General features: G+C 44.1%; 1 protein-coding gene across 1 annotated transcript; it reads left to right on the forward strand.

The window, feature by feature from the left end:
* Positions 1-2,772: 2,772 nt before the first annotated feature.
* On the forward strand, positions 2,773-56,696 carry STX7 (syntaxin 7). The gene is made up of 10 exons (XM_001506371.4): positions 2,773-2,857; positions 16,984-17,142; positions 42,408-42,477; positions 44,147-44,240; positions 45,712-45,849; positions 46,736-46,788; positions 47,382-47,478; positions 50,358-50,430; positions 53,624-53,706; positions 55,411-56,696. Exons 2-10 carry the CDS (start codon positions 17,058-17,060, stop codon positions 55,504-55,506), a joined length of 789 nt encoding a protein of 262 aa, XP_001506421.1. The 5' UTR covers positions 2,773-2,857; positions 16,984-17,057; the 3' UTR covers positions 55,507-56,696.
* Positions 56,697-72,089: the final 15,393 nt, after the last annotated feature.

Raw genomic sequence — 72,089 nt, forward strand, 5'->3', positions numbered from 1 at the left:
AATAAGATCAGACTGCAGGCTCTTCTTGGGCTGGGATTGTGTCGACCAACTGGGCCAAGTAATAATAATAATAATAATAATAATAATAATAATGTTGGTATTTGTTAAGCGCTTACTATGTGCAGAGCACTGTTCTAAGTGCTGGGGTAGACACAGGGGAATCAGGTTGTCCCACGTGGGGCTCACAGTCTTAATCCCCATTTTACAGATGAGGGAACTGAGGCACAGAGAAGTTAAGTGACTTGCCCACAGTCACACAGCTGAAAAGTGGCAGAGCTGGGATTCGAACTCATGAGCCCTGACTCCAAAGTCCGTGCTCTTTCCACTGAGCTACGCTGCTTCCCATTCCATTCCCATTCCCAAGTGTTTAGGCCAGTGTTCTCTATATATTAAGAGCTCAATAAATATCATCAAATGGTACCTAGTCCTACGTGAGGCTCTTCAGGACTAAATAGGAGAGAAAAAAGGTAATTCACCCCCCTGCTGCAGATGAGGAAACTGAGATTCAGAGAAGTGAAGTGATTTGCCCAAGTCTTGCATCAGGCAAGCGGCAGAGCTGGGAGCAGAACCCAGGTCTCCTGACTTCCACTAGCCTCCTCCGCTAGGCCCCGCGGCTTCTGGCGCCTTACGGGGTGGCGGGATTCGGCTCCGTGCTGGTGTCCTTTGCCCAGATGAGGGTCAACCCCGGAGATGAGAGGGGGTTAGTCTGGGCAAAGCAGTTGATCCTGGGTCCTCAGCAGCCTGCTGGCACCTGGGCAGTCCCTTCCTTGCCCTAATCTCCACTGACAATCTCCAGTGACAAGCTGCCACTTGTCAGCTGTGTGACTGTAGGCAAGTCACTTCACTTCTCTGTGCGTCAGTTCCCTCCTCTGTAAAATGGGGATTAAGACTGTGAGCCCCACATGGGACAACCCGATTCCCTTGTGTCTCCCCCAGCACTTAGAACAGTGCTCTGCACATAGTAAGCGCTTAACAAATACCAACATTATTATTATTATTAATCTCTACCAGGCTCTTTCCACTGAGCCACGCTGATTCTCCAATTCATACATTCATAATAATAATGATAATGTTGGTATTTGTTAAGCGCTTACTATGTGCAGAGCACGGTTCTAAGCGCTGGGGTAGACACAGGGTCATCAGGTTGTCCCACGGGAGGCTCACAGTTAATCCCCATTTTACAGATGAGGGAACTGAGGCCCAGAGAAGTGAAGTGACTTGCCCACAGTCACAGAGCTGACAAGTGGCAGAGCCAGGATTCAAACCCATGATCTCTGACTCCCAAGCCCGGGTTCTTTCCACTGAGCCACGCTGCTTCTCATTCCATCGCATTTATTGAGCACCTACTGTCTACAGAGCACTGGACTAAGCGTTTGGAGTGGACAATTGGGCAACAGAGGGAGACCATCCCTGCCCAATGACAGGCTCACAGTCTAGAAGGGGGAGACAGACAGCACAGCAAAACAGAACAAAACAAAACAAGTAATTGATGAATTGAATGATTGGTTGATTAATGTGAATAATAATAATGCTAATAATAATGCTAATAATAATGTCAATAATAATGCTAACAATGCTAAGAATGCTAAGAATAATAATAATGCGAATAATAATAATGTGAATAATAATGCTAAGAATGTTAAGAATGCTAATACTAATAATAATGTTAATGATAATAACAGTAATCCTATTACTACTAATAATGCTAATAATAACGCTAAGAATGCGAATATGCTAATAATGCCAATAATAATGCTAATAATAATGCTAAGAATGCTAATATGCTAAGAATGCCAATAATAATGCTAATAATAATGCTAAGAATGCTAATATGCAAAGAATGCTAATAATAATGCTAATGCTAATAATAATGTTAATAAAGACAATGCTCATAACAATGCTCATTATAATAACGCTAATAATGATGCTAATATGCTAATAATGATGCGAATAATAAGGTTAATAACGATAATAACTATCATCGTAACTATTGTCGTTCATTAAAAATCAATAATCAACTAATCGATAATCAAATAATAATTAATTTTATAACTATTACTAATAATTAATAATATAAACATGATCACAATCACGATAATGCTCGTAATCATAATGCTAATAATGATGCTAAGAAGGCTAATAACAATGCTAATCCTAGTAATAATGTTAATAATGATAATAACACTGCCAATCATAATAATGCTATGAAGGATGTTAAGAATGTGAATATGCTAATAATGCTGACGCTAATAATAATGTTAATAACGATAATGACAACAATGCTCATGACAATAACGCTCAGAATGCTAATAATAATGCCAATGTCATTCAATAAATACTATTGAATGAATGAATGAATGTTAATAATAATAATGATACTAATAACAGTAATAACAACAATAACAACAATACTAATAATAATGACAACAACAATACTACTAATAATAGCAATACTGACAATAATGATAATGATAATAATAATAATAATAACAAATATGCGGAAGGGGCCCTGTTGCAGCCACGCCCCTTAGGTCGAGTCCCCGCCCCCGCAAGGGCCCTTAAAGGGGCGGGACGGGAGCGGCTGTCACTCAGCGCCTCCGACCAATAGGCGCGGGGCTGCGGCGCGCAGGCCCCGCCCCCGCGGCGGTGACGCACGCGCAGTGAGACGGGCCCCGCCCCGGCCCCGCGGTGGTGGCGCATGCGCGGCGAGGCGGGCCCCCGCCCCGACCCCGCGGCGGTGGCGCATGCGCGGTGAGTCGGGCCCCACCCCCGGCCCCGCGGGGGTGACGCATGCGCAGTGAGCCGCGCCCCGCCCCCGCCGCCAGCCGCTGCAGCAGAGCCGCCGGGGAGCAGCTGGGTGAGTGCAAGGGGAGCAGGACCGGCCTCCGGGCGGGATGCATCCACCTTCCCCCAAACGCTCAGCCGCGCCCCGGAGGCAGGGAGGCAGGGAAGCCAGCCTGGAGGCGGCGGGCCTAAAGGAGGAGGGAGTGTGGATGGCAAGGTGGCCACCCTGGGGTGGGGGTGGGGGGCAGAGCCCTTCAAAGAGCAGGGACTGTCTCTACCTGTTACCGATTTGCACATTCCCAGCGCTCAGTCCAGACCTCTGCACCTCGTCAGCGCTCAATCAATGCTATTGCATGAATCAAGAGGTGGCATCATCAGAGAGGGAGGGGATGCATTCATTCAATAGTATTGATTGAGCGCTGACGAGGTGCAGAGCACTGCGCTAAGCGCTTGGAATGGACGGTTCAGCAACAGAGACCAGTCCTTGCCCCATCGACAGGCAAGGACAGTCTAATCGGGGGAAGCAGACGGACAAAAACAATAGCTTTAAGCTGTCGGTGCCCGCCTCCTTCTTTTCCTGCCTGCTAAACTGGGAGCCCGGGGTTGGGCCCCATTGGCCAGGCCAAGCGCTTAGCCCAGTGCTCTGCACCCACTGAGGGCCCAAGCAGTGCCATCGAATGAATGAATGAGTAGTGCCCGGTTAAGGGTCAGAGAGGCAGAGGATTCATTCGATAGTATTTATGGAGCGCTGACTAGGTGCAGAGCACTGGACTAAGCGCTTGGAATGGGCAATTGGGCAACAGAGACAATCCCTGCCCATTCATTCATTTAATAGTATTTAGTGAGCGCTGACTATGTGCAGAGCACTGGACTAAGCGCTTGGAATGGGCAATTGGGCAACAGAGATAATCCCTGCCCATTCATTCAATAGTATTTAGTGAGCACTGACTATGTGCAGAGCACTGCACTAAGCGCTTGGAATGGGCAATTGGGCAACAGAGACAATCCCTGCCCATTCATTCAATAGTATTTATTGAGCGCTTACTATGTGCAGAGCACTGCACTAAGCGCTTGGAATGGGCAATTGGGCAACAGAGACAATCCCTGCCCATTCATTCAATAGTATTTAGTGAGCACTGACTATGTGCAGAGCACTGCACTAAGCGCTTGGAATGGGCAATTGGGCAACAGAGACAATCCCTACCCATTCATTCAATAGTATTTATTGAGTGCTTACTATGTGCAGAGCACTGGACTAAGCGCTTGGAATGGGCAATTGGGTGACAGAGACAATCCCTGCCCATTCATTCATTTAATAGTATTTATTGAGCGCTGACTATGTGCAGAGCACTGGACTAAGCGCTTGGAATGGGCAATTGGGCAACAGAGATAATCCCTACCCATTCATTCAATAGTATTTATTGAGCGCTTACTATGTGCAGAGCACTGCACTAAGCGCTTGGAATGGGCAATTGGGCAACAGAGACAATCCCTGCCCATTCATTCAATAGTATTTAGTGAGCACTGACTATGTGCAGAGCACTGCACTAAGCGCTTGGAATGGGCAATTGGGCAACAGATTGGGCAACAGATAGAGACCATCCCTGCCCATTGACGGGCTCACAGTCTAATTGGGGGAGACAGACAAAAACAAGATAAATTAATCCGGGGGCCTGCCCAGCCCACCCTGGCTGCCTAGGGGGAACAATGGAGAATGGTCTTTTATTCATTCAATTCATTCAGTAGTATTTATTGAGTGCTTACTATGTGCAGAGCACTGTACTGAGCGCTTGGAATGTACAATTCGGCAACAGATAGAGACAATCCCCGCCCATTGACAGGCTTACAGTCTAATAGGGGGAGAAGGACAAAAACAATAGCAATAAATAGAATCAAGGGGATGTACATCTCATTAACAAATAGGGTAATAAAAATATATACAAATGAGCAAATGACCACAGTGCTGGGGGGGAGGGGAAAGGAGAGGGGGAGGAGCAGGGGGAAAGAGGGCTTAGCTGAGGGGAGGTGAAGGGGGAGCAGAGGAAAAAGGGGAGCTCAGTCTGGGAAGGCCTCTTGGAGGAGGTGAGCTCTCAGTAGAACTTTGAAGAGGGGAAGAAAGTTTGGCGGAGGTGAGGAGGGAGGGCATTCCAGGGCAGCGGGAGTCTTTGGGAGAGGTCAGCGTCTTCCAGACGTTTTCTGGTTTCCCTTTCCCAGCTCGTTTGGCCTTATGCTGATTTCCTGCAAGTATAGGAACTGAAAATTAAAAAAAAAACCATAAGTAGCATGCGTGTCTGCTCTGCGCGCTGACCACCTGGGCAGGAAAGCCCCAGGCACCCAGATGGTTCATTGCCTTTGATTCGAAAAGGCTTTGGGAGGGCGATGATAAATGCTATGTGGTTGGAATAAAAAACTAAACCTTTTTTTAAAAAAAACAAACAAAACAGCAGATGACCCTTCTAAACTCCCTTCCCTCTTCACTTCCCTTAATTTCACTCCATCAGATGATTTGGGTGTCTTTCCCCATGAGGCTATCTTATCGACAGCTGTATAGCAGAGAGATATTTTATTGCACTGGGCTATAATACTAATGCAGAATGCCATTCCTCATGTGGTTGTCAATCCATCGGTGGTATTTGGTCACATACTGTGTGCAGAACTAAGTGTTTGGGAAATCACAGTACAGCAGAGTTGGTAGACCCCATCCCTGCCCACCAGCAGTTTAGCCCTTCATATCTGACCATCTCTCCCCCCCCACCCTTCAATGCCTCAGTAAAATCACATCTCCAAGAGGCCTTCCCCGACTAAGCCTTCATTTCCTCTTCTCCTTCTGCGTCACCCTTTCATTTGGATTTGCACCCTTTTCACCCCATCCTCATCCCCACAGGACTTAGGTAAATATTCATAATTTACTTGTTTATCTGCCCCTCTAGACTATAAACTTGTGGGCAGGAAATGTGCCTACCAATTCTGTAGTACACTCCCAAGCGCTTCGTACGGTACCCTGCACACAGTAAGCACTCAGTAAATACTATTCATTATATTACAAAAAATGTTCAGGCCGTGTTTCCTCTCTTTTTAAGACCCTTCAGTGGTTGCCATTCCACCTCATTGAACAGAAACTCCTCACCATTGGCTTTAAAGCACGCAATCAACTTGCCCCATCCTACCTCACCTTGCTACTCTCCTACTACACCCCAGCCCGTACACTTCGCTCCTCTAACGCTAACCTCACTGTACCTTGATCTTGTCTCTCTGCCAACCTCTCACCCATGTCCTGCTCCTGGCCAGGAATGACCTCCCTCCTCAAATCTCATTACTCTCCCCTATCAAAGCCTTATTGAAGACCTCCAAGAGGCCTTCCCTGACTAAGCCTTCCCTTTCTTTTTCTCCCACTCCCATCTGTTTCGTCCTGACTTGCTTCCTTTATTTATTCCCCTTCCCGGCCTCTGTAATTTATTTATATTAATGTCTTCCCCTCTAGTCTGTAAGTTCGCTGTGGGCAGGGAATGTGTCTTTTTATTGTTATATTCTCCCAAGTGTTTAGTACAGTGCTCTGTTTACAGTAAGTGCTCAATATGATTGAATGATCGATGATTGGGGTGATAGTCATTAAAAGAATTGGGGATGGGGAAATAAAAGAATATTTACGTAAGTGCAGTGGAGCTGGGATGCTTAAGGGGTACACAGCCAAATGCATAGTTGACACAAAAGGGAATGTGGATAAGGGAAATAAAGGGTTTAGTCTGGGAAGGCCTCTTGGAGGAGTTGTGATTTGAGAGTGGTTTGAAGGTGAGGAGAGTGGTAAATTGTCACATGTGAAAGGGGAGGAAGTTCCAGGCCTGAGGGAGAATATGACCAAGAGGTTGGTGTTGGGATTGTCGAGATCAAGGTACAGAGTGTAGATTGGTGTTAGAAGAGTGGAGTCTACCAGTTGGGTTGTAGTAAGAAATCAGTGAGGCTAGGTAGGCGGGAGATAGCTAATGGAGTGTTGAAGGCCGACAGTAAGGAGTTTCTGTTTAATGCGGAGATGGCTGGGCAACCATTGGAGGTGTTTGAGAAGTGGGGAGATAGGGACTGAATGTTTTTTTCTCAGAAAAAATGATCCAGCCATCAAAGTTAAGCATGGACTGGAGAGGGGAGAGACAGGAGGCCAGAGGTCGGTGAGAAGGCTGATGCAGTAGTCAGTAGTAGGGAAGAGATGAATGCTTAGATTAGCGTGGGAACAGTTTGGATGAAGAGGAATGGGCAGATTCTAGATGTTTTGAAGGTAGAATTGACAAGATTTGGTGATGGATTGAATTTGAGGGTGGAAAGAGGGATGAGTTGAGGAAACATCCAAGTACAGATATCCTGGAGGCAGGAGGAAATGTGAGCCTGCAGAGAAGGAGAAACTTGGGAATCATCCACATAAAGACAATTAGTTGAAGCTGTGGAAGTGAAATGAGTTCTCCAAGGGAATGGGTATAGATGGAAAATAAGAGGGGACCCAAAACTGAGCCTTGAGGGCCTACCACAGTTGGGGGGTGGAAGGCAGAGGAGGAGCTTGTGAAAGAGACTGAGAAGGAGCAGCCAGAGGAATAGGAAGAGAACCAGGAGAGGACAGTTCCATGACGCCAAGGTTTCCAGGAGAAGGGAGTGTTTTAAATATGAACATTGCAAAGGCTGTTTGAGAGAATTTGTGAAAGACTTCTGGATTACAGATAAAGAGTCCTTTCCAGTGTTCTTTAGTTTTACTGTGTATCAATTCTATCTGAGGCCTGGGTCAGGTCCGAGCAAAGACTGTTGATAGTGGTAAGTCATGTGTGCCTTGTGATATGGCTACAGGCTGCTTTGAGAAGCCATTTTCAGACTTGTGACTAGTTGAAATTTATTCAGGGATTTCCCAGAAGTTAATACAATAGTGTATTAACTCACCCCGACACCTGCTAGCTCTTCCTTCAAATGTTTCCTTACCTTCTTGGACTTCCACCCCATAAAGTCCCCCAAAGTTTAGGCTTAGAGTCACACACGTTCACAGTGTTTAAGCCCCAAACACTGGACGGGTAGGAGAAATGATTTGGGGAAGTTTTTAAAGTCCATGAGATTCAAATTAATTTTAAAATGATCAGAAAAAGAATTTTCCTTTAAGAGTAATTAAAATGGAACAGGATTCTGCCCAAGGGTAAAATCTGAGTGTCACGTGTTAGCTTTCAGAGTCATTTCATATAATCCGTAATTGTTTCCATGTAATAGCCACCCTCATTGTAGATAAAGGAAATTCATGGTTGCATCTGAATTCTGTCTCAAATATAGAGACCCATTCTTGTCTTCCCTATCTGCCGAGGCTGTGTGGCCCTTTCACCCCACAAAGAAAAGTTGGGGCTTTTATTCCAGTGTCCAAGCAGAAGGCAAAACTATCCAGTTATCTCCTCAATGCTCAAGGTAGACTAAAAAGCGAATCTGAACTGGAACTGAAACTCTGGAACAGTGTAAAATAGGGCAACTGAAAATGGAGTTCACTACTGTAGTGTAGCTGTCTCAGTGATTTGAAAGCAGAATTGCTCAGAATATCCTTTGCCACCTTTTTTACATGCCCTTCCGTATTAATCTCTTTGTATCTTCCTGTTGATGTTTATTCAGTGACTTGAGACAGACTCACTCTCTGAGCTCCTGAAAGAGATTTTCAAGGAAGGCAAAGCCCACACTTGTAAATCAACATATTTTAGAAAAATCACTTCAAGGCTGTTACTTTGTCAGGATACTTGGAAGTGAAAAATCTAAAGGGTCTAAGTGTATTTCTCCTATCTGAAGTGTTGGTACACTTTATCCTAAGTGTCCTCTTACTTGCAATGTTTTTCTAAAAGTCCCTTTAAATTGTAAATTATTTTGACTTTCAGGTGCCCAGAACTCATAGTGGTGCTACAGATTTCACTGACATTTAAAAAAGTATTGGGCACTGGGCCTGGGGAGTGCAATAAATCACCTTAAAACCAAGTCCCGAAAATTCAGCTGTTGACAAATTTCAGTCTTGCTTATTGCTACAACTGGAAACAGGCAGCCCCCAACACAGACAGACTTTCTTAGGCATAGAGTTAGGGCTAGAGTTATTATAATGGACCCAACCAACTCAATAGTCTGTCTCTGACAATGACGTGGAAAAACCTTTGGAGGATGGGTCCAGTGATTGCCCTCCAACCCCCATCTTTGTGGATACCCTTCCCTTCTTTCTCCTCCTCTGGGACAGATGGCCGGAAGATTCATTTATTCATTCAATCGTATTTACTGAGCGCTTACTGTGTGCAGAGCACTGTACTAAGCTCTTGAGAAGTACAGTTTGGCAGCGGATAGACACAATCCCTACCCAACAAAGGGCTCATAGTCTAGAAGATGATCAGGTTCAGTGGAAAGAGCCCGGGCTTGGGAGTCAGAGGTTATGGGATTGAATTCCGCCTCTGCCACTTGTCAGCTGTGTAACTGTGGGCAAGTCACTTAACTTCTCTGTGCCTCAGTTACCTCATCTGTAAAATGGGGATTAACTGTGAGCCTCACGTGGGACAACCTGATTACCATGTATCCACCCCAGCGCTTAGAACAGTGCTCTGCACATAGTAAGTGCTTAACAAATACCAACATTTATCATTATTATTATCAGGGGGATGATCAGCAGCATGTACACAAGCATAAACTGAAGAGCTTTAGTACTCGAATCTAGAGAGATGGAGGCCGAGAAGGGGTTGTGATTGAAGTTTACCGAACCACCTTAGGTGTAGATAGAGTAGATGCAGAATCGTTGGCCAAATCTCACAAAACCAGGATGAGGCTCACCCACTGAAGCTTGAAGGTGGTAGAATCAAACTGAGTAAGGGAAAAACTTCTTGACATAATAGATGGAGAACATATGGACTAATACAGTGCCTGGCACATAGTAAGTGCTTAAAAAAATACTGTCATTATTATTGCCACAGGAAGCTCTGCAGGCCTGAAAATAGCAGAGGATCAAGAAAAATAAATTCTGATGGTACCAGAGGGAAATCTGGGGGATGTTAGATGGACCATATCTCACTTAGTGTGAAGCAGTATGGCCTAGTGGAAAGAGCACAGGCCTGGAAGTCAGGACCTGGGTTCTAATTCCAGTTCTGCCATGCATCTGCTGAATGACCTTGAGAGAGTCAGTTAACTTCTCTGTGCCTCAGTTCCATCATCTACAAAATGAGGATTCAATACCCATTCTCCCTTACATTCACTGAGTTGTATTGAGTGCTTACTGTGTGCAGAGCACTGGAAGCAGCATGGCTCAGTGGAAGGAGCCTGGGTTTCGGAGTCAGAGGTCATGGGTTCGATTCCTGGCTCTGCCACTTGTCAGCTGTGTGACTTTGGGCAAGTCACTTAACTTCTCTGTGCCTCAGTTACCTCATCTGTAAAATGGGGATAAACTGTGAGCCTCACGTGGGACAACCTGATTACCCTCTATCTACCCCAGTGCTTAGACCAGTGCTCTGCACATAGTAAGCGCTTAACAAATACCAACATTATTATTATTACTAAGTGCTTGGGAGAGTACAATAACAATAAACTGGCACATTCCCTGCCCACTCCTACTTAAGTTGTGAGCTCCATGTGGGACCTGATTATTTTGTATCTACCCTAGTGCTTGATACAGTACTTTGCAAGTAATAAGTGCATAACAAATACCACAGTTATTATTATGAAAATATAAGTCAAGAAGGGCAACCCTCACACTGTTCTCCAAGCAGGCTGCCTCGTGGGCAGGGAACACTTCAAGAGATCAGTTGGATTGTACTTACCCAAGCGCTTAATAAATATCATTAATTGATTTAGTCTTTGTTCCTTTCCCAGTCTTTTTCTCTCTTTCCCTCCCTGCTATTCTCCTTCCCACTCCCAACTGCCTCTCTTTTTTTTCCTCCTTTCTTCCCTCCCCTCTCCCATTCCTTAGGACTTCTCTTCCCCTTCCTCCTCTCCTTTCTTGCTGATCAGCTGATGGTTTAGTCAGCTGAGCTATGAGCTGCCCCACCCTAGTGTGGAATTGAGCAGCCCAGCTGCTGCAAACTTCTGCGGCCAAGGGAGCAGGGGAAGCGGTGGGTGCTGCCATCCTCCAGCGGCGATTCATTCAATAGTATTTATTGAGCGCTTACTATGTGCAGAGAACTGTACTAAGCGCTTGGAATGTACAAATCGGTAACAGATAGAGACAGTCCCTGCCCTTTGACGGGCTTACAGTCTAATCGGGGGCGACAGACAAAAACAATAACAATAAATAGAATCGAGGGGATGAGCATCTCATTAAAACAATAGCAAATAAATAGAATCAAGGTGATGTACATCTCATTAACAAAATAAATAGGGTAATGAAAATATATACAGTTGGGATGAGTATAGTGCTGAGGGGAGGGGAAGGGAGACGGGGAGGAGCAGAGGGAAAGGGGGGAAAAGAGGGCTTAGCTGAGGAGAGGTGAAGGGGGGTAGAGGGGGAGCAGAGGGAAAAGGGGAGCTCAGTCTGGGAAGGCCTCTTGGAGGAGTTGAGCTGTAAGTAGGGTTTTGAAGAGGGGAAGAGAATTAGTTTGGCGGAGGCGAGGAGGGAGGGCGTTCCAGGACCGCGGGAGGACGTGGCCCAGGGGTCGACGGTGGGAAAGGCGAGAACGGGGGACGGTGAGGAGGTGGGCGGCAGAGGAGCAGAGCGTGTGGGGTGGGCAGTGGAAAAAGAGAAGGGAGGAGAGGTAGGAGGTGGCAAGGTGATGGAGACCCTTGAAGCCTAGGGTGATCTGAAAGTGGGAGCTGGAAGAGCACTAGATTGATTCATTCAGTAGTATTTATTGAGTGCTTACTATGTGCAGAGCACTGTACTAAGCACTTGGAGTGTACAATTCAGCAGCAGATAAAGACAATCCCTGCCCAATAGCGGGCTCACAGTCTAAACGATACAAGTGTGTGCAAGCTCTCATGGATTAACATAGGCACAAACCTCCCTTCCCTGAGCATTGGATTTAGTTTGAGTGACACTGTAAGGTCCCACTGTTCAGAGGCTCTGAGCAGTGTGGCTCAGTGGAAAGAGCCTGGGCTTCGGAGTCAGAGGTCATGAGTTCGACTCCCGGCTCTGTCACTTGTCAGCTGTGTGACTGTGGGCAAGTGACTTAACTTCTCTGTGCCTCAATTACCTCATCTGTAAAATGGGGATTAACTGTGAGCCTCACGTGGATCAACCTGATTACCCTGTATCTACCCCAGCGCCTAGAACAGCGTTCTGCACATAGTAAGCGCTTAACAAATACAAATACCAACAGCCAGTTATATAATTATTATTATTATTATTATGGTAGTTAAGTGCTCACTGGGGGCCAGGTACTGTACTAAGTGCTGGGGGTGGATGCAAGCAAATTGGGTTGGACACAGTCCCTGTCCCACATGGGGCTCACAGTCTCAATCCCCATTTTACAGAGGAGGTAGCTGAGGCCCAGAGAAGTAAAGTGACTTGCCTAAGGTCACACAGCAGATAGGTGGTGGAGCCGGGATTAGAACCCATGACCTCCTAACTCTCAGGCCCGTGCTCTATCCATTATGCCATGCTGCTTCATGCCAGCCCAGGAGTTCCAGTAACACACATATTCTTAAATTGAGGGAGTAATGGACTTAGGGGTTGACGCAATCCTTTTAGAGCCTTGATTGATTACCTTTACTCAATTTTCATGTCAAGTAATTTGGTAACATTTTCCCAAACAAAAATCAGACTGTATCTGATGTTAGTACAAGGCATGGAGTTTTGGGCGTTCAGAAGAGAAATGTACAGTGCCTGGCACACTAGTAAGCACCTAACAAATACCATAAAAAAGTAGAAGAAGAATGAACGAGGCTGAGAAGTAGCATGGCCTAGTGGATTGAGCACAGGCCTGAGAGTCAGATGGATCTGCATTCTAATTCCGACTCAGTCACTTGCCTGCTGTGTGACCTCGAGCAAGTCACTTAACTTCTCTGTGCCTCAGTTCCTTCATCTGTAAGACTGTGAGCCCCTTGTGGGACATGGGCTGTGTCCAAACTGATCAGCTTGTGCTTAGTTGCGTGCCTGTGACACATAGTAAGTATTTATCAAATACTATTTAGAAAAAAAAGTCACATCAGCCTTATAAGTTGATCTTTTTAGAGAGGAGTTAGGAAATGGAAAATGTAGATGGTAGCAATGCTGAAGACTTTGTGGCCCAGGGTTGGTGTGCAAGTTCTTCTCCTTTCTTACCCTTTTTCTCCCACCTTTGATCCTGAGGCACTCCAGAGACTAGACTCTGTTTTGGGGGTGAATCTCTGGCCTGGGGCACTCATCAGTACTGTTCAATGCACCATTTCTTTAATGTTCGGAGTAGAGAGAGGCTCCCAGCGGGCACACTGCTGCTTTTAAATTGATTGGTGAATTCTGGGTCGCTGGCTTCAATCGAGTGAATTTAGTGGAGATGCTGACTGGTTGTCAAACTACTGTTCTCAATCAATGGTATTTATTGAGTGCTTTACCATTTGCAGAGCACTCTATTAAGCACTTGGGAGAGAACAGTACAACAGAGCTGAAAGATACGTTCCCTGCCCACACCAAGCCTACCGTCTAGAAAGGGTGTAAATAAATAAATTATGGGTGTAAATATAAATAAATAAATTATGGACATGGACGAAAGTGCCATGGGCCTGAGGGTGGGGTTAAATATCAAACTGTCCAAAGGGTACAGATCCAAGTACATAGACACCCAGAAGGGAGAGGGAGTTGGGAAAAAGAGGCCTTAATTGGGGAAGGCCTGTTGGTGGAGATGTGACCTTAATAGGGCTTTGAAGGTAGAGAGAATGGTGTCTTGCATAAACAGAAGGGGAAGGAGTTCCAGGACAGAGGGAGGATGTGGGAAAGAGTTCTGTGATGAGATAGAAGAAATTGTGTGAGGAACTTTTGGCTGCCCAGTGGCAGATGGACCAGGAAGCCAGTGGCCGGGGAAGCACGGGGAAGGAGCAGCAGGTGTGACTGAGAAACCCAGGGTGGCTTCCTTCCCTCATGCTGCCATCCTCTTCCTCAGGCCCCCACCCTCCCTCCTTCCTGTCACCTTCCACGATTTGAAAGAGCTTTTGACTAGTATGTAAAATGAAATGAGGAAGTAAAATTGGGCTTCCTACTCTGCCTCTCTGACCTTGTGGACCAAGTCTATTGTTTTGAAGTGAATTTTTATGAAAAAAGAAAATCTATTTTGGGCCCAGCTCTCTCCAGGGACAGTATAATTTTGACTCCCATCCTAACATTAGCAGAGATGACGTTGTGGCGATGAAACGTACATGTTTAGAGCCAAGTTCCCCCAGGCTTACCTTAGCATCTTTTCTGGGTTCCCTGACCTAGGCTGTCTGCCTGATTGCCCAGGAGTAGGGCTGACTTCTTTTCCTTCCATTCATTCACTCAATCATATTTTTTAAGCGCTTACTGTGTACAAAGCACTGTACTAAGTCCTTGGGAGAGTACAGTACAACAGTAAGTCACATTCCCTGCCCACAATGAGCTTACAGTCTCTGTATGGTGTAGAGGAGCAGCATGGTGTAGTGGTAGAACGCAGGCCTGGGAGTCAGAAGGTCATGGGTTCCAGGCTCTGCCATCTGCTATGTGACCTTGAGCAAGTCACTTCTCTTTGTGCCTCAGTTACCTCATCTTAAAATGGGGATTGATCCTGTGAACCCCAGGTGGGACAAGGACTGCATCCAACCTAATTGGACGCAGCGTGGCTCAGTGGAAAGAGCCTGGGCTTCGGAGTCGGAGGTCATGGGTTCAACTCCCGGCTCCGCCACTTGTCAGCTGTGTGACTGTGGGCAAGTCACTTAACTTCTCTGTGCCTCAGTTACCTCATCTGTAAAATGGGGATAAACTGTGAGCCTCACGTGGAACAACCTGATTACCCTGTATCTCCCCCAGCACTTAGAACAGTGCTTTGCACATATTCATTCAATAGTATTTATTGAGCGCTTACTATGTGCAGAGCACTGTACTAAGCGCTTGGGATGAACAAGTCGGCAACAGATAGAGACAGTCCCTGCCGTTTGACGGGCTTACAGTCTAATCGGGGGAGACGGACAGACAAGAACAATGGCAATAAACAGCGTCAAGGGGTAGAACATCTCCTAAAAACAATGGCAACTAAATAGAATCAAGGCGATGTACAATTCATTAACAAAATAAATAGGGTAACGAAAATATAGTAAGTCCTTAACAAACAACATTATTAATTTGCTTGTATCCACCCCAACGCTTAGTACAGAGCCTGGCACATAATAAGCACTTAACAAATACCATAATTATTATTATTTTTATTATTAGAGTGGGGGAGACAGACATCAATACAAATAAAATTATAGATATGTACATAAGTGCTGTGGAGCTGGGAGGGGGGAAGAGCAAAGGGAGCAAGTCAGAGTGATGCAGAAGGGAGTGGGAGATGAGGAAAAGTGGGGCTAAATTTAGGACGGCCTCTTTAAGGAGATGTGCCTTCAATAAGGCCTTGAATTGGAAGGGAGTAATTGGCAGATTTGAGGAGGGACGGCCTTCCAGGTCAGAGACAGAATCAGGGCTAAGGTTTGGTGGGGAGACAGGAGAGATAGAGGCACAGTGAGAAGGTTAGCACTAGAGGAGCAAGGTGTGTGGGCTGGGTCATAGAAGGAGGGAAGCAAGGTAAAGTAGGAGGGAACAAGGTGGTAAAATGCTTTAAAGCCACTGGTTAGGAGTTTTATTGCCATTGTTCTTGTCTGCCTGTCTCCCCCGATTAGACTGTAAGCCCGTCAAAGGGCAGGGACTGTCTCTATCTGTTGCCGACTTGTACATTCCAAGTGCTTAGTGCAATGGTCTGCACATAGTAAGCGCTCAGTAAATGAATGAATGAGTTTTTGTTTGGTGTGGAGGTGGATGGGCAACCACTGGAGTTTTTTGATTAGCTGGGTGATGTGTCCTGAATATTTCTGTAGAAAAATGATCTGGGTTGCGGAGTGAAGTGTGGACTGGAGTGGAGAGAGACAGGAGGCTGAGAGACTGATGCAGCAAGGAGGCTGATGCAGTAATCCAAGTGGGGGTAGGATGAGTGACTGTATTAATATGGTAGCACTTTGGATGTTATGACCAAAATACTACCACTGGGTGAATTCCAGCTGGTATGTATATACATCCTCCTCCCCTGTACGAAATTATGCCTGAAAGCACAAGTAGTGTTTCCCTGCCTATATCTTTGGTTTGCTAATGAATGAGATAACGGTAGTACTATGGAGAAGTGGCAGATAGTGTAACCTAAAAATATGACCATCTAGGCCACTTGTCTGTTGTGTGACCTTGGGCAAGTCACTTCACTTCTCGGTGCCTCAGTTATTTCATCTGTAAAATGGGGATTAAGATTGTGGGCCATGGATTGTGTTCAGTCTGATTAGTTTATATCTACCCCAGTGCTTAGTGCAGTGCTTGGCTGGTGATAAGCACTTAACAAATACGATTTAAAAACAAAATGCTTTCACATTGGTTTTACCAGTTCTAGCCTCTGCTGGTTCTTGGGTTGATAAGTTTGTTAGGTTGGTTAGTAATGGTATTTAGTACTTTCCATGTGGCAAAGACTGGGCTACATATTAGGGTAAAAACAAAGTAATCAGATCAGACACAGTCCCTGACCTTTAATAATAATAATGTTGGTATTTGTTAAGCACTTACTTTGTGCAGAACACTGTTCTAAGCGCTGGGGGAGATACAGGGTAACCAGGTTGTCCCTCACGAGGCTCACAGTAATCCCTATTTTACAGATGAGGTAACTGAGGCACAGAGAAGTGAAGTGACTTGCCCACAGTCACACAGCTGACAAGTGGTAGAGCTAGGATTCGAACCCATGACCTCTGACTCCAAAGCCCGGGCTCTTTTCACTTAGCCACGCATGATCTAAGAGGTAGAGAGAGACCAGATCTATTATTCCCACGTTACAGATGAAGAAACGGAGGCCCAGAGAGGTTAAGTGGCTTGCCCGTGGTAACACAGCAGGGCAGTGGCAGAGCCAGAATGAGTGCCTGAATCTTCCATATGCCAGCTCCGTGCCCTTTCCACCCGAGCCTCGCTGTCCCCTCGCCGCCTCCCTAAAGCTGCTCCTGAATGGCCCTGTTCTGCCCACTGGGCACTGCAGCAGACCCAGCCTTCGTGATTCTTAACTTTCCTTTCGGACTCTCCTTTCCTTTCAGGAGAGCACCAGGGAGGACGTCCTGCAGGTCCACTCCGTGACAGCTGATGAGATTGGTGACTGAGAGGAGCCACCATGTCCTACACCGCGGGATTCGGGGGCGACCCTGCCCAGCTGGCTCAGCGCATCTCTTCCAACATTCAGAAGATCACACAGTGCTGTGAGTTGCAGAGTGGCCCATTTGTCTTTTTTGAAGAAACTTTTTTAAATGCTCTCATAACTTTTCTGCCAACTTTGAGCCTCACTTTACAAGAATAATAATGATGGTATTTGTTAAGTGCTTACTATGTGCCAAGCACTGATCTAAGCACTGGGGTAGATACAAGCTAATGAGGTTGTCCCACATGGGACTCACAGTCTTAATCCCCAGTTCATTCATTCATGCATTCATTCAGTAGTATTTATTGAGTGCTTACTATATGCAGAGCACTGTACTAATCGCTTGGACTGTACAATTCGGCAATGGGTAGAGACGATCCCTGCCCAATAATGGGCTCACAGTCTAAAAGGGGGAGGCAGGCAGCAAAGCAAAACAGAACAAAACAAAACAAGCAGTCTAGCACAGATATCATCAAGATAAATAGAATCAAAGAGATATACACATTTTACAGATGAGGGAACTGAGGCACAGAGAAGTTAAGTGACTTGCCCAAAGTGATACAGCTGACAAGTGGCGGATTGGGATTAGAACCCACAACCAATGACTCCCAAGCCCATGCGCTTGCCACTAAGCCACGCTGCTTCTCATGATGACGATGGTTTTGTTGTGCATTAAGTGCTTACTTTGAGCTAAGCTCTGGGGTGGATAGAATATAAGTGGATCTGACACAGCCCTTATTTCACATGGGATTTACGGTTTAAGGGGCAGGTGGGGAGGAGCAGGAGAACAAAGTAGAAGAATGAGATGGGGCAGGCTTGAATTTTGCAAGAATTTCAGACTTAGCCTTTTTCATTTTAGGACTAAAGTTGTTAATATCTTGTTTGTTACAATGGAGCGATTTGATGTTTCAACGTCGCCTTTCTGGCAGGGATGAGACTGGAAGGAGCCATTTCTCAGTGGCAGAATCTTTCTAGATGGCAGTCTGGGAGCCTGGCAAGGGTCGGCTCATAGTACTATCTAGTGGCTGACATCAATCAATAGTATTTCATTAGTGGTATGTATTGAGTGCTTACTGTGGGTAGAGCACTGCAGTAAGCTCTTGATAAAGTACAGTACATCCAAGTTGGTAGACATATTCCCTGCCCACAGCAGTCTTACCGTCTAGAAGAGGAGACAGACATCAGTCATAGGATCTTGCCCAGTACGAGCCTGGTCCCCAGACCTAGGTACATTGTAACCCGATGCTGTCTCGATTATGAGATGATGATCCCATCACCTAAAATGTGCAGCAGGCCCCAGGCTTTGGAGTCAGAGGTCAAGGGTTCGAATCCCGGCTCGGCCACTTGTCAGCTGTGTGACTTTGGGCAAGTCACTTAACTTCTCGTGCCTCAGTTACCTCATCTGTAAAATGAGGATTGAGACTGTGAGCCCCACGTGGGACAACCTGATTCCCCTGTGTCTACCCCAGCACTTAGAACAGTGCTCGGCACATGGTAAGCGCTTAATAAATACCAACATTATTATTATTATTATTAGCTATGGCTGCTCCTGAGTAATTAAGACTAAGAGTCTTGATAAGGTGGAGGGAGTCACCTTGTGATGGGGTCAAACATAGGAGATCTTAAAGAGTGCTGGGGAAGGGATTGTGAACCAAAATGTCTAACTGCCTGTGGGGAAAAGTGGCTGATAGGTCTTGAAGGAACCTTTGGGATTATCCATTCTAAATCCATGGCTTTGAAGTCTTTTTTTCCCTACTGCGCTGTTCAGCTTCTCCTATATTGGTAACATGGCTGACTTCCCAGAGACATGGCGGATCCTGGAAGGTGTTTTATAATCGGAGGTGACAGTCCATTTTTGTGATGCCCACTAGCTGAAACCCATTCAAACCCAGGAAGGATGAGGAGCAGGTGCAGGAGAGACCAGAGAGCATTGTTCAGTGGGAGTAAATTTCCTGGTTTCAGGAGGTTAGGAAGCAGGAAATCCAGCCTGGGAGGAGGAAGGGGGAAATATATTGAAGTTAGGGTGTCTTCAGAAGGGGGTTACAGGAAGGGGTGCCCAGAGAGGGGGGGGATAGGGAGCATCTCTGCTGGTATATGGCCAGATGCTAGATTGACCCCAGCTGAGAGCAGGTGATCTTTGGATGGCCAAGCTAAATATCAGAGTGAAGAGGGACATTCTCAGGTGAGGGAAGGAGAGGGCATATAAATAGAAGAGGAAACAATGGGGTCAAAATCTAAAGTCCCCAACGGAAACACACACATCCTTTTTCTCTTCACAGTACATACAGCCCTGTCATTTTCATCTTCACTCTCTTTCAGTTTCCCATCGTTCTTTTACCCCTTTGTCCCACTTCTCCACTCTGGCCTTTCTTAGCTTTTTATGTTCACCGTTTTTCTTCTGCCTCCGGTCTCTGGGAGTCTGTCTCCATCTGATTCCCATGCCCCCACCGTCCCCTCAGAGGGTAGAATAGGTGGAGGGCAGAAATGATTGTAGACATTAGCCATGGTCCCAGAGCTTCTTGTGCTGCCAAAATGGGGTCAGGGAGCCCTTGTTTCCCCTTTACCCAAAGCCCCTTTCTGTGTGGGAAGAGAATAAGAGGGAGAGTCTTAGAACAGTGCTTGGCACGTAGTAAGCGCTTAACAAATACCATAAAAAAAAAGTCAGTGCCTGGTACAGAGGGGATTTTCATGGAGATAGGAGTGTACGTGACCAGTAGTGACCAACAAGTCTAAATTGGGGGAGCAGGGACATAGACTGTGGGCATCCTTCCATCTGTATTAATTGTGATCTGCTGCGTGGTGTGGATGTTGAACTTTGGGGCCCATGCTTGTCATAAGGGCTGCAGACCGGTCCTCTCAGCTGTCAGTAGTCCAGGTGGGTCAGTGGCTAGAGTCTCTCTTCCCAAACATCATGAAACTTAAGCTGGATCACCGTCATCCTCGCAAAAATCATGGCATGGCCATAATTGTCCTCCCACCGACTACCTAATCTTCATCGGAAGCCTCAGAAGTGACACTTCTTGGTGTAGTGTCATTTCTCGGACAGTCCGTTTCTTCGCACGGAGGCCCAGAAAATCTTGCTGCAGTACATTAGGCGGTCCCTGCCGCACACCCACATCTTCTGTGCACAGCCTCATTGCCATGAATGTAACCAAATTAGAGGTAAAAATATGAAATGAAAGTTCTCATTTCTGCATTTCATTTTCACGTGATTTCTCCCTTACTGGAATCTGTGTCTGTTTACGGTGTATCCGTCCTGGGTGTCAGCAGAGGTACCGACAGCGGGAGCAGGTCACTTCCTGGAAGTTCAGGAGCCGGGCTTTTGGATTCAGGGGAGCAGAGCGACCCCTTTGGAAGTGTAAGAGGCTGTTGTCCTTAGTGGCGATCCAGGCCCTGGACCGCCTGTCAACAACATTTGAGTCTTCAGTGGGGTCAGGGCACTGCACTGTGAAGAGGTACAGGGGAAGGAGAAGGCACAATCCCTGTTTGCTCTTCAGCAAGCTTACAGTCTAGTGGGAAAATGGAGCAACTCATGGATATGTGAGGTATATTTTACACAAGTGTCCTTTGGTGTCTAAAACCACTACTGCTTCCTGTGTACTCACTGGCTTCAAGGGCTGATGAGAGACTGTAGGTCCCTCTGTGCTGTTTCCTCCCGAAGCCTGGCCATTAGTCTTCAGCCGCCATTTTCAGTTCTACAACCCTTTGAAGTCTTAGCCTCTGAGGCTCACGTTTGTCCCGAAGCCTTGGCCCATGGGAGACTGCATTACCCCTCTAAGAGGTAAAGCTCCCCTGGCAGTAAAGCTCCTTTTGGACAGAGATTGTGTCTACCAACTCTGCTATATTGTACGAATGAATGAATGGTGTTTGGTAAATACTTGCCATAATAATGATGGCATTTGTTAAGCGCTTACTATGTGCAAAGCACTGTTCTAAGTGCTGGGGGTGGATACAAGGTGATCAGTTTGTCCCACGTTTGCTCACAGTCCTAATCCCCATTTTACAGATGAGGTAACTGAGGCACAGAGAAGTTAAGTGACTTGCCCAAAGTCACACAGCTGACAAGCGGCAGAGCCTGGATTAGAAACCATGACCTTTGACTCCCAAACCCGTGCTCTTTCCACTGAGCTACGCTACTTAATATGTGCCAAGCACTGTTCAAGCACTGGGGTAGGTACAAGTTAATCAGGTTGGACATGTTCCCTGTCCCACATGGAGCTCACACTTTTAATCCTCATTTTACAGATGAGGTAACTGAGGCCCAGGGAAGTTATGTGACTCGCTCAAGGTCACACAGCAGACATGTGGCACATCCAGGATTAGAACCCAGGTCCTTCTGACTCCCAGGCCTATGCTGTATCCAGTAAGCCATGCTGCTTTGCAGCGATAATCCCTGTTTTACAGGGAGAGGGGTAACTGAGGCACAGAAAAGTGAAGGGAGTTGCCCAACGTCACACAGCAGATGAATGGCAGAGTTCAAATTAGAACACAGGTCTTCTGATTCCCAGGCCTGGGCTCTTTCCATTAGGCTACGTTGCTTCTCATAGCAGCAGTAGCAGCATCACGGGTGTCCTGCTGACCCCCAGTTTCAGCCTGTGCCCTGCCCATGGGATTGCCTTGCTACACATTTCACTTGAGCTATAATGAATTGGCCACATTTCAGGATTTTGTTATTGACCGGACTCCATTTTATCTGTCAGCAGTAGAGTGATCTAAAAGAGAACGCTAAGGATGTGTAAATCCTAATAGATAAGGAAGAACAAAGAAAGTGTGGATAAGAGTGAGGGCACCAGCCTTCCTAGAGCCAGGTGATATCACACAAGAGCTAGGGAAATTAAATTCTGGAGGAGGAAGGAGAAAATTGGATGATTTGGAGGGTGTGACCTAGCCTGGTTTAGGGAGCAGTGAGTATGAATCTGGTATGGGTTTAACCCTAGAATCTTTTGTCTGTCTACGTGTGTACTTGTGGGTACAGGGAGGGGTCAGTGGGAAAATCCTATTACCATTACTGGGATTTCTGACACATAATGGGTAATTTGAAACAGGAGGAGGGGGAAGAGATGTAATCAGTGATCCAGGACTCCTTGGGAAGGTACTACTACAAAGTTAATATAGGTTCACTTGATTTCAAAACCAAACACCAAAAACCTGAAAATAGCATGCATCTCCAAAGGACATCCATATATCCAGCCACTTGGACTCCCACTTCATCCCCTTGGGTGTCCAGAAATGGAGAGACTTTCATTTTAAATGGCATTTCTAATGTTATAGATTGAGTTTGCTGCCTTCCTTTTTAACAGGCCGTGGGAACCATAGCATAAAGTGAGTGACTTCCCTATTACCCTATTTATTTTGTTAGTGAAATGTACATCGCCTTGATTCTATTTAGTTGCCATTGTTTTTAGGAGATGTTCTTCCCCTTGACTCTATTTATTGCCATTGTTCTTGTCTGTCTGTCTCCCCCGCATTAGACTGTAAGCCCGTCAAACGTCAGGGACTGTCTCTATCCGTTGCTGACTTGTTCATTCCAAGCGCTTAGTACAGTGCTCTGCACATAGTAAGCGCTCAATAAATACTATTGAATGAACTTCTGTATTTGAGAGTCAGGAGGAAACCTCCTTTACCTTTCACTTCTCATTTATAATCTTTTTCCTGGCTTTTCCCACATTCTGTTCCTTTGAAATGAAATTACTTTCTGGTTCATCTGTACTTGGTTTGACATGAGACGGGTCACTTTTTTTTATGGTGTCTGTTAAGCGCTTATTATGTGCCAGGCACTGTACTAGGGACTGGGATAGGTACAACATAATCAGATTGAATATAGCCCATGCCCCACATGGGATTTATGGCTTTAATCTCCATTTTACAATTGAGGTACTGTGGCATAGAGAAGTTAAGTGACCAGAAAAGCAGCATGGCCTAGTGGATAGATCATGGGCCTGGAAATCAGAAGAACCTGGGTTCTAATCCCAGCTCTGCCACTCGTTAACTCTGTGACCTTGTGCAAGTCACTTCACTTTTCTATGTTACCTCATCTGTAAAATGGAGGCTAATACTGTGAGCCCCATGTGGGACATGGACTGTGTCCAACTGATTAGCTTTGACCCTAGCGCTTAGTATAGTGCCTGGCCCATTAACAAATGCAATATTTTTTTAAAAAAATGACTTGCTCAAGGTCACAAAGCAGACAAATGGTGGAGGTGGGATTAGGACCCTGGTCCTCTGACTCCCAGGCCTATGCTCCTTCTGCTAGGCCACGGTGCTTCCCATAGGTTTTTCTAGAGTGAGCCAGTTCCTGAAGATTAATGGTCCATTAAGTATTGTTATTGGGGATGGTAATAATAATAATAATTATGGTATTTGTTAAGTGCTTACTATGTGCCAAGCACTGTTCTAAGCACTGGGGTAAATACAAGGTAATCAGATTGTCCCACATGGGGCTCACAATCTCGAGCCCCATTTTATAGATGAGGTAGCTGAGGCACAGAGAAGTTCAGTGACAAGAAGTCAGAGTGGCTGCCCTGTTGACCTGGGGTTTGCATCGGGGTGGTAACGGGTTGCAGAGGGAAAATGGCAGTTTTTTCCCAAAGAGCTGGTACCCCGTCAGCTTTCCCTCTCCATTTGTCTCCCCCCCCCCCCCCCCGCCCTGTTTATAGAATCCCCAGGGATATGGGGAAGCAGCCCAGATTTTTGGTTGTTCCCTACCACTGATTGGTGTTGGAACTAAGAGCTTCCCAAATGTCACTGTTTTTCAGCAGGTGGTCCCTGTTCCTGAATCATTTATGCATTTCTAGAGTGTTTGCTTTCCAGGGTAACTGTTTCCTTGGTTTACTTTAAGCAATTATTTCATTCATTCATTCATTCAATCATATTTATTGAGCACTTACTGTGTACAGACCACTGTACTAAGCGGTTGGAAAGTACAATTCAACAACAGATAGAGACAATCCCTACTCAACAATGGACTCACAGTCTAGAAGGAAAAGACTCCTTTACTGTCCCAGTTTTCTATTTCTCTAAGGAGTGTTTTAGTTTTCCACGCAGGGTGGTTTTTTTATGTTTTTTTTTAATGTGTTTATGTGCTTACTATGCGCCAGGCACTGTACTCAGCACTGGGATAGATACAGATTTATCAGGTTGGATATAGTCAATTTCCCACATGGTGCTCACAGTCTTAATCCCCATTTAACAGATGAGGTAACTGAGACACAGTGAAGTTATTTGCCTAAGGTCACACATCAGATTTGTGGCAGAGTCCGGATTAGAACCCAAGTCCTCTGACTCCCAGGCCCATGCTCTTTTCCTTTAGGCTACTCCCTTTCCCTTACTGCAGTGTTTTCGTTCTGTGGATAAAGAAGACTAACTCTACCGTAGAAATGGTTGGAATATACCTGTGCGTCTTACACATCAGTAAAATAGACATATTATTCTTCACCATCCTCCTTTTAGAAAGTACAAGGTGGGATTCCAAGTTGTTTTCTTACACCTTTATCTTGAATGTGGACTCTAATGAACTCAGTGGCATTTGGGTGCTTACTTTATTCAGAGCACTGTACTACACCTATTAAAGTTATTTGTTAAGTGCCTATGTGCTAGGCACTGTACTAAGCACTGAAGTAGATGCAAACTTGCCAGGTTGGGCCCAGTCCATGTCCCACATAGGACTCCCAGTCTTAATCCCCATTTTTCAGATGAGGTAAGTGAGGCGCAGAGAGATGACATGACTTGCCCAAGGTCACACAGAAAGGAAGTGGCAGAGCCAAGATTAGAACCTAAGTTCTGTGACTCCCAAGCCCACACTCTTTCCACTAGGTACTTGCTGGAGAGTACATTACAATAGAATTGGTAGACAAGATCCCTGTTCTCAAGGAATTTGCAATCTTGTGGAGGAGACAGACTTTAAAATAATGTATACATACAGGAAGGGGTAGACTATCAGAATATGTACATAACTGCTGTGCGGTTGGGGTGAATGTCAAAGTGTTTAAGGGTTGCAAACGTAAGCGCGTAGATGATGCAGAGGGAGCCAACTTGGGTGGGGAAGCGAGGTCTTAGGGAAGGCCTCTTGGAGGAGATATGACTTTAGTGGGGCTTTTAAGATAGGAGAGAGGGAATTCGAGGCTAGAGGGAAGACGTCAGCAAGGGGTCGGTGATGAGACAGATGAACTCAAGGTATTACAGTGAATAGGTTGATGTTAGAGGAGTGGGGTGTATGGGCTGGGTTGTGAAGTCAGGTAAGAGGTGAGAACTGATTGAGTGCATTTGATATGTAGTGACATGGCCAACCATTGGAAGAATTTGAGGAGTAGGGAGATTGGCCTGAATATATTTTTTAGAAGAGTGATCCGGGCAGCAGAATCAAATATGGACTGGAGAGGGGAGAGATAGGGAGGGCAGCGAGAAGGCTGATGCAATAACAGAGGCAGAGTATGGCAAGTGCTTAAGATAATAATAACAATGTTGGTATTTGTTAAGCGCTTACTATGTTGTGCCAAGCACTGGGGTAGATACAGGGTAATCAGGTTGTCCCAAGTGAGGCTCACAGTCTGAATCCCCAATTTACTGATGCGGGAACTGAGGCCCAGAGAAGTTAAGTGACTTGCCCAAGATCACACAGCTAACAAGCAGCAGAGCCGGGATTCGAACCCATGACCTCTGACTCCCAAGCCCGGGCTCTTTCCACTAAACCACGATAGCATGGTAGTAGTTTGGGTAGAGCAGAAGGGATAGATTCTTGCTCTTAAGAGGACTGGAAAGTAATTTATCGGAATATGAGTTCACTTCCTATGAAATACAAATTTTGTACCTGAAATTAACCCAGTTAATTCTCAGCTACTAAGAGCATCAGATTTCTTTATGGTATTTGCTAAGCGCTTACTATGTGCCAGGCATTGTTCTAAACACTGGGGTAGATACAAGGTAATCAGGTTGGACACAGTCCATGTCCCACACGGAGCTCACAGCCTTAATCTCCATTTAACAGATGGGGAACTGAGGCACAGAGAAGTTAAGCTACTTGCACAAGGTCACACAGCAGACAAGTGGCAGAGTCAGGATTAGAACCTATGTCCTTCCGACTCCCAGGCCTGTGCTGTATCCATTAGGCCATACTGCCTCTAGTGGACCATCCCTTCCCCCAGCCTGAACCTATCCCAAATGTCCGGGTGCAGGGCCACCCTCTGAGTATCCCCCCCCACCTTCCCCAGAAAGCCTGGGAGAGCCCCTGGGCCTGTTAAAGCCTTTCAGTATGGAGGAGGGCTGATTATAAACCATCTGGGCTGGAAGTTTTGATTTTACTTCTGTTGCACTTTCATTCATTCATTCATTCAATAGTATTTATTGAGCGCTTACTATGTGCAGAGCACTGTACTAAGCACTTGGAATGTACAGTTCGGCAACAGATAGAGACAATCCCTGCCCAATGACGGGCTCACAGTCTAATCGGGGGAGACAGACGGACAAAAACAAGACAACATAATCATGATAAATAGAATCAAGGGAATGTACACCTCATTAACACAATAAATAGGGTAATAAAAATATATACAAATGAGCACAGTGCTGAGGGGAGGGGAAACTCTTAGTACAGTGCTTACACTTAGTAGGAACTCAGTAAATGTCGATAAGCAGATAATTTAATGAAAGGAAATTAATATCTGGGAAGGCTTGTTTCTAAGTGCAATATTTGTAATTGGAGTCTAGCAATTGCAATTACAATAGCAATTACAAGCAAAGAGGGAAGCTTTTATTGCTTGGCTATAAATGACTATAGTAAAAGGGAAACTAATCATAAGGGATTGTTTGCTTGTTTTGGTTGCTGTGAAATTCTTCCCTTCCCTTTTACATTTGGCAGGCCCTTGTGCTCCCTATCTTCAAAATCCTCCTGAAATCATCTCTCTTCCAGAGGGCCTCCCCTGATTAATTTCTCATATCCTCACTTTAAATCCCTCCCTCCCTCTCCTTGTCCCCCGCCCTCCTTCCCCACACATACACCTCCCTACACACACACGTACACACACGGCCAACTGTCACTTGTCACTTTCATGCTACCTAAGAACATGGGAAATAATAATTCTGGTGTTTGTTAAGCACTTACTGTATGCCAGGCACTGTACTAAACACTGGGGAGGAAGCAAGCAAATCAGGTTGGACACAGTCTCTGTTCCATGTGGGGCTCACAGTCTCAATCCCCGTTTTACAGATGAGGAAACTGAGGCACAGAAAAGTGAAATGACTTGCCCAAGGTCACATAGCAGACAAGTGACCCCACTCTCCACTTCCCCCATAGCAGTCACCTTGATACTCTCTTACTTTCTCCTATATGTACTGTCTTTTAGTGTTGGTCTCTCCTTTAGATTGAAAGATCTTTGAGGGCTGGGACTATTTGTTTACTATCTCTCATTGTACTTTTCCAAGCTCTTAGCACAGTGCTCTGCAAACAGCAGGCACTCAATAAAGTCTGTTGATTCATTCTTAAAAGTAACTATTCCCAACAGTTCTAAAGGCTTGATGAAAATGCCTGAACTGCAGGATGAGGTGTTCTTTGTTGGAGAGGAATAATTACACAAAAGACCTAAAACCAGTTTACTTTTTGAAGAACTAGACAACTCTTGAAATGAGCATTTTGAACAAAATTTACAACACCTGCAAAAAACTGAATTGTTTTTCCCATGCTGTTAGTAAGGGAACAACAATTCAAATAGCTTGTGGTTCCTCAGGTGTGATTTTTCTCCTGACCAATTATAATTGTTAATTGTAGAATACCAGTAGGTGTGAAAATAATCTGTTTACCTCTGGAGAAGCTAACATTAGAGGGGTAACAGCTTTGTTAAATTATTTACCTGCTGGTCGCCTGTGATTTTTTTCTCTCACCCAAACTGAATGTTCTTACCTAGTTTTCAAGTTGAAAGATTGTTCTGCATTTTGTAATTTAGCAAAAACTGGGGGAAAAGGGATTTATGGTTTGGCTCTTTGAGGTTTGATGGCAAAGGAAAAGGCCAAGTTCAAAAGTGTTACTAGCTAAGGAAAAGCTGATCAAGGAGAATGTGTAGAACAACAACAAAAAGCTTCTATTAATATTCATCTCATTTTTTGTTCTCTTTACCCTAAATGAAACTGAGAAATAGGTTTAAAAGCATTCGTGAACCATGATATTGTCTAGTAATGGTTCTAAAGTCTCCCCAAATAAAAATGCACCATTGTCTTCTACAATTTAAGCCAGAAAGTAGCAAAGCAAATGTTCTACTATCAATGAACATTTATCACATTCAACCAATATAGATGGATTTTATTGAGCACATGCTATTTGTAAAGTTAAAAATCCTAAAATATCTTTGTGCCTATCACACGACAAAGGTGGAAACATTGAATTTTCTACTTCAGACACTCCAAAATGAACTGTATGTGGAGACACAAATTATTGTGGCTGTCTGGGTTTCTTTATTATTTTTTTATGTTCTATCATCTACCTCTCTCCCTTGTAGACCATACAGATATTTCTCTGAATCTAAATTTGCTGGGTCCTAGGCCATAACAGGTTGCTTTGAAATCAAAACTCTGTTGTAGCATACTGCAGCAAAATTGGCCTTATTTCCCACCTACTTTTAAAAGAGAAGTTTAGATGTAGAAAATCTACTTCCTTATAAAACGGTGGAAGGATGTAGCTCATCTGATTTCACAATTGTTCTTGAATTGCAGGATCAAAACAGAAGGCATATTTACATATTGCATTGACTGCTTAAAATGTTGCAGCTGTATGAAGCACTGATATCAACATATAATCACCCTGGGACTATTTTCCTTTTATTTTCATCTTCCAAAGAAATCTTATTCTGTTCTGCAGTGTCATGCTTAGAAGATAATTTTTGTCATAGCCCAGCAATCCTGCAAGCAGATATTTGTATTGTGAATATTTATTCATTCTTCTTGATGAGCTATAGCATGAATAACCTGAGTTTATTAGCCAGGGGATTTTTATATATCTATGAAAAAATCCAAGCTCAAGGTAGTCTAAACAAATGACTGTCTAGCATTTTACATTTAATTGGTGGCAGTCACAACATGGTGCTATATTTTGTTGTAATAGTGTAAGGTGTACAGGGCAGTTGTAGACTGCTGTTTTTCTGCCTTTTTTTTTTAATTAGTACTTTTTTAGCACTTACTGTATGACAGGCGCTTTATTAAGTACTGGGATAGATACAAGATAATCAGGTTGCAACACAGTCTCTGTCCCACATGGGCCTCACAGTCTAAATTGGAGGGAGGAGGAGTTAATTTCCATTTTATAAATGAGTTAACCAAGGCCCAGGTAAGTTAAGTGACTTGCCCACAGTCACGCAGGAGTTGTGTGGCAGACTCTGATCCCTGCCCTTTCCAGTAGACTACACTGCTTCCTAGCTCTCCTTTAGTGTGGGGATTACATTCGTGCAGAATCCCATGTTAAAGAAATCTTGCATCGTGGTACTCTTGTCTGCTTCCATAAATGCACACATGCACTCAACCATTTCTTCCAACGCTATGCTGTGCTTCATTCCCGAAAGACATATCTTTAAGGAAGAACGTTCCCTGATTTTGCCATCGCTGTCTAGCTACAAGGCTTAGTGAAAACTGCCACTCTGGCAGAAGTGAATGCATCTCACCTTCTTTAGGACTTTAGGATGACACACTGGTCTTTTAGAGCAGATTCGCCAGTGTCCCCCAGGTGGTGGAGCCGTCAAATGGGGAAGGAGGATCACAAACAGCCAGGACCTGAAACCCAGCCAGCTCACCTGCAGCCCAGCAGTGCTTGTCAAATCACACCTCTGTTTGGCTGCTGTCTGGGTGGGGGGGGGGGGATAGCTTAACGGCTGCTCTGGGGTGAGTTTAGAAGGGAAACAGTCAACTGGGTAGACAAAAGAAATGGTTGAAGCACCATCTGGAAGCATATGGCCTAGCAGTGAACAGCTGTTGGGAGGTAGCAGGGAGCAGATGGGCCTAGTGGATGCTTCTGGGAGCGATTGATAAGAGCACCGAGAGGGGGTCAAGACGGCCATATGCACAGTGGTTTACAAATCCATCGGAGTAGCGAGGGGCAGTCTTTATATTCCCGTGATGCACAAGGACTGTCGATCATGCACTGGTTTTATCCTCCATGTCCTCAGACATAGGAATATCTGCCAGTAGCACTGTCTTTACACCTGAAGGACCACTCTCCCTCTAAATAGATTCCCTGAGGTGTATCCTCCAGTTGGATTGGTCCAGATGGAGTCCTGCAGAGGACAGGGGATGAATAGATACTTCCATGTCATCTTCTTACTGGTGAGCCCCTCCATATGTCATCTTCTTACTGGTGAGCCCCTCCATCCACTGATGACTCAGACTTGGCTTTGATCTCCTCACCTAACTCCTCATTTAGTTAGTAGTACAATTGAATTGTATGCCAGAATTTCCTAGATTGCTCTGTCATTTACTTGTAATCCTTTGATTTTGAGGAGCTGGCCAAGTTTACTTTGGCTCAAACGTTTTCTTCCTTTCACACTAGAATACTCAACCTCTGAATAACAGTAATCTTACTACTACTAAGGGTAGTGATGATGATGGTATTAAGTGCTTACTATGTGGGAAGCAGTGTGGCCTGTGGGATAGAGCACAGGCCTGGGAGTCAGAAGCTCTCGGGTTCTAATCCTGGCTCTGTCCTTGTCTGCTGTGTGATCTTGGGTAAATCACTTAACTTCTCTGTGCTGCAGTTACCTCATCGATTGAGACTATGAGCTCCATGTGGGGCAGGGACTGTGTTCAATCTCATTAGCTTGTATCTTCCCCAGCATTTAGTACAGTGTGTGGCACGTAGTAAACACTTAACAAATACCACTTAGAAAAAACACTGGGGCAACTACAAGACTGACGGATTGAACATAATCCCTAATCACACAACTGGCTCCTAATCAATCAGTGATTACTGAGCACTTACTGTGTGCCGAGCACTGTATCAAGCACTTCTATGAGGTGAGCACTCTACTAAGTACTTGAGGAATACATTCATTCATTCATTCAATAGTACTTATTGAGCGCTTACTATATGCAGAGCACTGTACTAAGCGCTTGGAATGTACAAATCGGTAACAGATAGAGACAGCCCCTGTCCTTTGACGGGTTTACAGTCTAATTGGGGGAGACAGACCGACAAGAACAATGGCAATAAATAGTATCGAGGGGAAGAACATCTCATTAAAACAATAGCGAATAAATAGAATCAAGGTGATGTACATCTCATTAACAAAATAAATAGGGTAATGAAGATATATACAGTTGAGCGAGTACGGTGCTTGTGGGGATGGGACGGGAGACGGGGAGGAGCAGAGGGAAAGGGGGGAGAAGAGGGTTTAGCTGCCGAGAGGTGAAGGGAGGGTAGAGGGAGCAGAGGGAAAAGGGGAGCTCAGTCTGGGAAGGCCTCCAGTACACTACAGTGGAGAAGCAGTGTGGCCTATTGGAAAAGAATGAGCCTGACAGTCAGAAGACCTGGGTTTTAATCCCAGCTCCACCTCTTGTCTCCTGTGTGAGCATGGGTAAATCACGTAGTTTTTCTTTGCCTCAGTTTCCTCATCTGTAAAATGGGGATTAAGTCCTACTCCCTCCTACTTAGACTGTGAGCCCCTTAGGGGACAGGGACTGTGTCCATTCTCATTATTTTGTATCACCCCAGTGCTCAGTTCAGTGCTTGGCACATAATAAACACTTAAATACCTAAACAAATTTAATACAACAGAGTTACTAGACATGTTCCCTGTCCATAAGAAGATTTTTCTCTAGAGGAGGAGTTTACAGTCTAGAGATGTGCAAAAGGGAGAGGGTTGATTGCTTTTAAGTCAGTAGTAAAGAGTTTTTTTTGTTTGTTTTTTGTTTTTTTAAGAAAAATGAACCAGTCAGCAGAGTGCAGTATGGACCAGAGAGGGAAGAGATTGGAGGCAGGAAGTTTAGTCAGCCAAAAGGTTGATACAGTGCTCTGTACACAGAAAGAGGTTCAATATAGCATTCAGCACACAGGGAACATCAGCCAGTCTACCCATTGGTATTTATTGAGCGCTTACTGTGTGCAGAACACTGTTTTAAGCACATGGGAGAGTACAATCCAACCGAGTTGGTAGAAACATTCCCTGCCCACCACGAGGATGACAGGCTTGTGCTCTCCCTGGAAAAGACCACTGATTGTCTGTGTCATGCTCATTCCATTAAGAAATGATGGCCTCTTCAGTGGGCCATACTTAGAAAAGCCCAACCTTGTAGATTTTCTAGGGGATTGAGTTTAATGAGGGAACTAAAGGTTCTAAATGGTTAACTGCATTATCCAGTTGCCAAGCCCACCAGGCAAATGATCTCCCCTCAACGGAGAGAAGCCTCCACTACCATGGTGTCTCCAGCTCACTCTCTGGTCCTGATATCCAGCTATGTATATCAGTGCTGTGGGGCTGATGATGGGGTAAATATCAGGTGCTGAAGGGTATGGACCCAGTTCATAAGTAACATGAAAGGGAAAAGGAGTAGGGGAAAAGTGGGCTTAATTAGGGAAGGGGATAATCTTATCTGTATTTGATTATAATGGCTGTCTCCCCCATTAGACTGTAAGGTCATTTAAGATTCTTGAAGGCATGGGTTGGGTTCAACAACTGTCATACTTTCCCAAGTGCTTATTACACTGCTCCACACATAGCAAATCCTGGCTATGCCACTTGTCAGCTGTGTGACTGTGGGCAAGTCACTTAACTTCTCTGTGCCTCAGTTACCTCATCTGTAAAATGGGGATTAACTGGGAGCCTCATGTGGGACAACCTGATTACCCTGTATCTACCCCAATGCTTAGAACAGTGCTCTACACATAGTAAGCGCTTAACAAATACCAACATTATTATAGCAAACGCTGAATAAATGCCACTGATTGCTTCTCTTAATCACCTTGAAAATGAAGTTTGCTGCAGGATCAGCCAGAGCGATTTGGGGCTGATTTTGGTTCTCCCTGACTCCTAGCACATAGTTGAGATTCTGTTCCTTTCAAGAGGAGACCGACCTCCTCTCTCTGAAGTCTTGCATTGCCCAAACCCCAGGTGTGTAGATGTGGCTAAGGGGTTTGAGGCAACGGCATCTGATGTAGCCAACTCAGAGAGCCGCCAGATGATGATTTGTGCATGTGTACGTCTGTATAGTGTTATGTAAGGGGTTTGAGTATGTGCTTCTTCCAAGTGATCCTCAAGATACTTTGCATTGGGAGCCCACGGATACACACCTCAGCCTCTGAATAAGAATCGTCATAGTAGTAATTGTGGTATTTGTTAATTGCTTGCTATGTACCAAACACTGTAATAATCACTGGGGTAGTTACAAGACAGGTTGGACACAGTCCCTATTCCATATGGAGCTCATGGTCTAAGTAAGAAGGGAAAACAGGTATTATTGTTATTTTTAATGGGCAATTGGGCGGTGGCCGCAGTTTTTGAAGGGCAGCCTGTCTGGCATAATAATAACTGTGGTATTGGTTAAGCTCTTACTATGTGCTTCGTATTGAGCACTGGGGGTGGATAAAAGCAAATCGGGTTGGACCCAGTATTGACTCATTATAGGGAAACTGAGGTCCAGAGAAATGAAGCGACTTGTCCAAGGTCATACAGTAGACACGTGGTGGAGCTGGAATTAGAACCCAGGTCCCCAGAATCCCAGGCTCATGCTCCTTCCCAAGTGATACACTGGGCCAAAGGGGAAGGCCGTATGTTTTAGTGATGGGGACTGCAGTGGTCACCTGCTTCTGTCCTGAACTTCCATTCTCCTGGCCCATACTGCTACTCGGTCACCCATTCCTCTCCCCTGCTCACTCCTTCTTGGCATGCCTTGCCCGGAGGAGACCCAGAGGAAGTCCCAGGTGGATTCTTATGAGCAAGAGCACCCGTTTCAGGCTCCCTAAAGCCACACGGAGGAAAGACAGTTCTACAGAGAATCAGAACATGGCAGATGCATGGAGGGACTGCCACTTGTGTTTCAGATTCAGAGATGATGCCTCTGGGAGTTGCTCTGTATGGGAGAATTGGGATTAAAAGATAATTGTGGATAGAACAGTGACAAGGCTGCTCTGAAGAGATTACTTCCCTCACTTTTCCTTGAAAGTTTCTACTTCTCCCTCCCAAGGAAGTTCATGGAGCCCCTTTATTCAGCATCTCTGAATACCTGCATAGGGAATTCCTTTTTTGTTTTTTGTTTTTTAGTGGTATTTGTAAAGAATTTACTATGTGCCAGGCACCGTTCTAAGCTTTGGGATAGATACAAGCTAATCAGATCGGACTCAGTCAACCCCTATTTTGTAGGTGAGGTAACTGTGGCACAGAGAAGTTAAGCGATTTGCTGAAGGTCACACAATAGACAATTGGTGGAGCTGGGATTAGAACCTAGGTTCTTCTGACTCCCAGGCCCATGCTGTATCCACTAGGCCATGCTGCAAAAATGCATGATTGAAGTCTTTCCCTAGACAGTGGCTGTAAACTCCTTGTGGACGGGGAACATGTCTACCATATCTGTCATGTTGTCATCTCCCAAGTGTTTAGTACAGTGCTCTGAACACAACAAGTCCTCAATAAATACCATTGATAATTGACTGGGGCTTTTCCACAGTCAGGGATCCACCAGTTTCCCGCCTTCTAGGACAGATATTTGGGAAATAGAGTGGTGGCTGCTTTCTGGAGAGAGGCCTGTCTGGCATATTTTCCTCAGGTTTTGAAACCTTGGTTTCTGCACCCATAGGGGCCTGCCAGTCCCATTAGCAGCCCCGTCCCCTCTGCACCACTTTATTCTTGGCCATTTGTGGGGTTAGGGAGTAGCAGGATCCACTAGCTTTTTTTTTTTCTTGTTACAGTATACCTTCCAGGAGGCCTAATCTGTGATTTTTGGGTTGCCCACCTGCTTGTGTAAGAGACAGCCGCTATCATTCCTCACTGGTAAAAACCTCCTGGGCTCCCGGTGGAGTCTCAACTCACAAAGATTTCAGTCACTCCAGGAGAGCAGTTTGCAGGATATAGTAATAATAATTGTGGTATTTAAATGCTTACTATATGCCAAGCATCATAGTAAGTGCTGGGGTGGATATGAGCATATTAGGTTGGACACAGTCCCTGTCCCCCGTGGGGCTCACAGTGCGGCTCAGGACGGAAGGCCAAAACCATGGGCCCGAATCCAGGGCCACTGAAGGAGTAGGTGAGGAGCCTCTCTCTGGCCGTGGTTCTAGCCGCACGTCCTAACTTCATGTTCAGCTGGAGGCTGGGAGTAGGATGGGATGGATGTGACAGTGGGCTTAGATTTTGACTGTCCTGGGTCCTTCCAGCCCCCTGAGGAGGCATCCGTCCCCTTGAAGTAAAGTGGCCACCAGTTTGCCCTTCCTCAGCAGTGCTGATCCCTCTCCTAGTGTGAGCGGGCAGAGTGAAGGCCAGTGCTGAAGGAACATGAGAACCCGAATCCACAGAGGTGCAACAGAACCTGCTGCCCTCACCGGCATCCTGGAATCCTGGCATCCTGGATTTAGCTGTGGCCTTTGGAGAGAGAGCATGGCCTCTTTAAGAAAGGAATAAAAAATACTGAAAACCTCTCTCGGTTGAAGTTCTACCTCCTTTCAACCTGGTCCTCAGCTCTAAGGACACCATGTGGACTGTCCTTTGGGGTTCAAAGATGACAGTACTGGGAGGCAATTTTTAAATGAGATAGGGAGGGAAAGAACGAGAGAGAATGTGAGTGTGTGTGGCCATGTCAGGATCTCCCACCCTTTCCACATTGTGGGCGCACAGACACTTGTAGCTGTTGTTTGGCTTTGAAGATGACACTACAATGAGTCTGTTGTCTTTTGTTGTTTTTTGTTTTTATAATGGTATTTGTTAAGTGCTTACTATGTGCCCGGCACTGTACTAAGCACTGGGGAAAATGCAAGCTAATGAATCAATCTGTAGTATTTATTGAGCACTTGCTATGTGCAGAGCACTACACTAAGCGCTTGGGCGTGTGCAGTACAGCAGAATTAGCAGTTATGTTCCATGGTGGCTCACAGGATTAATCCTTATTTTACAGATGAGGTAACTGAGGCACAGAGAAGTTAAGTGACTTGCTCAAGGGTACAGAGTAGGCAAGTGGCAGAGCTGGAATTAGAACCCAGGTCCTTCTGATTTCCAGGCCTGTGCTCTTTCCATTAGGCAACACTGTTTTTTGATTGGGGTTGGTATGCTTGAAAATACCTCTCCACACTTGGGATCTTGCCAAAGCAGTGCAGCCTAGTGGAGTCACTAGCACAGGACTGGGAATCAGGAGATCTGGGTTCTAATTCTGCCGCCTCCATTCACCTGCTTTGTGGTCTTGGGAAAGTCACTTAATTTACCTGGGCCTCTGGTTTCTCATCTCTCAAATAGGAATTAAATACCTGCTATCCCTCCCTTTTAGACTGCAAGTCCCATGTGGGACGGAACTGTGTAACATCTAATTATCTTGTACCTTTCTACTTTTGCACTTAATACAGTGCTTGGCACATAGTAAGTGCTTATCATCTAGCAGACCACTGTGCAACCACTTGGTTTGAGACTGAACTTGACTCACTCGGAGCATTTCTTTTGTCCTCCCGCCTCCCCGGCCTCACCTTCACTTCAGCAATCATCCAACCAATCAATATTTATTGAGCATCTAATGTATGTGAAGCTTTTAGTAAGTACTTGAGAATAAACAATAGATAATATTCTATTATCTCTCAACTGTATATATTTTCATTACCCTATTTTGTTAATGAGATGTACATCACCTTGATTCTATTTATTTGCTATTGTTTTAATGAGATGTTCATCCCCTTGATTCTATTTATTGCTGTTGTTTTTGCCTGTCTGTCTCCCCCAGTTAGACTGTAAGCCAGTCAAAGGTCAGGGACTGTCTCTATCTGTTACCGATTTGTACATTCCAAGCGCTTAGTACAGTGCTCTGCACATAGTAAGCGCTCAATAAATACTATTGAATGAATGAATAATATTAAAGCTGAGCCCTGTGCTCCAGGACTTTACAGGCTAGTGGATTTGACAGCTGTTTGGACATCCTGCTGTCCACCTTTCTCCTTCCGTGCTCTGCTCAGCAAAAGTACATTTTAGGGAGCATCATTCCAGTGCCTGCAGCTGTATTTTATTCCTTGATCATCTTTTACAGTGTTTCTTGTATGGCTTGCATTAGAAGTCAATCCACTAGATGGCAGCGGGATCACGGGATGTAAAGGAACCAATTCTCTGAATTTATTGGGAGCGAGATGATTTCAAATCGTTTTAATTGGGGTAATCGAAGCAACCGAGAACTCGTTGGATTTGCTCGTCCTGGACAGACACTAACAAACCTCAGTTCAGATAACGGCTTGGAGAGGTTAATCAGCTTCTGATTTAGTTTTCTCTGGGTGAAATTCATCTCTAGAGCATCAAAATGAGCCAAGGTGGACGGATAATTCATTCCCCCATTGGCTGTGTGTTTTCCATTTCTGAAAGCTTCTGTCATATTTTGAAAAAGTGGGGTGTGAAGGGAAATGATGAGTGCTGTTGAACTGTAGTGAAGAAAAGATTTTGGACTTTGATACATAAGTGGATAGACTTGGATCCTAAAATGAAGACATAGTTTTTTTTCTTTAGTATCAAGTGAGGGATTTAGAGTGGCAGGAGAAGCCTTGATTTCCCCTATGAAAAGTAGCATTTGCTGATATTCTCGTACCTAGTGAAACGAACACCATTCTCTCTCCCACTTAAGCTGTGAGCCCCACATGGGAGCAGGGACTGTGTCTGACCTGATTACCTTGTATCTACCCCAGCACTTAGTTCAGTGTTTGTCACACAGTAAGTTCTTAACAAATACCCTAATATTTATTATTGTCCTCCTAGCCTGTCATTGCCCCGGTTCGGCCAGGTGAAGGGCCTGGTCCCTGACCATCTCTGCAGTACTGTAGTTAGTTGTGGCACTTATTAAGTTCTTACTGTTTCCCAAGCACTGTATTAAGTGCTGGTGTAGATTAAAGATCATCAGGGCAGACAGTCCCTGTCCCATATGGGGCTCATGGTCTAAGAAGAAGGGAAGGCAGATATTGAATCCCCATTTTACAGGTGAGGAAACTAGAATACATGGGAGTTAAGTGATTCATCCAAGTTCACACAGCAGGCAAGCAGCATAACCTAGTGGATAGAGCACATGCTTGGGAATCAGAAGACCTGGATACTAATCCCAGCTCTGCCAATCGTTTGCTGTGTGACCTTGGACAGATTATTAAACTTCTCTCTGTCTCAGTTCCCTCATCTGTAAAATGGGGATTAGGATGGTGAGTCACGTGTAGGACAGGGACTGTGTCCAACCTGATTACCTTGTATCCACCCCAGCACTTAGTACAAATCCTGGCACACAGTAAGCGCTTCACAAATACGATTAAAAAAAAAAAGTGGCAGACCTGGGATTAGAACCCAGCTCCTCTGACTCCCAGGCCCATGCTCTTTCCAGTAGGCCATGCTGCTTTCCAAAGATAGGATGAATTGTGGAGAAAGAATGAGTTGGACTACACATCCCCATCAGCTGGAGCCAAATTCTTTGCCCCACAGGATATCTTTTTGTACAAGCAGAAGCCTTGCAGAATTGGGAGGGGAGAAGTGAACCAAAAAGGTGAAATTCTCCAGCTTGTTTTCAGAGGGCAGAGAGCAGCAGCATGACGTGATGGAAAGAGGATGGTCCTGGAAGTCCGAGGAGCTGGGTTCTGATTTTGGCTCAGCCGCAAAATAATAATAATTAGGTATTAGTTAAGCAACTGCTATGTGCCAGGCACTGTACTAAGCGCTGGGATGGAACAAACAAATCTGGTTGGACACAGTCCCTGTCCCATGTAGGACTCATAATCTCAATCCCTGTTTTTCAGATGAGGAAACTGAGGGCCAGAAAAGTGAAGTGACTTGCCCAAGATCATACAGCAGACAAATGGCGGAGCCAGGATTAGAACCCATGGGCTTCTGACTCCCAGGTCCATGCTCTATCCATTAGGCTATGCTGCTTCTCTAACCTGCCTGCAGTGTGACCTTGGGCAAGTCACTTCATTTCTGTGGGACTCAGTTACCTCATCTGTATAATGGGGATTAAGACTGTGAGCCATATGTGAGGCAAGGACGGTGTCAACATGATTATCTTGTTTCTACCCTAGTCTTATTATTGTGCCTGGCACATAATAAGCACTTAAAAAATGCCATAAAAAATTCAAGAGGTTGGGGAGAAATTTCCTTAACCTGTGTGAAACGTTTCTGTGCTAAATATTTTTTTCTTCTGTTCAGCCATCTGTGTTGATTTGTTAGCAAGGTTCAATACATTATCTCTGCAAATTTGACACTGAAGGTTAATTTGTAAGATCATTTCAAAAATGGCTCTGGAGGGTTTTGGATTCCTTCATTCCCCAGGTCCCATAAATAAATAGCTCCAATAGTTCTCACAACTCTCAGAAGCGTTTAAGCCATGGCATGAATCATTTCAACTGGAAAAAGGGAGATGTTAGATTTTTTTAAGCGCTTGGAAACAAGCCAACTCTTAATCCTGAAAGATGGTTTTCCCAGCTCCTTCCTTATAACCTGCTAGTTTGTTCTGGACTCTTTCAAGACCCAGGAGCCCACTCATTGTTACATTAGTGTTACTGTTCTAAGCTCGAGTGAGGAAGGAACTTTCTTTAGTGGTATTTTACTTTGCTTTATTTTGTTTTTACTATGGGCCAAGCACTGTTCCAAATGTTGGTACAGACACAGGAACAGATTAGACACAGTTCCTGTCCCACATGGGACTCACAGCCTAAGTAGGAGGGAGAACAGGTATTTCTTTGGTAACTGCCCCACTTTTATCTGGTGGGATAGGTATGCCACAGGACTACTCTTTAATCACTTCCTAATGGCAATTAATCCTTGGTTCCTGCAAGCCCTTTTTGTGAATGAGATACATTTTGGTCACTCTGAAAGGTTAGGGGGACTCAATTGGCTCATCTCCCCACATTTCCATGCTCCCCCAACCCCCTACCATGTTTTAAGTTAGCTGAGCATTATCAGATGTGTCTTTGCTTCCCATTGTGGGGCACTGTGGCCGGGGCCAGGAAGTATCAGAATTTGGGGGACATGGATTCTCTTATGTAGCATAATGAGTGGCATACAGGAGGTCCCAGGGCCACGTTAAAGGGTCTCAGGGTCTGTGCCATATTTCTCCAGGGTAAAGTATCAGACCTGGATCATACCCAGCTCCCAGGGCCGGTTGGATGCATAGTGGTTCAGGGATGTAACTGCAGTGGCAGTGGCTTCTAATGCTGGGTTCCTCTTAGTCCCTTCAAACCAGGATGCAAGTCACCTACATTTAAAAACCTCAACATCAATCTTCAGTGTGTCCAAAAACCAAAGTCAACCTGTGCGTGACCTCGGTCACTATAAAATCGAGGGCATTGCAGGTGACAAACTATAGGCCTGGACTGTTCCACTTGAGCTGAGGGTGCGTCGACTAGAATTAGGGTGTCAGAAGGGGATGGGATCCGGGACCCAGTTCGACACAGGTTCCACACCACCCACTCCTCCAAGGATGGGGCTCCCAAGCCACAGTCTCCATCACCTTCTCTGGTGCAGTGCTCAGGCCAGCTGATCTGGCACCTTCTTCATCCAGTGAGTGGTTGGCTTGGTGTTTGGACCAGAGACACTTGACATAAGTCAAGTTGTCATTCCCATCCTGGCTCACTGGACACGTGCCCAAATGACCAGTCTTGCTGGGGACTCGATCGATGGCATGAATTGAGTGCCTACCTTGTGCAGAGCACTGAATTAAGTGCTTGGGAGAGTACAAGACAATAAGGTTGGTAGACCCAGTTCATACCCTCAAGGAATTTATAGTTTAGTGGCCCCAATGTTCACTGGCCCGAGAGAAAAGTTCTCCAATATTGTGTGTCATCATTCCACATTTTGGCTAGAGCACTGGTGAGGAATTGGGGAACTTTCTGCCAACACGAGTCTTCCTTGTTGACCACTCTGCCTCCTGTCTCTCCACACTTCACTCTGCTGCCCAGATCATTTTTCTACAGAAACGTTCAGTCCATGTTTCCCCACTCCTCAAGAACCTCCAGTGGTTGCCCATCCACTGTTACATCAGACAGAAACTCCTTACCATCGGCTTTAAAGCATTCAATCACCTTGCCCCATCCTACCTCACCTTGCTGTTCTACTACAACCTAGCCCGAACACTTCACTTCTGCAATGCCAACCTATTCACTGTACCTCAATCTCATCTATATTGCTGCTGACTTCTTGCCCATGTCCTGCCTCTGGCCTGAAACATCCTCCTTAATATCTGTGGGGGGTGGGCACTTATTTTCCTCCCCTCTGAACTGTTGCCATACGCCTCCATCAGTTTGTCTATTAGTTTGGCCTGTTATGCACTTGTGAGGCAAGGGTGTAGTTCTGCTGCCTGGCTTATATTTTGTGTTTTTTTTCTTTGCCTCTAAGTGTTGAGACCCCATCAAGTCATCATCTTGCCCCATATGTAACATTCTTTGCATTTTCCAGTGAGTTCACATCATATTGTCTGGAAGACATTCACCAACCTCATCACAGTGGGTCAATTAGGGTTTTGGGGCAGTTGCCTAAAAGCATTGGAGTTGTATTACACTTCGGAGTGGCTGGGAAAGACACTATTATTGTTTATGGAGAATCATTTAATTTTTCTACTTTGTAACTGACCAACATAGCTTTGTCCTGGCCCGGTATAATCTTTTCAGATCTGGACATATAGTTAGATTTAACTAAGCTGATTCTTTTGACAGGGTATATTCACAAGGATCTGAAACCATTCAATATACCTTCCAACTTTGGCTCGCTCCTAAATAAAGCATGTCACACTTTTTTTGAAAATGCATCTTAGGGATGAGTTATTCAGATAGGCTCTTCTGGTTTCAGTTCAAAACTAAATTTCTAATTGTCATCAGTGGTATTTGTTGAGCCCTTACTGTGTGCAGAGAGCTGTACTAAGTGTTTTAGCATTGTACTAATCGTGACATAATTATAACACAGATACATTTAATTCACGAGTAAGGCTAAGGGTCGCTGAGCTGTCCATTTGATAGGTCAGAGGTCTCTGAGAAGAAAGACCAGTCTATCCCTTCATATTTATTTTATTGGATCATATTTTCTGCCTGGCTTAATGTGTGCTAATTTTTAAACTATTGTAGAGCTGAGGGAGGTAATCTGAAGTAGCGTTAGATAGTCACATAATGGGTTAATATTCCAAGAAAAATTATTTTTTGTATTGAGCTTTTTTTCACTCTCCCAACAGCTGTGGAGATTCAGCGAACCCTGAACCAACTTGGAACACCTCAAGACTCACCCGACTTGAGGCAACAGCTGTAAGTAGTGAACTGAAAGGCCCCGAGGGGCTGCTGTTTAGCAGGGACCGGAGCTCTTAGCTTCGTGGGAGAGAATAGTGTAATGGAGAAGCTGCCTTTGCCCAGAAGGTGCATTCCTTTTTGTTACATTTGCCCAAGGGTCTCCCAGTGTTCATTTTTAAGAAAAGCTCATTCGAGGAGCAGCTGAGTGGCACCAGAGGGCGTTTTATCCTTTGCTTTTCCCTTTTGTTGTTGTGCTCTGGACATCCCCCCCCCCCCCGGACAAGTTCCCAATGGGTGATTCTTGTTCTCACCGATTTGGCACACAAGTGGCCCTAGGCCTCTGCTCCATCCTGAGACCTTCTCACTGACCCATACTGGGTGGTCTCTCCGGCTGTGGCAGCGACCTTGTTCACACTTTGTAAATACCCAATCACAGCATTTTTGTCTGTCTTATGATGGTCTTTTACAAGTTTACAGGCTAAGTGCTGTGCTAAGCACTGGAGTAGTTGCTTTTCTTTCTGCCTTTCAGAGAGGTAGTGTATATTATTGCTGCTTTAGCCTGCACGAGGCACAGTAACACAGTGAAAGTGATTTAATGAGTCCCCTTGAAAAGTGAAGTGAAGGCCGTGGAACAGCTGAAATTTTAGGTCTAGAGAGAAAGTCTTTGAATTCTCTCTAATTTAGAGACCCTTTGGAGGAGAGGTCTTGAAATTTCCCACTGATTTTTACATTTCACTTGCATGCCCCGATGGCCTTTCAATCAGTCAGTTATATTTGAGCACTTTCTGGGTGCAGAGCACTATACTAAGTATTTGGGAGAGTACAACATAACAGAGTTGCGTAGACATGTTCCTTGCCCACAATGAGCTTACCTGATTACCGCTAGCCAGTTTGTTGTGACATTAGCATTCCTTGAAAAGTCTTCCTTCCTCCCTTCCCCCTTCCCTGTCACAATCTCTTGTTGGAGTCAAGGAGTGGTTCTTTGTCATGGGATCCATTGATCTTGCCAGTTTGGACCTGCTGCTACCCAAGGAGCCATCCTGATGTCAAGGAAGCCCCTATGTATTGAACCCACCTAGAATGCCCCTGGGTACCCTTCCCTCCCCCCAACCCCCATTGTGGGGTTTTCCTGCCACATCGCCTGCCCTTGCCCCATGACAATGTTTCCCTCTTCATCATTCTGGGCCTCTCCTGCACATGTTCAGGAGAGTGCTCCCACCCGTTCCATCTGTGGGGAGTGAATCAGTCCCAGCCCCTCTTTATATAATGTTCTGTGTAGTGTCTCCTTGCCCTTCTGGCTCTCCCTCCAAACGGACTCTAGTTGGCTTTTGGAAGTCATTGGGAATGTGAAATAATTTGGTACCTTTGCACTGTCAACCGTCAGCATCTCAATTTGTGCCCACATTTCTCTGGCTATATTATATGATCCTTTGAGTCCGGCCAGGGGAAGACGTTCCATTTTGAACTTAACTCCCTTCCCTAGGTTGCCTCCTTTGGGTGACTGGCTCCATCAGCTCCATCAGTCAGGGTCACAGGATACATTTTAATACCGGACCAGCTCAGTCTGCCCAAAAGGCTGCCCTTCTTAGAGCTCATTCTCCAAGAATGTTCGTAGGGACCATGTGATGGGATCTCTGCAGCTGGAATAAATCAGGGGTTATAATGCCTATTTGATTTTTCATTATAGGCAACAGAAGCAGCAGTACACAAACCAGCTCGCCAAAGAAACAGACAAGTTAATAAAGGAATTTGGATCTCTGCCCACCACCCCTACTGAACAGGTAGAATACATCCTTTGTCTGCAGCCATTCGAGCCGATCAAAAACCTCAGGGTCTCTCTGGATTACACAGTGAAATTCTTATCATACGGCACATTAAGAGAATGGAAGATTAATTCATTCAGTAGTATTTATTGAGCGCTTACTATGTGCAGAGCACTGTACTAAGCGCTTGGAATGTACAAATCTGTAACAAATAGAGCCAGTCCCTGCCCTATGACGGGCTTACAGTCTAATCGGGGGAGACGGACAGACAAGAACAATAGCAAACAAGATTAGTTGAACAGCACAGTGTAATGGATAGAGCACGGCCTTGAGAGAAGGTCATGGGTTCTAATCCTGGATCTGCCATTTGTCTGCTGTGTGGCCTTGGGCAAGTCACTTCCCTCTGGGCCTCAGTTGCCTCATCAGTAAAAGGGGGATTAAGACTGTGAGACCTAAGCGAGACAAGTACTGACTGTATTCATTCATTCAATCATATTTATTAAGCGCTTACTGTATGCAGAGCACTGTGCTAAGCCCTTGGAAGTATCCCACCCAATTTGCTAGTATCCACCCCAGTGCTTAGTACAGTGTCTGGCACACAGCACTTAACAAATTCCAAAATAATAATGATAATCAGTGGCATTTATTGAGTGCTTACTGTTTGAACACTGATGGGAACGCTTGTGAGAGTACGATACAACAGAGGTGGTTGGGAGATGTTGGAGAATCCTAAATTCTGGGGAACAGAGAGTCGAGGTCATGATGGGGAGCACTCCCAGAACGAGGCTTTGCACAGACCAAATAGAGTGCCGGCAAGGGACACGTCATTAGGAATAAAGGTGCTCCAGCTGCTTCGTAGCCCAAGGAAGGACCGCAAAGAACAGACACTTGGAGGAGATGAGAGAGACGATCTTAGCTGAGCACTACCCCCTAGAAAAACAATCTCCCCTTTCCACCAGCATTGAAGTTGTTTGCTGACTGGATTAGCAGAACATCTCTCTGCTTCTTGCCTGACAGCTCTGTAAAAGGGCTACTTCACGTTTGAATGTACCCACCCTCTGCCCTCTGGGACATTTTCACCATGCTCGGATCTGTATAATCGCTTACTAAGTGGATGCTTTCTCCCCCACTTTAACAATTCAAAACTGCACTTGAACTAGGGGATATTAGAGTGGCCAGCAACTAAAGCTTTCTTTGCAGTAATGTGCCGAATAACACTATTTTGCTTATCTGGAAAACTAAAAATCCACATCAGTCAATCTGCAGCAAGACCATCATTTGGACCCAAAAGGTAAAATGGGCCATGAGCAAACTGTGCCCTGAGGGCCGGCTTCCAAGAGTCAGCCTGACATTAGGCACAGCGCTAACCCAACTGACCATTCTGAGCCTGTGGACTATAATTGGAGCCTCTGAGTGGGAGGGAGGTGTTGGAGAGAGGTAGGGGAGGAGTTGTCCATTTGATTTCTAGCAGCGTCCTTTCTTCCTGTAGCGCCAAAGGAAAATTCAGAAGGATCGCCTTGTGGCAGAATTCACAACCTCCCTGACAAACTTCCAGAAGGTCCAAAGGCAAGCTGCCGAGAAGGAGAAGGATTTTGTTGCCAGAGTCAGAGCCAGTTCCAGGGTGTCGGTAAGTGTTCACGAAGACATTCTAACACGGTCGTCTGCTAGGGAGCCTCTGATCCTCTTGCGTAGGCTTTTTAGGTTATGAAGACTCAGTAAATTGGGCTTTCAATAATCAGTGTTTCAGAACATGGGTAATAACATGCATCCTGGAAAAAGACATAATAAATTTGCTTATATTTGTAATGGGGAAAAAAAAGGAGAATTGGGTTGCCATCTAGAGCTCATTTTAGAGTGCAGAACTCATTGAGGCCTCTGGTTATTATGTCTGTACGTTAGTTGTGTCTTCCCTGCTGAATTGCTGCAGGAGGTTGAATTTGGCTTCAGAGGAAAGGCACCCAAGGAGAGAGTTTTTGGTTTTGTTTTTTTTTGAAAGGGAAACTTGGATTCAGACTCTTACTTGTATTTCTGCTTGTGGCCCAGCCCAGCCGTAGTGGTGACAGCAGTGACTGTCACTATCAGAGAGCGAGCCCACCAACCCCTTTCCTTCCCCCCCAGCCTAGACAGGGGCTAGAAGATGTGGCAAGGGGCAGGAGTGGCCTGACTGTGCCCTCACCCACCCCTTGCCAGGGCCCTCACTAGGGGAAAACTAATGAGTGAGACCAGGACCAGAGGAGAAAAGACTGAAGACAGAAGTTAGAGTTTTAAATACACATGTGAAAAGTTGTTCTGCCCCTCACATTGAAGTTTGCCACATGTTTGCAAGTTAAAGTATGCCATTTGGATTGCCTAGAACTCACTGCAAAATTAAGAGTCTTGGATTGGATGGGGAAGCAGTTGTTTTGAATTCTCACATGTGCAAAATATGTTCAACCTAAGGGTAAAAATGTAAAAAGGGAAGACTAACGGTTTTTTCCCATTATTTTTCCTCTCTTTTCCCTCTTTTTATCTAGGGTGGTTTTCCTGAGGACAGTTATAAAGAAGGGAACCTCGTTTCCTGGGAAAGGTAGGCGGCACCAACTCTCCATTGTGTGTATTTGAGGGGGGGTTTGATTGTCATACAGCTGGTAACTTCCTGAAGCAAGTTAAAAGGTGCCGGCGAATTATCTCAACCATGCTGTGGTAAGTCCAAAGTTTGAAAGCATTAAATACACTAAGAAAGGTTTCAGGAGAAATTGTCAGAAACCATTGTCATCTGTAAAAAACTCAAATCAGGGCATTTCAGTTCATTTGGATCTTTAATTGTTGTTATAATGCCACATATCCAAAAATCTAAACATTTTCCCCTGGCAAATGTTCCTAAAATATCAAAATAATTTGGACTCTAAGATATGAAGAGGGGACACAAAGGAGGCAGGTTAAGGGGGAAAGAGAGAGAGCGCACATTAGAGTGAACATCCTAAAAATAATGTTTAAGGCCCACAGGCAATATTTTGGACTTTAGCTCTTATATTTCTGTAGTTCTTCAAGTCTGATAAAAAATGTAAACAAAGAATGACAAATCTCTTTACCTTATCTGCCTTGCTGAATGAAATACTTTTCACTGAGTTAAAAGAAGTCATTCAAGGATCTTCTCTCATTTTAAATAATCATTTCCAGTCAAACTCCATCTCAAGCTCAGCTGCAGGATGAAGATATCACAGAAGATGACCTCCGCCTTATTCATGAGAGAGAGTCTTCTATCAGGCAACTTGAAGTAAGTCTCACTACCCTGTGCTATAGAAAAAATGGGTCCTTTAAGTTTTGGGCCCATGAGCCTAAGTCAGCCTTGTAGATAGGGCTCAGAGTTGAGTAGATGAGGTGGGACATTGTTGGACTTCAATCCTGGAGGCCTGAGACCAATCTTTTAGGTTTTAGGGGTTAAAAGATTTTCCAAACAATCTGCCTTGTGAAAAGTGTGTCTGAAGTTAGTGGTATGTTAATGCAGTGGACTAGAGAGTGGTCAAAATGAAATATAAAGTGCCACCCCTCCCAAGAGTTCAAATCACAAGACGGTTGATTTTACCTACCTTTTATACATTACCCTGCCCCCCAAAGCAAAACTAGATGAGATGGGGGAGTTTGAAAGGGGCAACAGGAAGAGGAAAAAGAGATGATAATGATCAACCCAAAGAGGAGGAAAGGGCAGAGGGTGGTACCAACCACTGGAGAGTTTAGAGCAGCTGTCTATTTCATAAAATGAGACAGTGACACTCTTGATGTAGTGCAGGGAGCCTCTCTCCCGAAAGAGATCTTATGGCACAGCATCCCAGATCTACTTTTTCCCATCATGCCATCGCTCTACTGATATCATTTGATGCCAGGGTACCTGCATAGACTACTTCACAAGCCCAAGGTCAGAATGAATGCAAAGAGGCCATGCTTCTAATCCTTCAAATCCAAGGCACCTGTTTTCTTCCATCTCAGTTGGGACAGAACTAGTGCACAAGTTGAAGGGACAGATGTTGGAAATAACAAACAAGTTCAAAAATGGTGTAGTAACATCTCAAAGCAGTGAATAATGAAAAGATACTATTGGGTCATAATATGGCGAACAGGGTAAATTCATTCAATGAGAAGTCCAAATCATTATTTTGGAATTCTGTATCCACTGTATTTGGAATTCTGTATCCACTTCAAAATGCAACAAACATGCAAATATCACTTTGAGAACTTGGAGAATGTGTCCTGTGTTCATATATGTGTGTGTTTTCTGGGGACGCAGATAGAGAATGGGGCAAACTCTCATAAGCACTCAGTTTTTGTATTTTGGATCTTCGCGTTTGTAGCTTTAGGAAATGAGAAAACAATTTCTAAAAATAGACCTTTTTCTTAATGAACTGCTTTTCAGTATTTCTTTTGGAAATGGATTTTGTAACTTTGATGCCACCTAAAACTATTAAAATTGTCACCAGAGTTGAGTAAATTGAGACTCTAGTATATGAAATTGTAACTCCAGGCTCTGAGCATGGTTTCTTTGTTGAGAATCTTTGAGAGTCATCAGGTAGTACATTTTAATAACCAGAACATGTGGAAAAAGATTCCAGGCTCTCAACTCACACTAAATATTCATGTCTGTATCACGGGAATTTTTGCTAAAAAAACGAAGTCAGTTGTGAAAACATTTCTCCAGTCTTCAAAGAAGAGCTTTTCTTAAAGTTCTATCTTTGCCATTTTCAAAGTATTGCATGGAATTATTAATACCATGTTGATAATAAATGGCTAACTGAAAATTCCACTACTATGAACATTTCTTGCACTCGTGACCTAATCAGTTATATTTACTGAGATCTTACTTTGTGCAAAGCACTGCATTAAATGCTTGAGAGAGTACAACAGATTTAGTAAGAATGATCCCTGCTCTCAAGTTTACAATCTGTCAGGGTAGATAGACACTAAATTTCCAATTAGGGAATGGAGTAGATAGATATATACAAAGGTTCTTTGATGGGTTGTGAGTAATATATATGCTTAAGTATCACTAAAATGCTAGAATGAGTTGAAGGATTTAAGGTGGGGAGATTAGAAATTAATCAGGGACCTACCCTGGAAAAAATTGATCAAAAGTGTGGGTTTTTTTTCTTTTTTTTTTATGGAGACATTACTCCTTATGGCTCACATAAGTCAGTGTCCATTCTTTGGGTTAAAAACATGTTTAGCTGGAGTTATAAAGTTCTGTTGTGATGTAAATTCATTGTGGGGAGGCGATGTGTCTGTTAATTATTATATTTCACTCTCCCAAGCACTTAATACAGTGATCTGCACACAGTAAGTGCTTAATAAATATGACTGAATGAATGAATTTTATTGTACATGTACCGTCTACTGAATGGAATTTGTCATGCCAGTCCTTTTTTAAAGGTAGTTGTTTCTGGATAGGCTGCTATGGTTTAATCAGGCAGTCAATTTGTGAATCACCTAATACATGTAAAACACTTCTAAATTTTTGGGAAGGTACATTAGAAGTAATCCTTTTTTTGTTTGTTTTTAGTCAGTGCTATTTACTGATCAGAGCTCTATACTAAGAACTTAGCACAGTCCTGGTTTGGGGGATCAAATAAAATTAATGACATTATTCATAGTTATTTAGTTTCACTGATACTGAATATCTAAAGTATTTTGGAGGGGCACGGATCAAAATCACGTTTGTATTAAAGGTTGCCCATCCTTGGCTTAAACCCTTTAGTTTAAAAGCACTGTAAATCATTCCCTCCCAACACCTTTAATCAAACAAAATAGTCATCATTTCATCCAGCGTGGTGCCCCATCCTCTCAATAAGTAGATGGTGGGGATGATGAAGGTAGTTGTTCTTGATCAGGACAACCTTCCCCCATTACAGAACCTTTTGTTCCAGTTTGTTTCTCCCAGTTGAGTGCTATCCCCTGCTCTTTCTACCCCACTTCCTTCCCTACCTCCTAGTTCCAGGCTTCCCTTTCAAAGCATCTGCATATGTCTTACTGGGGAGAGAGAGAGAGAGCAAAACATTAAAAAGAATTTCTGCTAGTCATTTTACAAATGATAGAATTAGTTACATGAGGTTCAGACTATGGACTGCAATTGGGCAATTCTTTTATGCTCTCTGTTTCTTTTCTTAGGCGGATATCATGGACATAAATGAAATATTTAAAGATTTGGGAATGATGATTCACGAACAAGGAGATGTGATAGGTAAGGCTGCCAGTTTTGCTTTCTCTGAAAAATGGGTATAATTTGTATGAGCCAAGGCTCTTGGGAATTGACCGGTTCCCTGTCCCAAAGGAGTTTTCACTCCATCTAATAGGGGAGACAAGCATACAATTATTTATAACTTGAGAGAACAAAAACAAAGAAATTAAGCAGCCAGATTGTTGCTTCTACTCCTTCCCAGTCTGTCTCTACATCCCCTCTCGTACTTTTAGTGAATGGAGGTAAGAAACATGTTGTTGTACATGCCAAAGCTGTTGTTTTAAATTTTCATCCTACAATTCCTTTTTTAGGGAGTTTTAGCTATGGGAGGTTAAGCAACCTGGGATCCTAGCTGATCAAACATATTAGGCGAGTATTTAACCTAAATAGCAGCGGGCTGCAACCTTTTTTTATTTAAATTATCTGGTGGTCTCAATATGTCACTAAAAGTGTCTCCACTTCCATCTATGTCTCAGTCCCCTCTCACATAGAAGCATTTTTTGGAACTGAACCTCTTTGGTTAAAGAGAGCAGTAGCAGCAACAAGCAGGTGACAATAGGCATGGATCATTTTTCTGCACAAAAATGTTTAATGATGGTATTTAAGTTCTTACTATGTACCAGGCACTATATTTATTCAGTCATATTTATTGAGTGCTTACTGTTTGCAGAACACTGTATTAAATGCTTGGAAAGTACAGTTCGGCAACAGATAGAGGCAATCCCTACCCATCAACGGACTCACAGTCTAGAAGGGGGCTGGGGTAGATACAAGGTAATCAGGTTGGACACAGTCCCTGTCCCTTATGGGATTCACAGTCTTAATCTCCATATTACAGATGAGGTTACTGAGGCACAGAGAAGTGAAGTGACTTGCCCAAAGTCACACAGTTGATAAGTGGCAGAGCTGTAATTAGAACCTAGGTCCTTCTGACTCCCAGACCCATGCTTCTCATGTCTTTAGTCCATGTCTCCCAGCTCCTCAAGAACCTCCAGTGGTTGCCCATCCACTGTAATATCAAATAGAAACTCCTTACCACTAGCTTTAAGGCACTCAATCAACTTGCCCCCTCCTACCTTACCTCACTGATCTACTATATCCCAGCCCACACATTTTGCCCTTGTAGCGCTTGCTTACTCACTGTGTCCTGATCTTGTCTATTTCGCCACCAATCTTTTCCCATATCCTCCCCCTAGTCTGGAACTCCCTCCCCCTCCATATATGCCAGATCACCACTTTCTCGACCTTCAACCTTCATTAAGGTCGCATCTCTTCCAAGAGGCCTTCTCCGATTAATCCTTTTCTCCGGCTCCCTCTCCCTTCCACATTGTCCATGCACTTGGATCTGTGACATTTGGGCATTTGATATTTGCCCCACCCTCAACCTCACAGCATTCACGTACATATCTTTAAATTCTATTTTATAAATTGTTTATTCTTAATGTCTGTCCCCCCCTCGAGACTGTGAGTTCTTTGACATCCAACTCTCTTGTACTCTCCCAAGCACTTAGTACAGTACTCTGCACATAGTAAGCACTCAGTAGTGTTGATGATGACAAAAAAAAAACCCCATCTATTTTATGTCTAGACCCCAGAGTACGTAGATGCACCTGCTCATTGTTTACTCCCCTGCTGGTGTTTCTTACTTGGCCTCCAGAATACCAACTATCTTTTCCCATTGCCTGTCATAGTGGCCATTCCTTTTACAGAACTTGGAGTAATCCTCTGGAGCACTGTACTGTAACCCTGTGGAAAACTTGTTCTCATTTCATGCTGAGTATGGGTTTTAATTTTAGTAAGAAAGACAACCTCTGTGATGGATTTCAGAAAAGCTGGAGCCCCCCACCCCCACTCCAGTCCTATAGCCTTTAGCCTGGTAGGCCTCAGGCATTCTCTGGCATGGGGATGTCCACAGCTTCCCTGGCATGCTCCCCTGGCCATTTTGGACAACTCGGAAGAGTTCTGCTGATCCTGGAATAATAATAATAGTTGTGGTATTTGTTAAGCCCATTCTGTATGTGAAGCACTGTACTAAGCATTGGGCTAGATACAAGATAATCAGGTCCCACATGGGGCTCTCAAAATTGAATCCCCATTTTGTAGATGAGGGACCTGAGGCACAGAGAAGTGAAGTGATTTGCCTAAGGTCACACAGCAGACAAATGGCAGAACTGAGATTAGAACCCAGGTCTTTTGACTTCAAGGCCCTTGCTCTTTCCAGTAGGCCACACTGCTTCCCTATCACCTTCCCTGTGAACCATGCTTCTTCTGCTTTTTTCTCCTTTTCAGACCTTAATCAGAACTTTCAGGGGGCATTTATCTACTATTTGTGGACCTTCTCCTCCAAGGGAAAGGGGTTTTCAGGGCCACAAGGACTGCTTCCACCTAAACTCCTGTTAGGTTTCCTTTTTAAAAAATAAAAAAATAAAAATGGTATTTGTTAAGCTTCTGGCTATGTATCAAGCGGCTCTAAACTTTAGGGTAGATACAAGATAAGTTGGATTCAGTCCTTGTCCGACATGGGGATAACAGTATAAGTCAGAAGGAGGAGGATTCAACCCCCAGTTTACCGATGAGATAATTGAAGCCCAGGGAAATTAGTTGACTTGCTCAAGGTACCTCTGATTCCCAGTCCCATGCTCTTTCCACTCCAGTTCCATGGCAAGTCCTTGGAGATTGCCTTTGGGCTCTCCCTTCTCTCTAGTGCTTTGGGATGCTGGTTGGAATTGGGGATGGGAGGGGGCATTAATTGTTTTTTGTGCTGAGGGTTTATTGGACCGGAGAGAGAAATTGGCTCTCAGGTGAGAGTAGTTGTGGAGGGAGGAAGGAGGATGCTGGAGTGGGTGTGTCCTGTATTTAGTGTTGAGACTGGATTCTGGGAGGAGCACAGGAGATTTGAGATTAGGGTTGGGGTTCCAGTTAAAAATGTTTTTGAACCTTTAAAGTATTGGATTGGCCCCCGGTCCTTGAAACTGAAATAGAAGTGAAGGTGAACTGTGTTTTTTCCACAAGAAGAGAAGGGGGCTAAATAAAACTCTTTAATTTGAATTTGGCGTGGTGTCTTCTGTTGAACTGTGGACATTACAGACTTAATTGGAAAAAAACTTTCACTTAAAGGACTGTGGAGTAGTAGTAGAAATGATTTGCCTAAAACATTCCCATTCCTAATCTCCTTTTTTATTTTCATTTTTTAAAGATAGTATAGAAGCCAATGTAGAAAATGCTGAAGTTCATGTGCAACAAGCAAACCAGCAGTTATCAAGAGCAGCTGAATACCAGGTAACATTGCATGCTGCCCTAAGTTTCCCTGCTTGGCCTTTTTTTTTTTTTTAACCTTTCCTCGTTCTTTGGTTTAAATAGTTCTGGATTTTTTTTTCAAATGTCAGATTTAAGAGCTCTCGATTTAAGGACTAGAATACATTTTTTTTTCTTTTTCGAATAAAAGAGGGAGTTCAAACATTTACATTGAATACCCCACTGATAGCTGGTTGGTCACTTGACTGAATTGTTGGTAACTCATTCAAGTATATCTCTTCTAGCTATTATTAGAACAGGTTCATTCTATAACATCTCCAAGTGGATTAGGTCCTCGAATGTGGCCTGTTCTGTTGTGAAGAGGGAAGTGAGTTTAAGGCCAGGGAAGAAAGACAACCAAAGGGAATGTCCCTGTACAGATTGACTCTTGGAAAGGAAACGCAAAAGCCACCTTCCCCAAGCAAGGGATAGAAAATGGACCTCTCCCTTCTTCTGCAACTGGAACCGTTTCCTGCCATGGCCCAGAGAACTGAACCCCAAAGGTGGTGGTCCCTGAAACCCGTGAAACTACCTTGAGATCCAGTATCTCAGGCCAGATGTACCAGTCGCCAGATGGTGGCCACTGGGAGACTCAGCTGTCCACAGCTAGCCAGGAGGCAGATAAACATTGTCTGGCCCGGAGTAGGGGATCCACTGGGAAGCATTACACTATTTCCCTTCTTGTGGACGAATGAGAGTCCCTCATAGTTTCCCTTTTAACATTCCACTAGATCAGAAATTAACCTTTTTGGGTACCTTGGAAACCTTTTATAAATCTTTCTGCCCTGTAAGAAAAAAGAGTACTGCCTGTTGCTATAATCCCCAAGACCCTGAAGAAGCAGAATGATGGACTGCTGGGCCCCGGTCTGAAGGTATATCCATTCGGGCAAGAAGACATGGTGGTGGTCTGGGAGGCCGTTGAAACTGAATGAATTGGTTAACGCTTCACCTGCCATTAGCCACCTTGTCGGGGGTTGGTTCCGGCAGGGTCCAATCATGGGCGTGTCTCCTCCGGAGGTTTGGTCCCAGGTTGGAGACTTTTGTGCCTCACGCCTTCTATACAACTACATAAGCGGCAGAGCTGAATTGGGCAGTGGCAACAGAAATGGTGTCAAATGCGAATTCAGCTCGCCCTCATAGAAATGTACGTTGGGGTCTTTTAAGAGCTCAGTCCTCACCAAGCAGCTTGGTATGGGCCTAAATGGTAGACTACCAATGAAGAGCAAGAAATTGTATTTCTTGCCCTCGAACTCTGGAAGTAATCATGGCAGAAGGAAATTCTTGCCGGTGTACCATTGTCTGAACGTGGCAGCCATCATTTCAAACGATTTCTGAAATATCTTGACATTTCAAAAAAAACAAAACTGCACATCGTCTTTAGTTATCCACAAGAGAGGGGCACACTGTAGACTCGAGAATGTGAGATCATCCCTGGCCTTATCCTGAAGATATTGGATTGAAAACCCGGGGAAAAACGGGTTTTAATCAAATAAGTGAGGCGGGGTTAGCAGTTTAGAGACCATGTAGTAGTTGTTTCATGGAACAGAGAGACAGGATCAGTAGTCTGTGTTCCCCTCTGTGCTAGCCATAATTCAGACATCGCTGTTATGCTCACAGTTCTTGGCGATCTCACCTTGAGGATTTTCCATAAGTATTTTTTTTCTTTTTCTTGTGTGTGCCCTTTCACAGCGCAAGTCCCGAAAGACCCTGTGCATCATTCTTTTAGTTCTTGTCCTCGGAGGAGTGATTCTTGGGCTGATCATCTGGGGAACCTCGAGAAACTGATGTCATGTTAATGATACATGATGTAGGAAAATTCCTACAGTTATGGTTTTTATTCATTGTAAAGCTGAACTAATGGTTTCTTGACTTGTCATCTCTGGAAGAAGAGGCTTCATTTGGTTAAAAGAAAATGTTTTCTATTAAGTGGGTTTTTCTAAATAATTCCCGTGCTCTCAAATTTATTCACTCCTGAGTTCTTGACGGTACTGAATATGCTGTTCATCTGTAAATTATCAACTTTGCTGACTAGTAAACTTAGTTTATAGAATTGGAAACGTGAAACTATATTTCTTGCATAGAGATCTCAACTGTATTACAGGGTAGGCATGCTCTTAAAAGCTTGCTTCCCCAACAAAAGCCACTTCCAATTTATTTAGGCCAGTGAAGGAAAAGTCAGCAAATGAAATTAGTTGAGAGTTCTCTCCACTGTTGCCCGATTAAACTTCAGATCGAAACTTTAGGTTGTGGATTTAATCTTTAATGGCTGGGACCCTCTCTTGACAACTGTATTCATTTGGAATAATTTCTTATGTTGTGCTTTGATAAGCAGCCAGCAGGCACACACCTGCAGTGAGACTAGTTGGTGATAACATAGGCCATATTTAACTCTTTAAAAAAATGTGCATTTACTGGGAAAAGTGTAGTCTTTGTCAATATTAACCATGCATTTGGGGGAAGATTCTGTAAAGCCCTAGTACTTGGATTCTAGATGTTTCAATTTGCTGTTTTGGGGGGACCTACCTGGAGCATCGCAACAGGCTAAATGAAGTTTGCATTGTGTTGTGCTGGCAAGTGGGTTGCGTTCATGGGTCAGGAGTTGCCGTTGAAAGCAATGGATTGGCTAGGTGGTGCTAGTTGGGTTCTTTGGGGGAATGGAGTCCTTGGGGCTGTTAACATTGAATGTTTCGTGTTGGTTCCGAATTTTCCTGGCCGTTCGAGAGAGGATCAAGCATTTCCGCCAATTGACCTGTATGTCTTTTTAATCAATGTTGTTTTAGTGCACTAATCTGAAATTCTGTAAAGCGAAGAATTGCAATTGAAAGTTTGAATTTTATAATGTTCTTGTACAGAGGTTTGATAGTAGATGCACTGTTTACATGCCTGCTATGAAACCATAATTGTGAACAGAGAAAATGTAAGCAATTTAATAATATGTAACTATGCAGTTAAAATAAAGATGATTTTAAAACTCTTTTCTTGATCCATTTTTCTTCATCTCCTGTCTCTTGGGCAAAGATGAAAGATGTTGTCAACAGCCGTTCACCCAAGCCTTTGGCTCACCTGGGATCTGCCTTAGTCCACTTTCTTCTACAGATATGCAGCTGCACTTGACTTCATTTAGGAAGAGTGTTTTCCTTTAGGCTGTAACAATAATAATAATAGTACTAAGCTATTACTTTGTGTCAAACATGGTTCTAAGTACTGCAATAGATGAAAGCTAATCAGGTTGGCCACAGTCCCTGTCACACATGGGGCTCACAGTTTTAATCTCCATTTTATTGATCAGGTAACTGAAGCACAGAGAAGTGAAGAGACTTGCCCAAGGTCAAACAGCAGACAAGTGGCCAAGCAGGGATTAGAACTCAGGTCCTTCTGACTCCCAGGCCTGGGCTCTATCCATTAGGCCATGCTGCTTGCCTAAGCTGTAAACTCCTTGTGGGCAGGGGACATGTCTTCCAGATATATTATATGGTACTTTCCTAAGTACTAGTACAGTGCTCTGGAAACACCTTACCATTGACTTTAAAGCACTCATATAGAGGAGAGAGCCCAGGCTTGGGAGTCAGAGGTCATGGCTTCTAATCCTGTCCCCATCACCTGCCAGCTGTGTGACTGGACAAATCACTTAACCTGTCTCTGCCTCAGGTATGGCGTCTGTAAAATGGGGATTGAGACTGTGAGCCCCACATGGGACAACCTGATTACCTTGTATCTACCCCAGCACTTAACAGTGCCTGCCATTTAGAAACACTTAACAAATACTATCATTATGAATTATACTTTCCAAGTGCTTAGTACAGTGCTCACACAACAGTAAGCGCTCAGTAAGTACAATTGAATGAATAGTCACCTGCTGCAGTCCAGCCCTCGCACTGAGCTCCTCTAATGCCAGCTTACTCACTGCCCTGGTCTCATCTATCTAACCGCCGACCCCTTTTCCAAATCATCCCCCTAAGTCTGGGACTCCCTCCCCCTCCACATAAAGCAGACCACCACTCTCTCCACCTTCAAAGCAGTACTAAGGTCATGTCTCCTCCAAGAGGCCTTTCCTGATTAAGCCCTCTTTTCCCCAGCTCACTCTCCCTCAGAGTCATCTATGCACTTTAATCTGTAACCTTTGAACACTTGATATTCTTCCTATCCTTAGCCCCACAGCACTTATTTACATATCTTTAAATTATATATTGTAAATTATTCATATTAGAGTCTGTCTCCCCCCTAGACTGTAAGCTTGTTATGCGAATAGGGAACATGTGGGTTAATTCTGTTGTATTGTACTCTTCCTAGGGCTTAGTACAGTGCTCTGCAAATAGTAAGTGCTCAGTAAATACAATTGATTGACACAGTAAGCACTCAGTAAATACTATTGATTAATTAATACAAGCTAGGATAGGGATTTTCAAACTCTTTCTCCAGGGTCTCTGGCTTTCACCCCACCATTCCCCTACTGGTCCCTCTCTTTTTCCCTTTCCCTCCCCCTATTCCTTCCCCTTTTAACCAAAAGAAACAGGTCAATGTCCTCAAAGCTTTGAACCCTGAATAAGGCCCCCTCTCTTTACCTGCTTCTGCCAGCCTCTGATGCTCTTACCCTCTGTGTCTCCAACTCTCTTACCACTGTCCCCTTCCAGACTCATTGATTGTTGGCCGTAATGGCAGTAATTAATCACAGTGCTTTGAATGACCCCACGGCTGTGTTTTCCTGCCCCCCGGAAAACATCTGGACTAGAGATTTTCTAAAATGTCACAAAAAGAAATCTACTTCCTCAGTTCAGGCTTAATTCACAACCCATCTGGCCCAAATGAATACCTCTACAGTGAAGCCTGAGGCCCAGGCAGCACCTTTAAATTAAATCTAAACAATCCCGACAGCTGGGGTCTCAGGGGAACGGCTTTGCTGATCTTTACAGATGCTCTATTCTCCAAACACCACATCTGACGTGGAGGGAGGTGGAAATGTTGCTGTTTCCTTCAACTGTGTGCAGAAAAGTTTCGCTGACAAGGTCAATTTGCTTTCAGGAGGGGTTGGAAAATGCCCACGGTTATGCTTCCACGGATCACAGATTTGAGTGCCTTAGGGCAGCTTAAATGAATATTCATAGCAGGGAGTGATTATCTCATCCCTTTTTCATCTTAGAACTCAAGAATCAACTTAAAATTTTTTTTTTTGTATTTTAATAGTATTTATTGAGCGCTTACTATGTGCAGAGCACTGTACTAAGCGCTTGGGATGAACAAGTCGGCAACAGATAGAGACAGTCCCTGCCGTTTGACGGGCTTACAGTCTAATCGGGGGAGACGGACAGACAAGAACAATGGCACTAAACAGCGTCAAGGGGAAGAACATCTCGTAAAAAGCCAGTTGAATAATAGTTATCATATTTGTTAAGCACTTAGTTTATGCCAGGCACTGTAATAATAATAATAATGGCATTTGTTAAGCACCTACAATGTGCAAAGCACTTCTAAATGCTGGGGAGGATTCCAGGTGATCAGGTTGTCCCACGTGGGACTCACAGTCTTAATGCCCATTTTATAGATGAGGTAGCTGAGGCACAGAGAAGTTAAGTGACTTGCCCAAAGTCACACAGCTGACAAGCGGCAGAGCCGCTTGAACCCATGACCTCTGACTCCCCAGCCCATGCTCTTTCCACTGAGCCACGCTGCTTCTCTGTACTAAGCACTGGTCTAAAATAAATGATGAAACAAACCATCAGTCAATCGATGGTATTTACTGAGTGCTTACTTTGTGCAGAGCATTGTCCTAAACACTTAGGGGAGTATAGTACAACAGAGTTGGTAGACCTGTTTTCTGCCCACGAGGAGTTTACTGTAGTGTGGGGTAGACAGCCATGAAAATTATGAATATATATATATACATATATGTTTGTGTGTGCTGTGGTCTCAAGTCAATCCATAGTATTTATTGAGTGCTTACTATGTGCAGAGCACTTTACTAAACCCTTGGGAAAGTAGAATAAAACAGACACAATCCCTGTCAAAATTTTTACATTCTAGTAGCTTGCTATCTCTTTCAACATAAGAAGACCTATCTCAAACCAATACTAGTCTTCTAACTGAAAATTCCATCTCTAGACTTAAAGCACATTTACACTGAATAAATGACACAGTTTTTGTTGTTGTTGTTGCTGTTGCTCCTGGCAAGATGTTAAAGAGGTTGGTCAGTTAATTACTTTGTGGGATTCTTCTAGGGTTTGTGTAGGGATGATGTTTTCTTTTTAAAATGTAAGTGGTGGAAGGCAAACCAGATTTCCTATGTTGTCTGAATAGATACAACACTTCTGCTTATTTTAGAGCTAGCCCCGAGCTGAGCCTTTAAATAAATCCTAAAGGGCAGTAATTCCCACTTGGCAAGACCTAAGTACAAATTTTTAAGTTTTTACTGTAAGTACTGAAGGGCTCTAGCTACTCCCTCGACTTTGGGTAATTCAGTGACTCAAATCAAATGTCAATGGGTAGCTTTAACCCAGACTGGTGGACTGACTACTCCAGGACTTCATTTTTGGTTATCCCTTCTTTTCATTTGATGCTCAATCCAACACTATATGCATGATAATATTGTTGCAAATAAAGTCTCTACAATGTAAGCTCATTATGGTCAGGGAATGTGCCTACCAACTCAGTTTGTCCTCTCCAAGCATTTAGTACAGTGCTCTGCACATAGTAAGTGCTCAATAAATATGATTGATTGATGAAGCTTCTCAGAAAAAAACACTGCCTATTCAAAGGACCCATAAATACCCAGATTAAATCTCACTCTCAGTAGCTTACTCTTTGAATGCAAAGGGCACCTGCATGTACTTTTTGTTTTGTTTTTGTTTTTAGCAATGCCATTTGGAATCATGCAGCAAGTGTTATTTTTTACAGTAAGACTGTGTATGTGTGGTCTCCTGATTAACAGATACCCTCCCTGGCTAGGGTTGGGTCAGCTGAGCTCCTGCTTCTTAGTTCACAAGACTGCCTGGTGTTCTAGAGTTACCCCAAATTGAAGTCCAGGCACATCATATCTCAATATGACTACTTCATCAGCCTCCTAACTGACCTCCCTGCCTTCTGACTCTCCTCTTTACAGTTCAAGCTTGGCTCTGTGGCCCAGATCGTTTTTCTGAAGTGTTCAGAACATAGTTCTACATGCTTCAAAAGTCTCTAGATGTCCATTCTCCACATCGAGCAGAAAATTCTGCTTTAAAGGACTCCTCTCCTCCTCCCTTCAGGCTCGCATCTCCCCTGCCTCCAGGACATCTCCACCTGGATGTTGGCCCGCCACCTAAAACTCAACATGAGCAAGACTGAGCTCCTCATCTTCCCTCCCAAACCCGGTCCTCTCCCAGACTTCTCTATCACCGTGGATGGCACGACCATCCTTCCCGTCTCTCAGGCCCGCAATCTCGGTGTCATCCTTGACTCGTCCCTCTCGTTCACCCCACACATCCTATCCGTTACCGAGACCTGCCGGTTTCACCTCTACAATATCGCAAGATCCGCCCTTTCCTCTCCACCCAAACGGCTACCTTACTATTACGGGCTCTCGTTATATCCCGGCTAGACTACTGTGTCAGCCTTCTCTCTGACCTCCCTTCCTCCTCTCTCGCCCCGCTCCGGTCTATTCTTCACTCCGCTGCCCGGCTCATCTTCCTGCAGAAACGATCTGGGCATGTCACTCCCCTTCTTAAACAACTCCAGTGGTTGCCTATCAACCTCCGCTCCAAACAAAAACTCCTCACTCTAGGCTTCGAGGCTCTCCATCACCTTGCCCCTTCCTACCTCTCCTCCCTTCTCTCTTTCTACCACCCACCCCGCATGCTCCGCTCCTCTGCCGCCCACCTCCTCACCATCCCTCGGTCTCGCCTATCCCGCCGTCGACCTCTGGGCCACGTGCTCCCACGGTCCCGGAACGCCCTCCCTCCTCACCTCCGCCAAACTGATTCTCTTCCCCTCTTCAAAACCCTACTTAAAACTCACCTCCTCCAAGAGGCCTTCCCAGACTGAGCTCCTCTTCTCCCTCTACTCCCTCTGCCACCCCCCCTTTACCTCTCCGCAGCTAAACCCTCTTTCCCCTTTTCCCTCTGCTCCTCCACCTCTCCCTTCCCATCCCCACAGCACTGTACTCGTCCGCTCAACTGTATATATTTTCGTTACCCTATTTATTTTGTTAATGAATTGTACATCGCCTTGATTCTATTTAGTTGCCATTGTTTTTACGAGATGTTCTTCCCCTTGACTCTATTTATTGCCATTGTTCTTGTCTGTCCATCTCCCCCGATTAGACTGTGAGCCCGTCAAACGGCAGGGACTGTCTCTATCTGTTGCCGACTTGTTCATCCCAAGCGCTTAGTACAGTGCTCTGCACATAGTAAGCGCTCAATAAATACTATTGAATGAACCACCATAATCCTTACTTATCCACTCTTTTCCCACTACAACCCAGCTTGCAATCTTCTTTCTTCTCAAACTATTCACCATGCCTTGTGTCTCTTCTGTCACTGACTATAATAATGTTTCATAAAGAAACACTATTAGCATTTGATAGCCAGCATATTTTCATTGATCTGACCTTTTGCTGTTTGAATTATCAGGGCACTAACTCACACTGTGTTCTTATACCTGTCCTTTGAGGTTTCTGTCCTTTCCAGTGGTCTTCAACCAGATTAGATTGCATGAATGTTATATGAGAATGTGATTTTCAGCTGTGGCCCTACTGTTGTTTGGCTGGGTTGAGGCAAGCTCAGAAAGGCAATCCTGTCAGGATTAGAGAGAGATAAGGCAGAGAGAGAAAAGGCTTTAAAGATGATGATAGCCCAATTAAAGCAGTGTCACACTGTCCTGCCAACAATGCCCTAAATACAGCTATTCATCTGTTGATTGATTGGTTTCAATACACTTATTAAAGTGATCCTCAGCAAGAAAAATGGGCGGTCTCGGTATGTGTCTTGACCTGCGGCCTGCACATTTCTAGAAGGAGAATTGTTTTTGAATGGGAAGGAATGAGATTCCTAGTTGAGCTGAGAAAAATGGAAGCTTTCATTTTAGTAAAAAGATCTAAGAGTGCAGAAATGAGGTTTGGGAAGCTGTGTGGCTTAGTGTATAGAACACGAGCCTGAGAGTCAGAAGGACCTGGGTTCTAATTCTGGCTCTGCCACATGTCTGCCGTGTGACCATGGGCAAGTCACTTACTTCTATGGGCCTCAGTTACCTCATCTGTAAAATGGGGATTAAGACTGTGACCCCCATGTGAGTCAGGGACCATGTCCCAACCTGATTAATTTGTATCTACTCCAGCGCTTAGAACAGCACTTGGCACATAGTAAGCACTTAACAAATGCCATTATTATTATTAGTTTTATATGAGGGCTGTCTCGATCTCCCCTTCTAAAACTCTGATATTCTTTTCTCTTTTTCAGGATCTGGATGTCCACTAAGGCGAGTGTGAAAATTTTTCTGGATTGGAGAAGTAAATGGACAAGAATACATAATAATAATAATAATGGTGCTATTTGTTAAACACTAACTAGGTGCCAAGCACTGACTGGGCCAGGTACAAGGTAATTAGGGTAGATATAGCCCCGGTTCCACATGGGGTTTACATTATAAGGGGGAGGAGAACAAGTATTGAATCCCTGTTTTACAAATGAGGAAGCTGAGACAACAAAGAAGTGAAGTGATTTGCCCAAGGTCCCACAGTAGGTAAATGGCAGAGCTAGAACCCAGGCCCTCTGACTCATAGGCCCCTGCTTCTTCCACTTGCTACACTGTTCTTTGAAACAAAGAGGATAATGAGAAGAGCTCCTTGTCAGTCCCTGGCCAGTCAGCTCCCCCCATTCCTCACCATTGTGGAAATGTGAGAATGGGAAGAGGGTGGGTAAGAAAGTAGAGTCAGGAATTTGGGGCCTTCTGATCATGGTTAGTGGGAAAAGCTGAAATTATCAAAATGCATATCCTGAGCCCTCACTCAATCGATGAATAGTATTTATTGAGCATTTCACAGTGTGCAGAGCATTACTAAGCACTTTAGGAGAGTTCAGTACAGTGGAATTGGTAGACACAATTCCGGCTAACATGAAGCTTACCCTCTAAGGGGGATACAATTTAAAATAAATTACAGATGGAAATGGGAGATTATAAGGATGTACACATGTGTACTGTGGGGCTGAGGGTGTGGTAAATATCAAGTACCTAAGAGATACCAATCCAAGTGCATAGACAACGCAGAAGGGAGGGTGAATAGGGGAAATGAGGGCTTTCGTCAGGAAAGGCCTTTTGGTGCAGATGTGATTTTAAAAAGGGTTTGAAGGTGGAGAGAGAGATGGTCTGAAGGATATGGAGGAGGAGGGAGTTCCAGGCCAGAGTGAAACCTGTGGTTTCTTGTCCCTGTTCTGGTTTGCTGCATGACCTTGGGAAAATCACTTATCCTCTCTGGACCTCAGATTCTTCATCCGTAAATTGAAGATAACAATCCTGGTCTCTACCTACTTCTCAACAATGAGATAATTAGCATGAAAGCCCTTTGGGAAATGGAAAGTTGTTATACAAATCCAATATCTCTTCATGACAGAAACCTCCTCCTCACCCTCCATTCCAACAAAGCACCCATCACACCTAGAAATCCACCTCTGCCCCCAAACCAGGAAAGTCTGATAGTTTGATGATAATGGAAAATGGAGACTCTACTAGAAAGCAAATCTCTCAGTTATTCCTTGCAAGAGGAGCTTCTACAGACACTAATTTTTCCCTCTGAGACCAAGCCTTCTCCAACTGCTCAGTACTGGATATCATTCTGGCATAAAATCCTGCTTTTCTCCTGTGTGATCCTTTTTGTCTTTGCTCTTGTGAAATTTATGAACGGACAGTAGATTGGTCCTTTGTATGACACTTTGGCTCATTTATGATTCCAAGTTCAGTAGAAAGGGAAACTTGTTTAGACTAGTTATTGTTTAAAGAAGATTAGGTTACACCTGAGATTTAAGGAATTAAGCTCCCTAAAGAGGACTGGAACCTCCTGACAAATTCCTCTATTGTGGAACCAATAACCATTTGGTTTCAAATGGAATGGGCACCTTGCTGGTCTTTTGGTTGCCAAGTCAATCTGAGGGTCACAGAGTGGGGAGCAGGCTGTTACATAACAACCTTCACTTATGGATTCAATACCACCACTAATAATATTGAAAACTGTGGCATTAGTTAAGCGCTTTCTATGTGCCAGGCACTGTACTGAGCACTGGGGTGGATTCAAACAAATCAGGGCAGACATAGTCCTTGTCCTATGTGGGCCTCCATCCCCATTTTACAGATGAGTTAACTGAGGCACAGAGAAGTGAAGTGACTTGCCCACAAATGATAGAGCTGGGATTAGAACCTGTGCCTCCCAGGCCTGCTCTATCCATTATGCCATACTGCTTCTCCCTAGCACCTTCTGTCCCATCCTGGGCCCCAAATAGTATTCCTGCCACCCTCTTGGAGGAGAGGAGAGAAGCCAGGGTGCCCAGGATAGCAGAGCAGAACCAAACAGAGGGGACCAGGGCCACAGTGGCCATAAGCATTCCAGCGATGGTAATAAATAATGATGGCATTTGTTAAGTGCTTACTATGAGCCAAGCTCTGTTCTAAGCACTGGGGTAGATACAAGGTAATCAGGTTGTCCCACGTGGGACAACCATTTTACAGATGAGGTAACTGAGGGTCAGAGAAGTTAGGTCACTAGTCCAAGAGCTGACAAGTGGCAGAGGTGGGATTAGAATCCAAGACCTCTGACTCCCAAGCCCATGCTCTTTCCACTATGCTGGTATGATAGGGGGTAGTGTCAGGGCTGGGGTTACTGCATCTGCAGAATGGCCTGATAGCATCCCCTCTGGCATGAGGGAAAAGGATTGCTGACACATGAAGTGTAATGTTTTCTTTTTCCCTGAAGTTCGGTCAGGGTACTGTGTTGATTCCTAGCCGTCCAACTCAGTTTCTCCCCTTCAACTTTCAAGCATGTTTTGGAATCATTTGATTGATCGAATGATTGTATTTATTGAGCCCTTCCTGTGTGGAGAGCACTGTATTAAGCACTTGGGGAGTACAATACAACAGAGTTGGTAGACACTTTTCCTGACCAAGAGGAATACAGAAAGCACTCAATGAATACCACTGTTGGATTGATAGAGAAGTCAATTGATTTTAAACTTGAAGAGGGAAAAAATGAAAAAAAAAATATGAGGGAAATGTCCTAAAATTACTTCATAATTCATCATCAACAAAACCAACTTTTCATCAGAATTTGGAAGGAATGCTTTAGGCCACTGGGAGCATAGTAACAAAGGGAAATGCAACCCAGAAATTGGTCATATAGATCATAAATAGTAGAAGTAGTGACAGCAACAACATTCACTGAGCATTGACTTGGTGTGTTGCACAGTACTAGATGCTTGGAAAGTACAAAATAATGCAGTGACACATTTCCTGCCCACAGAAGCTTACACTCTAAGGGGGGAGACAGGCATAAAAATATTTTAAACTAGGCACTAAGGTATTTAATAACAAAATTAAGCAGATATGTAAATATGCAGGAGCACTAAGGATCAGAGTATAAATAAGTTCATAAGTGCCAGAGTTGGCTGAAGGGATGATATGGCTCAGGATGCTTGGAAATTAATCAGGGAAAGTTTGTTGGACTAGGTGGGAATTTAGGGGCAGTTTGAAGTGGGAAGAGCTGTGGTCTGTCTGATGCAAGGAATGAGGGAGTTCCAAGCCAGAGGAACAGTGTTAGCAAGAAGATAGAGTCAGGACAGTTGAAAGTGAAGAGGAGTTAGAAGGTTGGCTTGAGAGGAGCAAAAGACAGCAATCTAGGGATGAAAGGATGGAGAGAACAGATAGATAAGGTGGGGTCAGGTGCTGGAAAACCTAAAAGTCAACTGTGAGGTGTTTCTGTTTAAATGCATAAGGGCACAGGGTGTCAATGTAGGATTTTGAGAAGAAGAGTGTTGCTTCAGTAAAATAATCCATTCAGCAGCATGTAATATAGATTAGAAGGAGGGGGGGGCAGGAGGTTGGGAGACCAGGGAGGAAGTTAATGTATTATTCTAGTCATGAAAAGCCTGTATAAGGGTGGTAGTAGTTTTAGGTGGAAAGACCAAATTAATTGGAAAAAATGTCATCCAAATGGGTTTTCTAAACCTTTAGAAGGTTAATATTTTAAAGAAAAATAGAAAACAGTGAGAAAATATCTGATAGTCTCCATTTTTTTTTTGAGATTAGTTTTACACAATAGTGATGTTATGTATGAGTACTTTTATCCACCTGAAGAAAACCAAGATGATCATTATTTCTCCATCCTTATAGATTCCCATGCCCTTTGCCTGTGGCACATGTTTCAGAAATTTAACTCCCTCCTCAAATTTCCTGTCCCCTCCCACCTCATCATTTGCCCTTAATTACCTGGCCTCGTACTTCATTGATAAAGCTGAAAACATCAGGCATGATCTCCCTAAAATCTCTCTTGCTCCTTTGCAGTCCTCCCCTTCTCCTGCCCCTTCTTCAAATCCTCCATCATTTCCAGCTGTATCTCAAGAGGAGATCTCTTGAATCCTCTCAATAATGTTGGTATTTGTTAAGCGCTTACTATGTGCAGAGCACTGTTCTAAGTGCTGGGGTAGACACAGGGGAATCAGGTTGTCCCACGTGGGGCTCACAGTCTTAATCCCCATTTTACAGATGAGGGAACTGAGGCACAGAGAAGTTAAGTGACTTGCCCACAGTCACACAGCTGACAAATGGCAGAGCTGGGATTCGAACTCATGAGCCCTGACTCCAAAGCCCGTGCTCTTTCCACTGCGCCACGCTGCTTCTCAAAATCTACCTCCTCCATGTGTGCTTCTGAACCCATCCCTTCACACCTTATCAAAACACTTGCCCCTTTCCTTCCTCCCTCCCTGACCGTTATCTCCATTCATCAATTTTTCAGTTTTTTCCTAGCCACTTCTTCCAACATACTTATGTAACCCTTATTCTAAAAAAAAAAACAACAAACCCTCTCAACCCCACAGCACCCTCCAGTTGTCATCAAATTCCCTGTCCCTAAAGAGCTAGAGAGGAAGCTCCTTGAGGGGAGGGATTGTGTCTATCAACTCCATTGTACTGAACTCTACTAAGTGCTCTAAGTACTAAGTACAGTGCTCTGCACACTGTAAAGTGCTCAGTAAATTCTATTCATTGATTCAGGGCTGGGGATGTGCACCTTGATAATTTCAGCTTTTCCTACTGTACATTCTCTAGCTGTGACCAGGAGGCCCTAAATTTCTGCTCCCACTTTCTTTCCCCCATCTCCTATTCTCACATTCCCATACTAGTAAAGAAGGGTGGAACTGACTTGCTCCAGCCTACAAGGAACTCTTCTCATTGCCCAGTATGGTTTAGTGGATAGAACATGGTCCTGGGAGTCAGAAGGTCATGAGTTCTAAACCTAACTCTGCTGCTTGTTTGCTGTTTCTCATTGGTCCAGTCACTTCATTTCTCTGAGCCTCAGTTCCCTCACCTGTAAAATGAGGATTAAGACTGTGAGCCCTAGGTTGGACAGGGATTGTCCATTCCAATTTGCTGGTATTCACTTCAGCACTTAGTACAGTGCCTGGCACATAATAAGTGCTTAACAAATACCATAATTATTACAGAGCAGCATAGCAAGTGGAAGATGCAGGGGCCTGAGAGTCAGAGGACCTGAGTTCTAATCCCAGTTCTATGTAGTTACTGGGGGACCTTGGGCTAGTCAATTCACTTCTCTGTGTCTCAGCTTCTTCATCTGTGAAATGAGGATTCAAGGGAAATTTTTCTTGTGAGTAGGGGAGATATGGGCATGTTTGGAAGCAAAAGGGTAAGAAGCCAGTAGTTGAAGATGACAGTCAGGGAGGGAAGAAGGGAGGGAGCCTATGTTTTGATAAGGTGCTGAGGGATGAAGTTGGAGGCACAACCTCAAAAACATTTCCCGCTGCTTTCAGGACATCTCTACTTGGATGTACCACTGACACCTCAAACTTAACATGTCCAAAAGAGAATTCCTCCTCTATTCATCCAAACTCTGCCCTCCTTTGGTCTTTCTCATCCCTGTAGACAATACCACTGTCTGTCCTGTCTCACAAGCCCGTAACCTTGACATTATCCTTGACTCATCTCTCTCATTCAAAATACATATTTAATCTGTCATGAAATCCTGTTGATTCTACCCTCACATCATTGCTAAAGTCAGCTCTTTCCTTTCCATCAAAACTGCCACTATCCTGATCCAAGCACGTATCTTATCCTGCTTTGACTACTGCATCAGTTTTCTTACTGACCTCCCTGTCTCTTGTCTGCCCTCTCCAGCCCATAGTTCACTCTGTTGTCCTCATCATTTTTCTAAAAGAAAAACATTCAGTACACATCTCCCCACTCTTCAGAAATGTCCAGTGTTTGTTAATCCACTTCCACATCAAACAGAAACTCCACCGTTTGTTTTAAAGCATTCAATCAGCTTTCCCCCCTCACACGTTACCTCGTGGATTTCCTACCTCAGCTCAGCCTGATCATGTTGCGCCTGCAATGTCAACCTACTCATTGTACATCAATCTCCTCCATCTCACCACCAACCCTTTGGCAGTGTCTTCCCTCTGGCCTGAAACTCCCTCCCCCTTCTTATATGACAGGCCTTCACTCTCCCCACCTTTTAAGACTTATTAAAATGATATCTCCTCCAAGAGACCTTCCCCAACTAAATCCTCATTTCCCCTACTCCCTCTTTCTTCTGTATCACCTGTGCACTTGGATCTGTACCTCATAAGCACTTGATATTCACCTCACCCTCAGCCCTTTCCTGACCAGCTCTTTCTAGGTCTTATTTTCCTCTATGACTCTCCTAACTCTTCCTCCATTCCATGCCATAATCCCCACCACTACCACCACTAAATTGTAAGTTCGAATCCATCAGACCACAACACAGCTCTCCTGAAAACTCATCTCCTCAGCCATTGCCCAACTAACTTTTGCCACCCCTGGTTGCACCATGCAACAGACACTCTTAGCACTTTTTAAATTATTATCAGGTTATGTGTTAAGTGCTTACTCTTTGTCAAGCACTGTTCTAAGTGCTGGGGTAGATACATATTAATCAGGTCATACATAGTTCTTTTTACCACATGGAGCTCACAGGCTAAGTGGCATATATGTTCTTCTTACCAATTTTATATGCTTGGATAAGCTACTTAACTTCTTTGCACCTGGATTTCTTCTGAAAAATGAGGATTAAATAGCTGTCTTCCCCTTACACCCTGAATGCCTTATGAGATAAGGACTGTGCCTAATCTGATTTCATTGCCTCTAACACAGCTCTTAGTACAGTATTTAATACATAACCATTGCTTAACAAATATACATCAATCATATTTACTAAACACTTAGTGTGTGCAGAGCACTATACTAAGCTCTTGGGAGAGTTCGATACAATCAAGTTGGTAGACAAGATCCCTGCCCACAAGGAATTTAATGCTACTACTAAAACTGCTGCTGCTACTACTACTAATAATAATGATGATGGTATTTGTTAAGCTCTTACTATGTGCGAAGCACTGTTCTAAGTGCTGGGAGTATACAAGATGAACAGGTTGTCCCATGTGGGGCTCACAGTCTTAATCCCCATTTTACAGATGAGGGAACTGAGGCACAGAGAAGTTAAGTGACTTGCCCAAAATCACACAGCTGACAAGTGGCAGAGCCGGGATTAGAACCCGCCACCTCTGACTTCCAAACCCGGGCTCTTTCCACTGAGCCACGCTGCTTCTCTACTACTACTACAATTAACACAATTTTCATTAGTATTATTTTTGCCTTCTATATATTTTTCCCTCTTGTTCTCGCTGTATCTTAGCCTATCTCCCCAGTTAGACTTTAAGCTTCTGGAGATCAGGGATGGTGTTTTTTACTTTCATTGTATTCTTACAAGCTCTTAATATAGCACCATTCATATTGTAGGTGTTTAATAAATATATTTGAAGGAATGAAATGAAAGTAAATTTATGATTGCAAGGATGTACTAGACAAGGAAAAAAAAAACAAAAGAGGTTTTTTTACACTATTCATTAGTAATGTTTCCAATCCCATCTTTAGCTTCTAATCCTTGAGAATAATATTAGACAACTGTCAATCACCAAAGTGCTACCTGAAGGAATTTTCTTGGTATGTGCAGTCAAGCCAGGAGGTAAGACTTTGGGCAGGGATTGTCTAACAAGAATCTGACACTTAGCACTCTTTGAGCACTTACTATATGTCCAATTACTTGAAAGGAGAATCTGCAGTCCTTTATATAGGATTTTAGCTGGTAAAACATGTTCAGACTATTTCAGTTAATCTGACAATGGGGATATTACAAAGTTTACCCTTGGGAAGATAGTTAAAATACATCTTCCTCCATTGCTATGTCCAGGTCACATTAGAAAATACCAAAGCTTCATTACTGTTTATAATAATCCTGAATTGCTGATCATTTGAAGTCCCAACGTGAGGAGGAAAGAAAGCATCACTCCTGTTGAGGCTTTTTAATGATAGCTAAATAACTGATGGACATTATGTGGCAGAGGGAGTAAGCTAAGTTAAAGAAACAGGATTTGTTCACCCTTGCAACAGTTCTACCATAACTCTGGTATTGGAAAAGTAGTTAGCCTATTCACTTCACTTCTCACTTCACTCCTTGGGGGCTAATGGCTAGGATTTTTATTTTTTTTGGCGAGGTGGGGGAGAAGGCATTGGATTTACATATCCAAAGTTTCAAAGATTTCATAATTTTTCCACTTCAGTTTCAATTCCCATTAAAACAAATCCTAATAACATGTAGGTTTTAGTACATTCTACTCCTTTCTGGTGTCTCCAAATAAAGCAAATGGTTACATGAATATGTGAAATCAAAGCTACCTATTGTTTCACATTAGAGACTAAAACAATGATAAGGATGCCTTTCTTCACTTCACTAATTGTGGTTTGGAGGTAAACTTCATCTATAAGATCTCTAGTTCATTCAATTGTATTTACTGAGTGAGCACTTTCTGTGTGCAAAGCACTGTACTAAGCACTTGGGAGGGTACAATATCACAAGAGACACATTCCTGCCCACAATGAGCTCACAGTCTATAGGGGAAGACAGACATTAATATAAACTGCAGATGTTCATTCAATTGTATTTATTGAGTGCTTTTTGGTTGCAAAGCACTTTTATATACAGATATGTATATTTGTGCGAATGAATGAAGGAGCAAGTAAGAGCAGGGCAGAATTTGATTCATTTATTCATTCATTCAGTAGTATTTATTGAGCGCTTACTATGTGCAGAGCACTATATTAAGCACTTGGAA

The sequence above is a fragment of the Ornithorhynchus anatinus genome, chromosome 2 (genome assembly GCF_004115215.2).
Source record: "Ornithorhynchus anatinus isolate Pmale09 chromosome 2, mOrnAna1.pri.v4, whole genome shotgun sequence".
Classification (NCBI taxonomy): Eukaryota; Metazoa; Chordata; class Mammalia; order Monotremata; family Ornithorhynchidae; genus Ornithorhynchus; species Ornithorhynchus anatinus.

What these genes read in the sequence shown, in the direction of transcription:
- STX7 (XM_001506371.4), top strand. Translation starts at nt 17,058, where the DNA reads ATGTCCTACACCGCGGGATTCGGGGGCGACCCTGCCCAGCTGGCTCAG. An exon ending in TCAGAAGATCACACAGTGCT is followed by an intron (nt 17,143 to 42,407) that starts GTGAGTTGCAGA and finishes CTCTCCCAACAG; the next exon opens with CTGTGGAGATTCAGCGAACC. An exon ending in CTTCTATCAGGCAACTTGAA is followed by an intron (nt 47,479 to 50,357) that starts GTAAGTCTCACT and finishes TTCTTTTCTTAG; the next exon opens with GCGGATATCATGGACATAAA.